At 42.7% G+C, this 72,089-nt stretch overlaps 2 protein-coding genes and 1 pseudogene across 3 annotated transcripts; 2 read left to right on the forward strand and 1 right to left on the reverse strand.

Moving 5' to 3' along the window:
• The first annotated feature begins 5,546 nt into the window (after positions 1-5,546).
• LOC148000246 (isopentenyl-diphosphate delta-isomerase 2-like) lies at positions 5,547-13,161 on the forward strand. The gene is made up of 5 exons (XM_087591739.1): positions 5,547-6,689; positions 7,353-7,496; positions 8,254-8,346; positions 8,766-8,896; positions 9,840-13,161. Exons 2-5 carry the CDS (start codon positions 7,355-7,357, stop codon positions 10,155-10,157), a joined length of 684 nt encoding a protein of 227 aa, XP_087447865.1. The 5' UTR covers positions 5,547-6,689; positions 7,353-7,354; the 3' UTR covers positions 10,158-13,161.
• Positions 12,941-44,236, reverse strand: LOC148000247 (GTP-binding protein 4-like; annotated as a pseudogene). Its single transcript, XR_015641988.1, has 12 exons — positions 44,153-44,236; positions 25,905-26,083; positions 25,287-25,351; positions 22,650-22,739; positions 22,207-22,317; positions 20,920-20,997; positions 20,472-20,532; positions 19,787-19,887; positions 18,516-18,709; positions 16,145-16,210; positions 15,321-15,470; positions 12,941-14,170 (listed from the first exon to the last, which is right to left on the reverse strand). The product of XR_015641988.1 is annotated as a GTP-binding protein 4-like (transcript).
• A 16,625-nt stretch (positions 44,237-60,861) lies between these two features.
• LOC148000248 (isopentenyl-diphosphate delta-isomerase 2-like) lies at positions 60,862-67,509 on the forward strand. The gene is made up of 4 exons (XM_087591932.1): positions 60,862-61,003; positions 61,935-62,081; positions 62,518-62,648; positions 65,936-67,509. The coding sequence occupies exons 1-4, from the start codon at positions 60,862-60,864 to the stop codon at positions 66,251-66,253; spliced, it is 738 nt and encodes a 245-aa protein (XP_087448058.1). The 3' UTR covers positions 66,254-67,509.
• Positions 67,510-72,089: the final 4,580 nt, after the last annotated feature.

A 72,089-nucleotide genomic window follows, 5' to 3' on the forward strand; every position in this document is an offset into this window, starting at 1 on the left:
TCTCATTGAGTCCTGGATTTCCTGTATGTTTTGGACCAGTAGCTTTTTCTGCTTTACATTATCTTTGACAGGTGAGTCGATGAATTCTATGGAATCTTCTGCTCCTGAGATTCTCTCTTCTATCTCTTTTGTTCTGTTGGTGATGCTTGTATCTACGGCTCCTTGTCTCTTCCTTTGGTTTTCTATATCCAGGGTTGTTTCCATGTGTTCTTTTTTGATTGCTTCTATTTTCATTTTTAATTCCTTCAACTGTTTGATTGTGTTTTCCTGGAATTCTTTCAGGGATTTTTGTGATTCCTCTCTGTAGGCTTCTACTTGTTTATTTATGTTTTCCTGTGTTTCTGTAAGGGAGTTCTTCATGTCTTTCTTGAAGTCCTCCAGCATCATGATGAAGTGTGATTTTGAATCTAGATCTTGCTTTTCTGGTGTGTTTGCTTTGGTGGGAGAATTGGGCTCCAATGATGCCATGTAGTCTTGGTTTCTGTTGCTTGGATTTCTGTGCTTGACTCTCGCCATCAGATTATCTCTAGTGTTACTGTGTTCTGCTATTTCTGACAGTGGCTAGACTGTCCTATAAGCCTGTGTGTCAGGAGTGCTGTAGACCTGTTTTCCTGTTTTCTTTCAGCCAGTTCTGAGAACAAAGTGTTCTGCTTTTGGGCATGTAGTTTTTCCTATCTACAGGTCTTCAGCTATTCCTGTGGGCCTGTGCCCTGAGTTCACCAGGCAGGTCTTTGGAGCAGAAAAGTTGGTCTTACCTGTGGTCCCGAGGCTCAAGTTTGCGCGTGGGGTGTTGCTTATGAGCTCTTCGTGGGGGTAGCAACCAGGAGAACCTGTGCCGCCCTTTCTGGGAGCCCCCATGCACCAGAGTCCCAGATGGCGTTTGGTGTTTTCCTCTGGATTCAGAGATGTGGGCAGAGTGTAGTCTCTTCTGGTTTCCCAGGCGTGTCTGCCTCTCTGAAGGTTTAGCTCTCCCTCCCATGGGATTTGGGTGCAGAAAACTGTTTATCCAGTCAGTCCATTCAGGTTCCGGCGGTGTCTCATTCGCAGGAGACCTGCTGCTCCTGTGCCCTTATCTATGGGAACCCAGAGGCCGTATACAGTTTCCTCTTGGGCCAGGGATGTGGGCAGGGGTGGGCAGTGTTGGTGGTCTCTTCCGCTCTGCAGTCTCAGGAGTGCCCACCCTGAGAGTTTTAACTAGTTGTTCCCTTGATTCTTCGAGCTCTTAAAAAGTTTTCCACTGCAGTCTACAGAAATATCACTTTCCTCCCTAAAACTTCTGTGTGGTGCATCTGATATGCTGTAGTCTCTGTAGAGCAGAGGCTCAGACAAGGACCACTGCGATCCCGGTCATCTCTCTGCCTTTTATAGTCATCACTTGCAACTGCAGAATTCCCTCCGGTGGGATGTGTGCTGCATGATTATAACAACATACAGGAGGAATTTGTGGCTGGACAGGGGTTGGGCACCTTTGGTCATAGCACTCCAGAGGCAGAGGCAGATGGATCTCTGAGTTTGAGTCTAGCCTGATCTACTTAGTGAGTTCCAGAACAGCCTGGACTACACAGAAAAACCCTGTCTCCAAAAACTAAAATAAATAGAAAGATAAAAAGGTAAGTAGATGATTGAAAGATAGGTAGGTAGGTAGGTAGGTAGGTAGATAGATAGATAGATAGATAGATAGATAGATAGATAGATAGATAGATAGATAGAATAAAGTTAAAAGAGGCAGAAATTTGCATTTCTAATCAGGTTCATTAACTTCACAGAAGCTCGCCCTCATTTGGTGAGCTAAACCCCAGAATTCCAGTTGCTTTCAGGTCTAACTCTATGCTATCTAGTAATGATTTACAAGAGAAAATACAGGACTGTTTTGGACAAATGTAAAAAGAAGTCAAAACATTCATTTTCTTCAAAGTGAGGAAGGGGTGAATATTTTTGGCAAAATGCTATACCTATATTATAAAAAATGTTGAATGTCTATTCCAAACTACCTTTAATCTATAAAATTCATGGAAATGCTCAATGCAGACTCTGGAGCCATTGGCTTGTTAGTCGGCGTTCTGGAACTGTGATAAAATAGCTGGGAAACAAACTTAGTACACAGGGACGAATGCTTTGGGTTTACTGTATCAAAGTCTCAATGTGTGTTTATGGCTCAATTGCTTTCGACCTAAGGTAAGACAGAAAGCAGTAAGGCAAAAGCTAGAGCTATGAGGTAGGTAGAAGAGGGCAAAGTTCATGTTGGCAGGGAAGCACAAAGAGAGAGAGAGACGCACAGAGAAGAGTAAATCCTTCACAGGCATAACCCACCTAGATCCCACCTCCTTAGAGCCCATTATCTATGAGTTCAATAGATTTGCCCGCTGTTGCAATAAGAAAGCCCCAATGTTCTAGTCACCTAAACCATCTATCATCAATCCTGCATCAGGGTAAACACTTAAATGCATGGGCTTTGGGAGAAACATTTCTGAACTAACTAATAACAAGCAGATGAAAAAAAAAAACTAGCTGGGTTTGGGGATTTAGCTCAGTGGTAGAGCGCTTGCCTAGCAAGCGGAAGGCCCTGGGTTCGGTCCCCAGCTCCGAAAAAAAAAAAGAAAAAAGAAAGAAAAAACTAGCTATTTTGATTTTTCTAAGTTTTTTGGGTTGTTTTTTTTTGTTTTTGTTTTTTTTTGTTTTTTGACTAATGAGAAAAGTAATTTCTTGTTACTACAAAAACAAAAAGGTTTTTTTGTTAACTGCTTTGCCATTTGCTGTCTTATTGCATTCGGTCGTTTTTCTTGTCAATAAATAAAAACTGAGAACAAATTACCTGTTCCTTCACTGAGTATTGTATGGCCTATAGTCCTGGGGTGATTGTTGGAATAAGGAATTCATAGGATTTCAAGGTAGAACTGGTCACTTGGAGAGGAGGGCTTCTGTCATTAGGATCTCTTCTCTGTCATTCCCAGTCTTGTCCCTTGCCACATTTAGACTCAGTGCTTTTGTCCTGATGACATCCCCAGCAGAGTCGAGGAGTCATCTGCACTCGTCATCACCGACCCTTCTTGGTTGATTTCACACTGTGATGTTTCTCCCAACAACTTCCCAGCGCACTGTTGGGGAGCACTGATTCCAACGATAATTCAAAGATGAGTGTAGAACCCATGACATCTATAGGTTTGCCACATTAAAGACCGTGGTTAGTGTATTCAATTTCCCATCTGAGCAGAGCCATTTCACACTTTGACAGTAATAGATCCTACTGTGAGGAGGGAATGTGATGCAGTCCTCAAAATGTTTCCCTTGCAAGTCTAAAGACCTGGGTTTGATCCTCAGAACTCAGGTAGAGATGTAAGGTGCAGGACCAGGTGAGAGGCCCTTACTGCTAAAAGCACGTATGAGTCAAGACTGGAGAGCCCAGTTCAATCCCTGGACACACGTAAAGGTGAAGGGAGAGAACCAACTGTGCAATTGTCCTCTGACCTCCCCAACAGTGCTGTGGAACATTCCACTCCCCATATTAATGATCGGTGTAATCATTTCATTGTAATAAATCACAGTACTAAGGCAAAGACAGGAAAATCCCTAGGGCTTACTGCTTCCTCAATCTAGCCTAGTGAGAGATCCTGCTCCCAGGAGTTGGCTGGTGCTTGTGAGGCCGACACCCACCTTCCTGTGGTGTCTCTTGTACACATACAATCCCCATATGCAGCTGAACATGTGAACCTGTACATAATGTACACATGCATACAGCACACACATATAACACACACACACACACACACACACTCACCTGATGAACCACTAAACTCCACAATGAGACCCAAGCAGGGCCATGTGTGACAGCAGACAGACAGATTCTTTCAGCTCAGCCACACCTGCCCATTCAGTCTACACTGACAAAACCCTGCCCCAAATCCTTCTAAGGGTTCTGTTGTTGTTGTTTTCACCAAAAATGGTCAGTCTTTCTTCTCCTTCCAACTAAGACTCTGCATTGCAAACAAGCTTCCAAATACTCCTGCTGGTTCCGGGCTGAGCTTAGAATAGGAAAGATGACTGAAGTATCCGCACCACACAGGACACGTCATTTAAACCCAAGCTCAAGCTCTGCTTGAAGTGGAACAATACACAGATCCTACTTGGGGTTTTTATTGCTGCAGTGAAACACCATAACCAAAGCAACTCAGGGAGGAAAGGGTTTATTTTTCTTATGCTTTTGACTACTGTTCACTACTGAAGGAAGTCAGGACAGGAACTCGGAGGCAGAAGCTGATGCACAAACCATGGATGGGTGCTGTTACTGGCTTCTCCTCATGGCCTGCTCAGCCTGCTTTCTTATACAACCTAGGATGACCAGCCCAGCAGTGGACCAATGAACAATGGACTGGGCACTTTCCCTGTCAATCACCAATTTAAACAATGCCCTACAGGTCCTATGGTGGCGTTTGGCAACTGAAGTTTCTTCTTCTCTAATGATTGTAGCTTTGTCAAGTTGACATCATGCTAGACAGCACAACATACAAAATATTTTGACTTTTTCTACAAATAATATGTTCCAGCTTCAGGAAATAGTGATGGTTTGGGTGTGTGTGTGTGTGTGTGTGTGTGTGTGTGTGTGTGTGTGTGTATTGTGTGTGTGTATAAAATAAAAGCAAGGATGTGAAGAACCAACAAAATGATTGTCAGGCAATCTGGAGTCCCTAGATAAATTTAAGGTCTACAACCCCTCACACTTTTTACATGCATACATACATACATACACTCAATATGTATTTCTTGTTACTAGACTCAAACAGAGCTAGGAGCCACTGTCAACTTTAATATTTACATGTGATCATTTTAGGGGCAGGGGGAGATGGTTCGACACTTAAGAGTGCTCACTGCTCTTCCAGAGGATCTCAGTTCAGTTCCCAACATGCACCTACATGATAGGTCAAAACCATTTGCAACACCAGCTCCACGGGATCTGATGAATCTTCTGATATCTACCTGTTCCTGCACGCACATGGTGTGTGTGGGCGTGTGTGCCAATACACACACACACACACACACACACACACACACACACAAACACACACACTTTCACAAAATAAGATAAACACATAGAAAACGTGATCAGTCTTGGTATGACCTTCAGGGTAAGTAGCTTTACTCCTTTGGGCCAGTGCAGAGGCTCCATGTAAGTGACCACAGCCTAAGTATTTTATTTAATCAATAATTTGGCTAAGTAGCAATCTAATCGGAACGTCTAGACTAACTTTACATGAGTTCATTGAGATGCATGGTGTTGGGAATGGAAAAATGTTGGTTTTTATTTGTGTGTTCATTACAATAATGTGACTTTTAAAATTAATATATGTATGTATACATATATGTAACTTATATATAAAAGTAAAGATTTGATTTATTCAACATATTGTGTATATGTTTGAATTTTTGCATTTCAGCTGAGATTACAAAGACATTATATGAATAAAACTTAGAAGGGACTGAATATTTTTTCTGCAATGCAAAAAGAAGTCAAGCCTTGAAGAATCTTTAACACAGTGTGGCTCTTTCTGTAGACAGGCCCGTCCCAGTGTTAACTGCAATTTTCCTTCTTTCACTCTGAAACAGTAGAGAGCCATGTGTTTTCCAGAGAAAGAAGACAGACCACTTACAGCATGGAATGACATTCAAACACCTACTTGGTGAAACTTAAGTCAGCTGCTACATCCCAGTTGTTGGCATAAAAACTGAATCCAGCGGGTGGAGGAGAGAGAGGAGATGGGCTGGGGCAGGAGATCAGCCTAGTTCAGACCTACAGGGAGGGATGTTAAGACTTTCCTTAAGACTCCACTGCATCTTCTCAAGTTTGAGTCGGAGAAGGTTACACGGACAGAAGTAGATGCCTGAGTGAGTGTGCATGGCCTGCCAGGGAGAGGGACGTTAGCATGCATGTACCTTGGGAGAGTGTGACGGGATGCGGCTGGGTAGGTGGCCTCCACACATAGTCTCTACTCCAGGCACTGATGCTTCAGATTTGGGGCCTTCATTTATTTAATTTTGTGTGCATTGGTGTGAAGTTGTCAGATCCCCTGGAACTGGAGTTATGGACAGTTGTGAGCTGCCTTGTGGGTGCTGGGAATAGAACCTGGGTCCTTCAGAAGAGCAGACTGTGCTCTTAACCACTGAGCCGTCTCTCCAGCCCCGCTCCTGCTTTTTCATTTTAAATTTAGTTTATTTTGCTCTGCTCTGACCTGACTACTGTATTGGAGATGAAAAGCATTCTGACATCGCTATGGACTTCCGTGTTCTAGACATGTACAACTACCTAATTCAAACTGCCGCCTCGGCCTTTTTATTTTACTTTATGTGCTTTTGGGGTTAAGTGCAATCAAGACTCTTGAATAATGTTACAGTGACTTGAGCCTCTAAGATCTCAGATAAACTACAGTGGAATACTTAATGCATGGATTCCAGGAAAAAAGTTGCAACACCTGTCATTCTTATTCATCTATGCTAATACACTGAGGTAGGCACACCGTCTGTCAGTCTCCAGTGGGAAGGGATAAGGACAGAGACCGTTTTGTCACAGAGCCAAATCTGAAAAGGTCTTCCAACAGGATACTACTGTGTTACCACGTATAAAGGAAGCTGCAGCTGAGGTCTCCTGTGTCCATTCACTCCCGGGTTTCAGAGGCGGCACAAACAAAACTTCAGAGAAGGTGAGAGCCTAAGTCTGTCTGTGCCTAACGGTTGGTATCTCAGAGCTGTGCTGTCAGTGCGGTGTGTATCTCTCTGACCCAGGCACTCGTCTCCTGGCTTCCTTAGCATGATCACCCTGTATTGGGAGTGGGCTGCATGGGCTTGTGGGAACATTTATTTATCTATTCTGTAGTACTGCGCATTGGGTCTCAGGTCCTCGCTCAGATAAAACAAGTTCCCTATCACTGAACTCTATTCCCAACCCTGGTGCTTTTGATTTCTCCAGTTCTACATTCTCCTGGACTTCTTTTGTGAACAGGCAAGTATCAAATACAAAAAAAAATAATAATCGCAAATTAAAGGAAGACACAGAGAGCGACAATGATGGCTAACAGTAGAGACGTTATTTGGTGGCATTCGTGCAGGAGTGTCCCTTGCCCACAGTTAGCTTCATTTGAGGACACTGCTCTCTCTACACAGCGATTTAATCATCATGGAGAAATAAAATTCAGACCATGAGCACTCTCAGTTGCCCGTGTAGCTCACTGTCTGATCACTAAAGCCTCATCCTTCTCGTTACACTTCCATATCTGCGCATGCTTCCGGCGCTGACGTTGGAGGGGCTCACACACCTCTCTCCCCTTATGCTTTCTGTTTACACAAGAGGCCGTTGGTGTTCACAGGTATGTTCCAGGCAAGCAAAACCCACCTGAATGAACTCCAGATAAAACGCCTGGAGGAGATCCTCATTGTCATTGACAAGCAGGACCAGATCATTGGGGCCGACACCAAGAGGAACTGCCACCTGATGGAAAACATCAACAAGGGTGAGTGGAAAGGAGGGTGCCATGTGCAGGCCTGGTGCCATGGACCACTCTGAGCCATGCAGGGTCAGGAGGCAGCTGTCCAGCGGGTGCTGCTGCGGCTGCTGCTAACTTGATAAGGCTAACACTTCCATCAGTGCACTGGGTGATGCAGACTGTGACTGCTGCCTCGAAGGGATTGGGAAAGTCAGAAATTGTAGACAAGCTGGGGGTGGCGCTGTACATCTTTAGTCCCAGTAGAGAAGCAGAGACAAGTTATCTCTCTGAGTTCAAGGCCAGCCTCTTCTCCATAGGCAGGCCTGTGAGGTCTATATGTGTCTCAGGAAAAGGGGGTGGTGGGAGACACCCCACTGTGAGCCCTCTCGGTGCGTCATGTGTCCCAACTTCCAGGCATAAGCAGTGAGTCTGTGTGCCACTCGGTCATCCATATGCCTGCACAGTGTGACCAAAGCAGCTAGGACATACTTTCAAGTTATAGCTTTAGATTCACACAGTGGGGCTCAGCCTGCCTTGCAAGGCTTACTTTACTTCTTGGCTCTCTAGGTTTTGTTTACAAGTGGAGGAAAACTGCAGTACTCACTTGCAGACTTACTGTGTGAGTCACCAAATGCAGTCGACTGGCATAGGTTCTATCCCAGCAAGAATCACCAGCCACTCCTGGTGCCATCATCCTGAGTTGCATGAGACTGAGAAAGAGATGGATATGCAGACTCCATGCTGACTCCAGCATGACCCTAACTCGCACATGGTCACTTTGCAGGTCTGCTACACCGAGGCTTCAGTGTGGTCCTCTTCAACACACAAAACCAGCTCTTGGTTCAGCAGAGAGCAGATGCCAAGTACACTTTTCCTGGTGAGCCACCCAGCTCAACCCCAGGGAGCACTGGAGTCTAACTTAGGGTTTGGGAACCTCACAGGAATGACTAGTGAGAGAACACATCTGAGCACTCTTCCCTCACAACCCCGTGTGTGTGTGTGTGTGTGTGTGTGTGTGAGAGAGAGAGAGAGAGAGAGAGAGAGAGAAAGAGAGACAGAGAGACAGAGAGACAGAAAGACAGTCCCACTCGCACTCGATACAAGGACATTAAATTATAAGCATTTTGCAACTCGAATCAAGTTTTGAGATTTTATAATCTACTATTTGCATATAGAAGAGCTGATACTGATAAAAGTCCAAGGTGAACCCACTCTCTACACTATGACCAGGAAGGAAATTGCTCCTATTCAATAAAGAGTGTTCTCTCTAAAGCTGCATGCTGTATGTTGCCCCAGGACATTTTACAGATTCCTGTTCTAGTCACCCTTTATATGTGCCTGAGGAGCTGGAAGAGGAGGATGCCGTGGGAGTGAGGAGGGCGGCCCTGAGACGTCTGCAGGCTGAACTGGGCATCCCCCAGGACCAGGTACCCACTCACTCAGCATGGGGCTCAATGAACTTTTTCATGTGCTCAGGGATCTGTTTAATACACAGAATGTCACATGCCAGTGTTGTCAAGTTTCATCCATCAAATGATCACTGAGGGAGTGGCTGCTGGCTAACATGGCTTCTGTCTCCCATAGGAAACAGCATTCCTATGAAGTGCCCAACTTTTTTTAGAGGGTGCATGTGTGTGTGTTTCTGTGTGTGTGTGTGTGTGTGTGTGTGTGTGTGTGTGTGTGTGTGTGTGTGTGTAGGTGAGCCTGGCTGTCCTGGTTTGTGTGTGTGTGCATGTGCGTGTGCGTGTGTGTGTGTGTGTGTGTGTGTGTGTGTGTGTGTGTGTGTGTAGGTGAGCCTGGCTGTCCTGGTTTGTGTGTGTGTGCATGTGCGTGTGTGTGTGTGTGTGTGTGTGTGTGTGTGTGTGTGTAGGTGAGCCTGGCTGTCCTGGTTTGTGTGTATGTGCGTGTGTGTGTGTGTGTGTGTGTGTGTGTGTGTGTGTGTGTGTGTGTGTAGGTAAGCCTGGCTGTCCTGGTTCTTGCTTTGTAGACTAGGCTAACCTGGATCTCACAATGATCTGCTTGCCTTGCCTTAGTACTGGGATTAAAGGCGTGTACTACCATCACCAGCCCTCCAGTGCTTTTATTTGCATTTTCTAAAAGAAATCTTTCCCGTAACTGTATGTCCTACACTACATAACTGTGTTTAGCCTTATGTCCTGTATACATGGTCTTCACTGTAAGTGAACAAGGAAGCCATAGTGACCAGGAAATGAAACCCAAGTTCGGTGCTCTCTTCATTGTGATTTGCCTACCATCTGCTTGAAGCTTAAGTGCTTGTATGGCATTCTGGAAAGGAATGAGGAAAGAAATGAGCTGTTTTCTATCTAATGCCCATTTTCTCTATTATTAATACTGTAACAACTTTAACAGATTTCCATAAAGGACATAACCTTCATGACCCGAAAATACCAAAAGTGTCAGTCAGATGCCGTCTGGGGAGACCATGAGATTGGCTATCTTCTGTTGGTGAGGAAGGACCTTACGCTGAACCCAGATCCCAGGGAAGTGAGAAGCTACAGCTATATGAGCCAGGAGGATGTTCAGGAGCTACTGGACAGGGAGGCCCGTGGGGCAGAGAAGATCACCCCATGGTTCAGAAGCATGGTAGAAGACTTCCTGTTGCCTTGGTGGCCTTATTTAGAGGATGTGTCCCCATTTGTGGAGCCTGACAAGATATATGGACTTTGAGGGGTGTAGAAAAGTAATGGTTGAAGCAGGGATTGGGTGTGGGAAATGACAGCAGCTAAGAGTACTTGCTCCTGTTCACTCTTATGACCTCTGTGGGTACCTGGAATGAACTATGTGGTATACATACAGATCAAGGCAAATAACTCGTGTGCATAAAATTATAAAATGTCTCAAAAACAAAGTTCTTTAATAACCCATGGGTAAAACTGGCATGTATGACAGAACCTTGAGTTCTAATTTCCTTTTTGCTTGCACTTTCCTAATTGCTTGCACTAAATAAAATTCAAGCTCTTCATTTCATTTAAGTGCTTCCTCTTTCTCTCCAGCTCAGAATATTTCTGTATCATCTATGGAAAAATATCTCTTTTCTCCTAAAACCTCCCTGTGGTGTCACCACCATCCCTTGTGTTACATAGGCTCACCTGATCAGGGTTCTCTCTGTAGGCAGCATGTGGTGCGTGAGGATTACATAAGAGCTTTGTTGGTTTTCACCGGGTTCACAGATTTCACAAGGACTCTTTGTGGAGCTGATGAGCTTAATCAAGTACTTCCTGTTGAATTTTTACCTAGGCCACTGCTGACCCCCAGTACAAAACATTAAGCCTGTCTTCTACATGTTAAATAACGGCCAAAAAGCAAGCAGCTTAATGTTCGTCAGTATAAATCAACGAATAAATTTGCCTGGTCAAATGTTATTGTGAATATACTTACCAATAATGATGGAAACACATAATCTTTACTATGAGAATTGTGCTAGAAGATTCAGTCATCAAAAAACTCCCTGTTCCCCATAGTACTGGGTATGTTTCTTTTCTTTTTTCAAAGACAGGGTCTCACTATAAGCTCTGGCTATCTTAGAACTCACTGTAGACCAGGCTAGCATTCCACTCAGAGATCCCTCTACTTCTGCCTCCCAGGTGCTGGATCAAAGGCATTTTCCACTACACCAAGCTTGGGCAACTGTCTTGAAAATTAAAAACATCCAGTGGATGTTGCCTAATTCTTCCTTGAGTAGGAGTCATTATTCCTATAATGAATTCAGAGTTCAACAGGCTGACTTGGAGGGAACAAATTCTAACACCGAAACCCCAGGATGTCTTTTCTCCCATCTCTCCTGTCGTGCTGCAACATTTAGACTCAGTAGATTTTCCCTGCTGGAATGCCCAGGAAGAATCTAAGCTTCAAATTAAGCAAAAATCCCTCACAGTTGTGCTCGCCATTTTGGGGTTTTAGTTAATCCCCATAGTCAGGTTGACAACCAAGAATAGGCATCACGCCCTCCCCACTGTGAACAGTAACTTTTACCTTGTTGGAAATAGACCCTAACTTCAGATCACTGTATTATTGATATTATCACAGACAGATCTAGGGAAAACTTTGATCCAGTGAACATTTTCTGGTTATAAACATTTTTCGTTTTATGTATTGAACCCCAGGAACAGAATAAACATGAAATTAAACTATCATTGTTACAAACAAGATGACTGATATCTTTAGAAAAAAATTAAAAATGAGTGAGATAGCTTTTGAAAATACAGTCAGTTATTTTTCTCAAACAAGGAGGGATCACCTTAGCAGCAAGCAGGATAAGGAGCAAGGCATGGTAAGGTTTCCACCTGTGTGTTGACTGTCTATCCAGGAATGTTTCATGTTAGCAAAGCACTCTACCAAGCACCTGAGGGACGTACTACAAGGGAAGAACTACCTGGGTTTCCCATGCTTACCCCCTTCTTGGCTGTTGTTTGACCTGGTCAGCTTGGTGGGTGTGCAGCAGTGGTTTCGCGCTCATTCGTATTTCCCCAGTGTTTAGGTGAAAGCATCCCTGAAGATGTCTGCCTGTGGCTATCTGGACACCTGACTATCTCGGTTGGAGAAATACATATTCAAGACCCTTGCAATATTGAGTTGGTCTCTGTTGAGCTTTACAAACCATGGATTACTCATACTCCTGCCACTTGCAGATCTCCTCTCCCATCCCGCAGGCTGTCTCCTCCGATACCAAGAATCCCGAGGGCGTCCTGCTTATGTACTTTCACCTTTCCTTTACTCTGGTGCCATAGCCAAGAAATTGTCAATTGTTCTGATGGTTTTACCCTTTTCTTTAAAGCTTTGGAGTTCTGCAGGTCCTTCTCCTCCTTAGGCTTTTAAACATGTATGTTCTAATGTGGTGTAAGGTAGAGCCTGACTTTAACCATACATTTCCCACAGTGGCTGCTGGAGAAACAGTCCTTTGCCCACTGTTTGTTCTGGTCCATTGTTTAGGATAATGATTTCTGCTATTACTCTACTCTGTTCCAACCATCTGCATGGCTGTCTTTATGACAGTACTGCAGTGCTGTCTTTAGTCTTTGTAGTCTTTGTAGTATATGCTTACAATCAGAATGAGTCCTCTAACATTTAAAGACTATTTAGTGTCTCTCTCAGAGGAGGAGCGGCTGAATCCCCACCACATTCCAGCTTCTTCTATTAGTAACCAGCACTGCTAAAGGGCATGGTAGGCAGAGAGGTAGCCCAGTGCCTACCTACCAAACACCAGCATTCACAGCCAGTTCTTTCTAACAGCAATGAGGACAGATTCCTAACACAGTGAAGCTCAAGACCTCGAACATTCTGCTCCTGTATTTGCTTAATTGTTTTGTTTTGAACAGCACTCTCTACCCTTTCTCACTAACGCCTCTGAAATTTAAGTAAATACAAGTTCTATTAAGGAAAAAAAAAGCTTTGTCTAGATCTTCTACTGTTAGATGAATAATTCTATGATTTAATCAAGGTATTAGTCATACTAATGATTATAGACTTTAATCATCTACACATAAAAAAATAGATCAAGACATCAAATGTCATCAGACAACTAAAGCCAATATAAGAAGTCTCGGGTGTTGAGGTTGGAGTGGGTGGGTGGGAGTGGGAGCACCCTCATAGAAGCTGGGGAGGGGGATGGAAGAGGGGAGAAAGGGGATAACATTTGAAATGCAAATACATGACATATCCAAGACAAATAAAACTATTTTTTAAAAAAGTCTCAAAGAGTCCATATGATTTAGGATAGAGAATATAATACATGTATACATCACTGGTTTCCGATACAGGTCAGAAGCGGTCACACTGACAGGAAGCGCTGACAGTGGGAAGGCTGTCTTCTGATCTGTGGTGTAGTTCCAGCCACACTGGGATCCCTCTCATCAATGTTTCTTTACTTTCTAGGACACCAATCTTAATCCAGCAGTTGTTAGTGAAAGAAGACATATCCAGGCACTTATTCCCTTTAAAAACCTATTTTTGCTCTAAGCAAAGTCCTATTCCCTGCCCCTTCCTTTTGGCTATCAAGAGACTTGCAATTAAAGCAAACTAAATGTAAATAATCAAAACTATGTTTTTGCTGGATGTTTACTTTGGATAAAATGTTTGAAGTTACAATGATGCATTGTACTACAGATGCAGAAAATAATTTAAGACTGTAGTTTAAGTTCTGATACACGCTAAATGTAAGACCTCCCAGCAGGAATACTTTCTTAACAAAAATAGGTATTTTGGGTGTCAAAAGATCTACTACAAAAGTTTTCCCCCACCAAAGCAGCCTCCTTACACCAATACATCTTTTCTGCAAAATGAGTCCCTTGGCTGTGAAAGAAGCGCGTCATCCAGTACAGAGCGCTCTGCAGGTAACATCTGACTGCACAGGGCCACGGCACCACACGCTTACTCGGCTTTACCAGTTTTCAGCACAGCAACAAGCATTTAAAAGTCATTTCCATCGTTTCTTTGGTTAACAGATGTTGATCCCAAATTCTATAAAACACACCATCACACACTCAGAAATAATCACGGGTCTAGTTAAACTACTCCGACTGAAGAGGACATTATCTCCTGTCCTTTTTACCAGCTTTCCTCTTCCCAGAGAGTAGGTGCTTGGGCTTCATATCAAACACATGCCTATCTGCTTCCCCCTTCTTCCCCAAGCGATTCATCTTCTTCTGGGCTTTCTTCATCATGGTCTTGGCTTTCTTCACCATCTACACAGGAGAACACACAACAATGAAAACCACATTTCTGTCCTGCATTGTAATTACCTGGGAACCATTTTACCAAAGTCAGAAGGAACCATCAAGACCCAGTTGTCTCAGTCACCGGGTTCTCAGACCACCACACTATCTGCAGGAGCTCAATGACTACGTGAGGAAGCCTTGAACCTTTCTACAGTTATACACTATAAGAGCATCTGAGCTCAGTGACTACATGAGGAAGCCTTGAGCCTTTCTACAGTCATACACTACAAGAGCATCTGAGCTCAGTGACTACGTGAGGAAGCCTTGGACCTTTCTACAGTTATAGACTATAAGAGTATCTGAGCTCAGTGACTACGCGAGGAAGCCTTGGACCTTTCTTCCGTTAGTAGACTACAAGAGCATCTGTTCAGACTTCCATGGTCTGAACCTTCTGACTCATGTCAATGCCAGTATTGAAACCCATAGACCAATAGTGTAATCTTACTCCCGGGTGAACATGGAGCAGTCTGGACTCTCAGGCCGCTTAGGAGTCATAGTAAAACACTACCTCAACTCAACACTCACTTCCTAGACTTCCAGATAGAAATGACATCTGAAATGAAAACTTCAGCCTTCTATTAGAGAACCTGCTAGTTTACATAAGTTTTCTCTTATATTTGAATTTTCAAAATAGTAAAAAAAAAGTTTTTTCTCAAAAAGAAATTTCAGTGAGATTTTAAGCAACTATTGCACCTTTGAAAAAGACATTACAAATTATACCATAGTGACAAGCTACCACCTTGAAGAGATAACAATTCCCCTAATGAGGAAAATGAACCAAGTTTTCCCAGCCTACTTCCTCACTGGAAATGGGGCCTCTTCCTAGTATTTTGCAAACAGTTGGGACCTAAGCCTAGACTATCCATACTTTATGAGGCCATGTCTGTCTATCTGCCATGTCAAGGGGTTCAGAATGGTTTGCCAGAACACCTATCCAGGGGATCCAACTGCTTCTGGTCCAAGTTCCTCTCCAAAGGATGCTACAAAGTAGAAGATAGGATGAACAGCTAATCTCTTAATCACAACCCTCCTCAAGTAATGGCTGGTGCTTGCTGGAGGTTCTATAAACACCCCTGAAGGTTCTTATTTTCTTTTGTCCCAGATCAACGAAACAAACCTTGACATCCCGAAGACCAGAAACATCACGTGGCGTTTTAGAGCAACTCCGACTGCGACTGCGGGCTATGGAAGAGGGAGGAACAGACTCTTCTCGTTTTCTTTTCCTGGTGACACTCCGAGATCTTCTGGCCTGGACTGCATAGTGGGCCTGGAAAACAAACAGTGCTCTTGGTAACAATCGAAATTAGTCCAACAAGAAGAGAAAACAGACGAGCTCTTAAAGACAATATCACTCGCAAGTGAAAGACTCTGGAAGGCCTACTGCAGCTTACTCGCGGGCTCTGGTCTGAAGCCAGGGGTTAAGGGTCAGACGCAGTGCTATGCTCTCCTGTGTCTCCTGACAAGGCTTCAGGAATGTCCAGCTCAGCACCCATGCTGGTGGTGAGTAAGATGGTGCTCTTAGGCCGCAGCTCTTGCACATCCTGTGCACTAATGTTCTTTACTGGATAACATCAATCACAAGCAGTGATGGCAATGGCTTTGGTCCACAGTTCACATGATGTATGCTGAGGTTTTAACCTCCCACTCCAAACAGCTGAGGCAGTAGGCATATGCACCAGCTACATTATGTATATCATGTGCATGCCATGACATTTACATTAGCAGATCACCTAGTGACAGATTTCTCAGAAGGTACCCGCATCGTTAAGCAAACTGACTGTGGGAAGGGTTTGGCAGCACATGCCTGCCACCAGCACTGGAGAACTAGAGGCAGGGAAAGACTGAGTTTGAAGGCAGGCTGGGCGACACAGCAAGACAATGAACGTCTCAAAACAACAAAAGCACGGATCATCTGAAACCACACTGCCCCTCCAGACTTACATTGTCTTTATCATCCATGTCCACGCCAAGACTACGCATCTCATTCTCTAAATCTGCCCGTTGAACCTGAGAAGGTGGGGAGGGGAGGGAAGATAACTTGTTTTAAGTAAAATGTCTGTTGAAATTTAATTTTAAAAGAAAAGGAGAGAGAGAGAGAGAGAGAGAGAGAGAGAGAGAGAGAGAGAGAGAGAGAGAGAGAGAGAGAAAAACACAGGTGAAGCTGTGCTGGACAGAGAAGTGGTAGACACGTGCTCTGCTCTCGGTTACTGGATGCCAGCCCGCAGCCCTCATCCTTTCCTCAGGACTGGAACAGAAAAGACTAGAGCATCTGGCCTTTAGTCCCTGGTTCCAGAGGCTACCTGGGGTAAAGTTGAGTCTTTTTAACTATGGACTTCAGGCCATACACAAGAGTCAGTCAGTCAGTCCGTCTCTCGGTTTCTCTCATCTTCTGCCCCCTTTACACATGCTCCATTTTCTTCCTAAGAAATAGAAAGCTGCACCAACTATGTCTCTATGGAAGGACATGCTACAGTCTTGCACCATTACATGTAATATTATATATAATGTCCTCTCCAAGGCAGACGACAGAACTTAAAAATGTCCGTTCCCCTTCCCCCGCCTTTCTGTACGGGAGCAGGCCAGGTCTGATTACCCTGTGGCAGCAAACTCAAGACCCTGTTTCAGAGGCGCACAGGTATGTAGCACAGAAAGGCCTAAAGAGGCTGGGCGGACAGACGTAGTCTGTTAGCATTAGTTTAGAAGCTTGCCCATCACACATTTACAGTCCAGGATCCAAGTATGTTTATACAAAAAGCTTTAATAAAAACCTAAAAGAACAGAGTTTGAAGTGACTCTAGATGCCTAGCATACAGGAAAATGAGAAACACCCAGCCATGTGCTAAGAGGGGTCACATGGCCCAGGACTGAAGGTCCCTTCAGATTGCCCTCATTCAGCACTTCACTGCCTTCATCTCTTAAATTTTAAAATACACTTTACGATGAACTGGCAAATGTAATCAACAAAAGGGAATGTTTTCCCAATTGTGAGGTACTCTAGTAAATTATGCAAACTCAAAGACAGGATCAGGGGAACCACACTCTGTAATTAGAGAGTTGAGCTCTAGAGGCCCTGCCCCATAACCTGCAAGTGGGGCTAGCCTGGTGCAAGGAAACTCTCAGCCTTACGGTCTTGATGCCCCCTTCAGGCAGGGAGACAGTGTGAGATGTGAATTAACTGAGGGATACCCAACAGAGTCAGTGCAGGGCTGATTGATGGCTTGATGGGGGAGATTTCTCTCACCCAGCCGGAGTCAAATAAAGGATCCACGTGTCAGCATACAGCAGGAGAGACTGAGTTTGTTCCTGCTCCGGGTCTTCAGAGTATAGCTGTACAGTGACTATTACCTACTGTAAATGCTTGTTGCCAGTTGGGATAACTTCAGTTTCTGGACAGTTCAATTACACCCCACAAAAACAAACAGTGCACTTGCTACACAGAAGCCATGGCAAGACTGCTATGTTCTCGGGGTGAGAGAATTGCTGCATGGACTAGAGAAGGCACTACAGCTGAGGGAAGACAGACTCGTGAACCAGAGTGTCTTCTCACAGACAACTAAGCACCAGGAGAAACAACACGTCTGTGAATATTAGTGGCCGCCCAAGCACATGAAAACAGTATTTTCAAACCAGGAGCGTCCATTGTGGAATCTACAACGCCAACCCCCCACCTCCAACCCCCACCTCCATTATACTTTAACTGCCCAGTATCTGTCCCTTTTGGGAACCTGCCACTCACTCCCTGACCTCAGCTTTCAGGAAGGCTATGGACACAGAGGTAGTTCCAACAAGAACAAAAGTAAAGACAATGACATCCCGACACAAAGCCAAGTGGTGCTCAGGGTCCATTCACACCTGGAGAGCGATGCTCCTATGCTCAGCAGCATCAGGGGCTGGCGAGCTGCCTTGTGGATTTAGGAGTCTCAATCAATAGAAAACTTAGGTAACAAAAATGCACACTGGCACACGGCTGTACTCCTGGCACCTATGGAGCAGGAGTCGGGAAGGAACTCCTTGGCTACAGGCTCAAGGCTAGCCCGGACTACCTGAGACCCTCTTTAACAACTACCTAACATCCTTGGCCATCATCAGGTTTCGGTTTAACTCACATCACGGCAGCAATGACTCAGTCTGCAGCAGGGATGCACCTGGAGCTGCAATGCATGGAGAGAAGTTGCAGCCCAGAGCAAAGACCCTGCGAACGCCCGGGTGTGCCGCACCTGACATCCCAGGCAGTGAAGTCTGGCTCTCATGGCAGATTACACAGGATCCAGCATGCAAGCCTGGACTTGGCTCTGCGGTGCTCCAGACTAACCTTCTTAGCAGTCCGGGGCATCCGGGGTCCCTGTGTGTTCTTTTCTTTGGACTGTAGAATTTTCAACTTCTTCTCTCTAATTTGTTTTGCCAGCTGTGGATTTCCACCATTTCCTCGTCTTCACTCTCAGACTCACTGTCATACTCCCCAGCAGCTGTTCTGAGCTCTTCTTCCTTTTCCAACTCTTCTAATTTCTTTAAAAAGAATCATGAAGTTAAGAAGGAAACCCTGCAGGGAAGTAAGTGCAGCGACATATTTACAGGAATCATGTTTCCTCAAATTCCTGAAGGTATGAGAATGCTGTGTGGTCTCGTCACAACCGGGGCCCACGTGTACAGTTAATCTCATGGGAAAGAGGATTTATGAAGGCCAAAGAGACAGCATGACCAACGTATGCACTGTTTTCTGCCAATTGCATTTCATCTTTAAAGATAATGAGGGACCCCTTCCCTCATTCCCTAGTGTCCCCAGCAGATACACAAAATAATCTGTACAAACCCCCATTCATCTTCTCAAATACCATACTAAGCACAACTGCACTGGTGACAAAGTGAAACTTTAAATGCACAGAGGTTGGGGATGCAGCGAGGTGACAAAGCTCACAAGCACAAGATCCTGGGTTCACTCCCCAGCAACGCACACAAACACGCACACGCACACACACAGAAACATAGATAAATGGGAAGATAATCGTGTAAACATTGACGCGCTATGAAAAAGCATGCAAAGGATAGGTGCCCCAGCAGGAGAGAGGTCGGCGGTGGGCCAGCTCTCTGTGGGAATGTGTCTAAGAAAGGCACTGAGGTCAATCCCCCCTTCCAGATTAGAAGGAACCAAACATAAAAAGGTCAGTGAGACAGAGAAATCTGTAAATCAGAGCTCATACCCCATGGACTGAATTTTCTTGTTAATTCGCTGTCACTTGCTAAACTAGCAAAAGACTACAGGAGGTTGTCTGAGAAGACTCAGAAGATGTTCCAGAGAGAGGATGGAACCAGGGACAGGATGGATCTCCACACTGGACATCAACACAAGCAAAATGATGGGGCCACTGCAGCTCGGTGGGGAAGGCTGGGCGCCACCAGGACCACACAGAAAAAGAATAATTAATGTCCTTTGATTTGAGAAGTGATGTCTCCAAGAGAGCAAAAACAGGGTGAAAAAGATGTCTGAGGGCATAGAACAAAAGGAGAACAAGGAAGGAGTAAAAGTTGGTGAAATTCTTCTAGTCTCATCAAAGTGGGGCAAGTAATTTAAAAAGCATTGCAGACCTTCATGATAGCAGGATCGATATAATCAGCAACATTGTGGCCTTCCCAAATCTCTGGTATCTTATCATACTTCTCAGATGAATTCATTAAGTCCCAGTATTCTAATATTGAAAGGAAAAAGGAGTTATGTTTATGGTAGTTTCTCAAATCTTCAAGTACTGTGTCATCAAGATGACTACTCTGGATAATCCCTTTATAAGTAAAACCACTTTACAGCCTAACAAAACAGCTGTGTTCAACACCCTTAACTTACTCTTAACAAGAACAATACTGACCCGTGTGTCCAACTTCCAAATACTACAGAAAAAGAATCCTTTCATCTGAAACAACAGGACATTATTTATACACAGCTCTGTAAGTCTGCAACTTCTAATCTTCAAAAAAGTAAAATCTTGGGGGCTGGAGGGATGGCTCAGTGGTTAAGAGAACTGACTACTCTTACAGAAGTCCTGAGTTCAATTCCCAGCAACCACATGGTAGCTCACAGCCATCTGTAATGGGATCTGATGCCCTCTTCTGTGTGTGTGTGAGGACATCTTGAGTGGACTCATATATAATAAATAAATATTAAAAAAAAAAGAAAAAAGTAAAAGTTTATAAACCAATAAACTCACTGGAAGACTTTCACTCACTGAGTTCCTTTCTTTTCTGAAACACTTTTCATACAACTGACACTCCAGAACACCTTACTTATTCTGAAGATCCAAAATATAATCATCTCCCATTTCCAACTCAAGATCTCATTCCTGAAAAGAAAGCCCCAAAAGTTTGACTTAGCTTTATGTCCCCAGATGCTTTGCAGCCTCCTTCCCGATGAAGCAGCCTCTGACCTTTTGCACATCTATGTTTATCAGGAGGGCTGTTTTGCCCACCTGGGGACTACGTGTCTCATGGACTTTGTTCACTGAACTACGACATCAACTGAAAAGCTCCAGTCAATCATATGCTAAGGATTCACCACTGTGTCCCTGAATCTTACAGGGCCAAACCCTGGGCACACTCAATTTGCATCTCCTGTACCAAGGAGGCTTCACATGGCTAAGACCACCACCCAGCATCACTTTTTCTGGTGCATAGGCAGGCCTTCTGTCCCTGTTCATAAGAAACTCGGACAAAGAGGTCCAGTAACCTACCCTCTTCTTCTTGGGCTCTGCGATCTCCATTCTCTTCCGACAAGCTACCACTCCTTCTGGGATTAAAGGGGGTCTCTCCTAAGAAGACATTGTTTAAAGTATGTGAAATGCCTTCCCGAGTATGAAAGAAACTTAAAGGAACCAAACACACACACACACACAAAGGCAGTCTGCAAGGGAAACACAAAACAACCCACACCAATTAAAATAAAGTGCATTCTGGGGAGTGAGGTAGGTAAAAGAGACCAGGCAACCACCAAAATTGATTCTATAGTTCATTTGGAAAAAAAAAACAAAAATTATCATAAAACTTATAAGAAAAACACACAGGAAAACAGTAGAATGAGAAACAGACATAAACCTAAGTATGTTTAGAATTCAACAGCATTAAATTCATTAATTAGTTGAGAACAATGACCACTCCATGAAACAAGTAGTAAACCACACCTCCCTCAGGAAAAACTAAATTGAGCACACACAAAACTCTATTCAGAAGAAAAAAGAAAGCAAACAGAAACAAAAATATGAAAATACAGAGAAAAATGACACTAAAGTATTTTAGAAATAATGTCGCCAGTTCTCTAGAACCCACAATCTAATAACTACGAAAGAGCACTAATGCTAATGTAATGAAAATGTGCAGGGTTTTTGAGATGTTTAAAAACAACAATAAAATAAAGAGGGGCTGGAGAGATAGTTCAGTGGTTAAGAAAATCTGCAGGTTGTTCCTGCGGAGGACCTAGTTCAGTTCACAGGACTCAGGAGTCAAGCGGCTCACCGCTAACTATGACTTCAGGGGATCTGATGCTGTCTCTGGACCTCCACAGACACCAGGAATGCACACTGTGTACATATTTACAAAGCAGGCAAGGAAAAAAGTGATAAAGAAAACAACTTTTAGGAACTTATATCCTAAAATACAGATTTATTTGTAGGAACACATCTATAAAGATGTAGACTGCTTATAATGGCAGAAAAACATAAAAATATGCTTCCACTGGCTCAATTTAAAAAACAGGGGGGATGGGGACGTGTGACAATTGCACCCAAGCTACTTCTAAGGGACAAACAACAAGTTACAACGCAGACTGTGACAGGGAGAAGTAGGTGCACAGAACTCTTCTTTACTTCATCCCTCCCACAGGCACGTGTGACTTCACCAGGAATGAAAAAGTGAAACCCGAGTGTGACTCTGGGCAACACCAGGAAGAGGCACGTGCCAAGCGGCCACCGGCCCAGCACAGCAACACAAACTGAAGCCTGCGAAGAAGGGCGGCCTTGCCTTACCTTGTCATCTCTCTTGTTGGGCACAGCTAAGTGCAATCTGTTCAGAACCTCATTCACTTTATTTCCTTTCATTTTCGTTTCTACTCGGTGAGCCAAAAGCCTATCACAAGCCTAAGAAAGTAGAAAAATAAGAGTCACAAAGCCATTGAGGCCAGTCCCCAGCCTCACACTGCAAGGAAGAATCAAGTCCTCCACTCATCCACAGGTTCACAACCCAGTATGGAACTTCCTACATATTTTCTTTCAGCAGGTAACTAGGTTCCCCAAAGGTTCACCTAACAATTTAAACAACTAATCGTATTCAAGGAAAACAAAAACAAACACAAAAACAAAAACCCAACCTAAATTATTTCCAGTGTTAGTAATTCCCAAAATGCAAACAGTTTCCCATAACTGACCGTTCTCAGACAAAAACACTAGCCCTGAGTTAAGAAAGCACCAACCTCCGTTTTAACTTGAATGACACCTTCCTCAGTCAGGGTGCTGGTCTCGATGACAGGAAATCCTTCAGCCTGCAAGTCTAGAAATATTTTCTGGAATACAAAGAAAAGAAGGGCAACATGCATTAATGTTTTGTGAATGGAGGTTGCAAACACTATTTGCTCAACAACTATGATTTGTTTTTAACTCTAAGAACAGTTTTAAGTTAATTTCTACAACAATCTTATATAATTAAAAATAAATAAATAAATACATAAGTGGAACAGCAGAGCCAGATGGATCTCTGAGTTCAAGGCCAGCCTGGTTTAAAGTGAGGCTCTACGACAGTCAAAGCTACAGAGAAAAATGTTGCCTCAAAAATTAAACAAACAAACAAACCCCCACAGAATCAAACCGAATCAAAGTCAGAAGCTCTGTGGAATACTCTGTAAGATTTCCCCTACTCCCCAACTCCCAGCACTAGGGGTTAAACTCAGCTACAAGCAAGCTCCCACTGACCTATATCCACAAACTCAAGATGCAATTTCTCAGGAGGAAAAATGCAAAAGAAGAGGATGACCAACTTTTATTGTTTTGTTTTAAGAAGGCAGACCCTGGATTCGTAGTTCAGGCTGGCCTAGAACACATACACCATGTAATACAAGCTAGCTTCTGCCTCAGTCTCCCTGCTGGGATTTCTGAAGCACAGTTCCTCATGAAGACAGGACCAACTTTTCAAAAGACGTTTTCAATGCTATTCCTTATTTTAAAGTTTCTGCTATAATAGCCCAAGAGAATTCTTCAGAAAATACAAAAATATTTGCTGTTTCATTTTGTGAATCACTAAGACTCTAAAGAAGGGACGCAATATGCTCTTCTCAAATGTTTACAACTACAAACCTCTCTCTAGCTTAGAGACGGGGGACCAACTTCTAATAGACACTAAAAGTTCCCATGAACAAGGTCAACTTCTATTATCAAGGGTGTAGAGCATGATTTCAGCGAAAGCTAGGGTCTCTGAGCACAAATCCTGTCACTTAACAACGAATGACCCGGGGTGTAAAACAGTCACTGTGACCCAGGGTGTAAGGCAGTCACTGTGACCCAGGGTGTAAGGCAGTCACTGAGCCCCCAGTCATGTGATAACTGTTGACTGTTACTACGATGTGACAACACACCAATGTTGAAGGACAGGCTCTACAGTGCAAGCCCTAAGCAAGCTGTACATTTCTACAGCATCCACTTCCCAATTCCTGTAACACCAACGACTGCTGGGTAGGCACTGTTTTCACTAGAGAGAATCAGAGACCAGAAAGATAACCTACAGTGATGTCAGCTCTCTACTAACAGCTGGTCAGTGACCAATTATCCAGGCAGTACCTTCACTAGCCAGACATGTGGGGCTCCGCAGGGTGACTCCCTTTCCTACCACATTGCTGAGTAGTAAAGCTGGACCTGAGCTGACCCCAAAGCCTGAGCACCTGACCAGTTTGTTTCACTTGTAAGCCTTCCTGGCTCTACCCACTCCCTTCCCGCCTCCTCCTCTCTTCAATGCCATATGGACTGACAAATTAAGATTATTTATAAGATATAAAGAGTTTTTGTTTCTCTGCTTTTTAAAATAAACTGATTCTCTGACATCAGTTAGATAATTAGTAATTTAAAGAATATACGATCCTGCCAGCTGGAATGAGCAGACGGGAGGATAAAGAGTTCAAGGCCATCCTAACCTACATTAGTCCTGTCTTTAAATAAGTAAGTAGTTGAAAAAAAAAAACCCCAAACTTGCTGTGTTCTGCCCTAAGAAGACAACTTAGGACAAACTAATGCTTCCCATGGACAGAAGTCCCTTCCACTCAGGAACCATCCACCTTGGTTTAAACATGACAAAAGATATAAAGATATATCCAGACAGCTCTTTCAGTGTGCACTTGTCACCTGTGCAAACTCATACTGCTCCATACCCCAGGGGGTTGGATGAGGAGTCTATGAGCCCTAGGGTATTAATTTCTGACAAGCTACAGGTAAACATGAAGGGAACTTCTACTCAGGGATGGCAGTGAGAGCACTGTTCAAGTACCTGTCTCTCAAAGCATTTATCCTGAAAACTGTCTACTAAAAGGGTTAAACTGTTTGAAAATTTTTGACTACCAATGCAGCCTACCTCATGGATAATGCTGGCAGACACTGAACTTAGAAGGTGTTCTCCCTTACTCACTTGCAAACTTACTTAGCTACAGATTCCACTATGTAATAAAGTAAGCCATATTTACACTCGTTCTAAAGAGAAACTTGTGGGAAATACTTCCCTAGAACATTTCATAGCCTAAGGCCTGGAAAAGATAAAAGTACACATGACTTGAGGTACCTGGCTTCCCCTTGGGTACCAATTTAAAAGCAGTCCTTTTCTAGGGAAGCACATTTCCCAGTGGTTTAGTGTAGCAACCCCAGAACACAGGCGTTCCTACAGACTGGACACAGAGCAGGAGTCAGGAACCTACACTCCAGCTTTAATGTCCTACCACTAAACCACTGAGGATCATCTTAGTTCTCGAATAGAAACCTGATCTGGGAGCACTAAAAATCTTTCTAAAGGACGGTCTAAGGACTCACAGCTACTTTAAAAGAAAGTATACATAATTAATGTATCAGTGACTTACCTGATCTCCTTCAGAAAGTCAGCTATTCTCTTCACATCACATTTGTTTGGTACAACAATAAGAGGCTAGCAAGGAAGAAAAGAAGTTACTACTTTTACACTATAGAATCATGTATAGAATCATGTATAGAATCATGTATAGAATCATGTATAGAATCACGTGTAGAATCATGTATAGAATCATGTATAGAATAATGTATAGAATCATGTATAGAATCATGTATAGGATAATGTATAGAATAATGTATAGAATCATGTAGTCCCTCTCCTTGTCCATGCCTTTGCTTCCTGCCATTTCTCTGACCCAAGCTGAAATCAATTACTGGTATAAAACACCAAGTGGAAAGTTCTATAAATAAACAACTTGTAAATAAAATGTGCTCCATCCTAAGCAGTGCAATGAAGTCTTGTCTTAGTGCTGCATTCCCACCAGGACACAGATCATCCCTTTGTCTGGCTTACTACTGTCTGTGCTACCAGGCAACCAGGTTTATGTAAGTTGTCACATCACTAACATCTGTGGTGAATGAACATAGAATGGCTTCAGTGGTCTTGGAACCCATTACCTATGAGTGAGAAGGTGCTACTACGTAAATTAAGCATTAGTTAGCACACTTACCTTGTTGATAAACAGGGGTCTGATATTCTGGAAGAGTTCTAATTGCTCCTTCAACCCATGTCCACACTGCTCAGACAAATCCAACACATACAGAACTGGGCCAGGGCTGTGATGGCCTGCATCTCAATGGTGTTCCGATCCTCCAAAGGATGATCCGAAATCCCTGGAGTATCTACAACCTAACAACCAGGCTTCATTAACCGAAGTACACTCACTCCAAAGTGTCTCGGCTGTCCCAGAGTCACTCTCCTACATCCAAAACAGTTCTAACAAAACTAGTGTGTAAAATGCAACATTGAAAACTGCCCACAATAACCAAAGGAACAAGGAGAAAAAGTACTTATTTTTTAATAAGACAAAAACCCAATACAGGAGCTGGTATGGTGGCTCTCATCTGTAACTGCCATGAGTGTAAAACTAGAGTGACTACAGTGAGTGAGCTAAGGTCACCCTGACTAGAGAGACCCTGCCTGTCTCAAAAGAACAGATGCAGGCATCTAAGGAAACCCTGCAGAGTCCACTGAAGAGACATTGGCCCTGGGAGAAATGAGCCTTTTTTTCACATGGCTATCAAAACTGACAAACTCTCCCACCTCCTAAAGACTTGGCTTCTTCATCTTTTTTTTTTTTTTTACTTTTTTTTTGGCTTTATTAAATTGAGTATTTCTTATTTACATTTCGAGTGTTATTTCCTTTCCCGGTTTCCAGGCCACCATCCCCCTAACCTCTCCCCCTCCCCTTCTGTATGGGTGTTCCCCTCCCCATCCTCTCCAAATTGCCACCCTCCCCCTCAACAATCACATTCACTGGGGGTTCAGTCTTAGTAGAACCCAGGGCTTCCCCTTCCACTGGTGATCTTACTAGTATATTCACTGCTACCTATGAGGTCAGAGTCCAGGGTCAGTCCATGTATAGTGTTTAGGTAGTGGCTTAGTCCCTGGAAGCTCTGGTTGCTTGGCATTGTTGTTCATATGGGGTCTCAAGCCCCTTTAAGCTCTTCCAGTTCTTTCTCTGATTCCTTCAATGGGGGTCCTGTTCTCAGTTCAGTGGTTTGCTGCTGGCATTCGCCTCTGTATTTGCTGTATTCTGGCTGTGTCTCTCAGGAGCGATCTACATCCGGCTCCTGTCAGCCTGCACTTCTTTGCTTCATCAATATTGTCTAATTGGGTGGCTGTATATGTATAGGCCACATGTGGGGCCGGCTCTGAATGGGTGTTCCTTCTGTGTCTGTTTTAATCTTTGCCTCTCTATTCCCTGCCAAGGGTATTCTTGTTCCCCTTTTAAAGAAGGAGTGAAGCATTCACATTTTGATCATCCGTCTTGAGTTCATGTGTTCTATGAATCTAGGGTAATTCAAGCATTTGGGCTAATAGCCACTTATCAATAAGTATATACCATGTGTGTTTTTCTGTGATTGGGTTACCTCACTCAGGATGATATTTTCCAGTTCCATCCATTAGCCTATGAATTTCATAAAGTCATTGTTTTTCATAGCTGAGTAATATTCCATTGTGTAGATGTACCACATTTTCTGTATCCATTCCTCTGTTGAAGGCATCTGGGGTTTTCCAAGCTTCTGGCTATTATAAATAAGGCTGCCGGTTGGGGATTTAGCTCAGTGGTAGAGCGCTTGCCTAGGAAGCGCAAGGCCCTGGGTTTGGTCCCCAGCTCCGAAAAAAAAAAAAAAGAATAAATAAGGCTGCTATGAACATAGTGGAGCACGTGTCTTTTTTTGAATATTTATTATTCATTCATTTATTCATTCATTCATTCTACAACCCAATTGCTTCCTCCCAGCTCCACCCCCATGGAGTCTCTCCCCTCCCTCTCCCCTTTCCCTGAGAGGGTAGGGCCCCCTGTAGGTATCCCCCAACCCTGGCACATCAGGTCTCTGCAGAGCTAGATGCATTCTCTCCCACTAAGGTCAAACAAGGCAGACCAGTTGGGGAACGAATTCCATAGACAGGCAACAGATTTAGGGAGAGCCTCTGCTCCAGGTTTTGGTGGACTCCCATGAAGACTGAACTACCCAACTACACATCTGCTACATATGTGCAGGAAGGCCTAGGTCCAGCCCGTGTATGTGCTCTTTGGTTGGTGGTTCAGTCTGTGAGAGCCCCAAAGGTCCAGGTTAGTTAACTCTGTTGGTCTTCCTGTGTATCCCTCAGTCCTTCCCTCAACTCTTCCATAAGAAACTCCCAGCTCTAATGTTTGACTGTGGGTCTCTGCATCTGTCTGAGTCAGCTGCTGGGTGGAGTCTCTCAGAGGACAGTGATGCTAGGCTCCTATCTGCAAGCAGAACAGAGTATTTATTAATCATGTCAGGATTGATGCTTGCCCACGGGATGGGTCTCAATTTGGGCCAGTTATTGGTCAGTTATTCCTTCAGTCTCTGTTCTATCTTTGTCCCTGCATTTCTTTTATTTTTTTTATTAACTTGAGTATTTCTTATATACATTTCAAGTGTTATTCCCTTTCCCGGTTTCCGGGCAAACATCCCCCTCCCCCCTCCCCTTCCTTATGGGTGTTCCCCTCCTCCCCTCCCCCCATTGCCGCCCTCCCCCAAAAGTCTAGTTCACTGGGGGTTCAGTCTTAGCAGGACCCAGGGCTTCCCCTTCCACTGGTGCTCTTACTAGGATATTCATTGCTACCTATGAGGTCAGAGTCCAGGGTCAGTCCATGTATACTCTTTAGGTAGTGGCTTAGTCCCTGGAAGCTCTGGTTGCTTGGCATTGTTGTACATATGGGGTCTTGAGCCCCTTCAAGCTCTTCCAGTTCTTTCTCTGATTCCTTCAACGGGGGTCCTATTCTCAGTTCAGTGGTTTGCTTCTGGCATTCGCCTCTGTATTTGCTGTATTCTGGCTGTGTCTCTCAGGAGCGATCTACATCTGGCTCCTGTCGGTCTGCACTTCTTTGCTTCATCCATCTTGTCTAATTGGGTGGCTGTATATGTATGGGCCACATGTGGGGCAGGCTCTGAATGGGTGTTCCTTCAGTCTCTGTTTTAATCTTTGCCTCTCTATTCTCTGCCAAGGGTATTCTTGTTCCCCTTTTAAAGAAGGAGTGAAGCATTCACATTTTAATCATCCGTCTTGAGTTTCATTTATTCTAGGCATCTAGGGTAATTCAAGCATTTGGGCTAATAGCCACTTATCAATGAGTGCATACCATGTATGTCTTTCTGTGATTGGGTTAACTCACTCAGGATGATATTTTCCAGTTCCAACCATTTGCCTACGAATTTCATAGACTCGTTGTTTTTGATAGCTGAGTAATATTCCATTGTGTAGATGTACCACATTTTCTGTATCCATTCCTCTGTTGAAGGGCATCTGGGTTCTTTCCAGCTTCTGGCTATTATAAATAAGGCTGCGATGAACATAGTGGAGCACGTGTCTTTTTTATATGTTGGGGCATCTTTTGGGTATATGCCCAAGAGAGGTATAGCTGGATCCTCAGGCAGTTCAATGTCCAATTTTCTGAGGAACCTCCAGACTGATTTCCAGAATAGTTGTACCAGTCTGCAATCCCACCAACAATGGAGGAGTGTTCCTCTTTCTCTGCATCCTCGCCAGCATTTGCTGTCACCTGAGGTTTTGATCTTAGCCATTCTCACTGGCGTGAGGTGAAATCTCAGGGTTGTTTTGATTTGCATTTCGCTTATGACTAAAGATGTTGAACATTTAGGTGTTTCTCAGCCATTCGGCATTCCTCAGCTGTGAATTCTTTGTTTAGCTCTGAACCCCATTTTTTAATAGGCTTATTTGTCTCCCTGCGGTCTAACTTCTTGAGTTCTTTGTATATTTTGGATATAAGGCCTCTATCTGTTGTAGGATTGTTAAAGATCTTTTCCCAATCTGTTGGTTGCCATTTTGTCCTAACCACAGTGTCCTTTGCCTTACAGAAGCTTTGCAGTTTTATGAGATCCCATTTGTCGATTCTTGATCTTAGAGCATAAGCCATTGGTGTTTTGTTCAGGAAATTTTTTCCAGTGCCCATGTGTTCCAGATGCTTCCCTAGTTTTTCTTCTATTAGTTTGAGTGTGTCTGGTTTGATGTGGAGGTCCTTGATCCACTTGGACTTAAGCTTTGTACAGGGTGATAAGCATGGATCGCTCTGCATTCTTCTACATGTTGCCCTCCAGTTGAACCAGCACCATTTGCTGAAAATGCTATCTTTTTTCCATTGGATGGTTTTGGCTCCTTTGTCAAAAATCAAGTGACCATATGTGTGTGGGTTCATTTCTGGGTCTTCAATTCTATTCCATTGGTCTATCTGTCTGTCTCTGTACCAATACCATGCAGTTTTTATCACTATTGCTCTGTAATACTGCTTGAGTTCAGGGATAGTGATTCCCCCTGAAGTCCTTTTATTGTTGAGGATAGCTTTAGCTATCCTGGGTTTTTTGTTATTCCAGATGAATTTGCAAATTGTTCTGTCTAACTCTTTGAAGAATTGGATTGGTATTTTGATGGGGATTGCATTGAATCTGTAGATTGCTTTTGGTAAAATGGCCATTTTTACTATATTAATCCTGCCAATCCATGAGCATGGGAGATCTTTCCATCTTCTGAGGTCTTCTTCAATTTCTTTCCTCAGTGTCTTGAAGTTCTTATTGTACAGATCTTTTACTTGCTTGGTTAAAGTCACACCGAGGTACTTTATATTATTTGGGTCTATTATGAAGGGTGTCGCTTCCGTAATTTCTTTCTCGGCTTGTTTCTCTTTTGTGTAGAGGAAGGCTACTGATTTATTTGAGTTAATTTTATACCCAGCCACTTTGCTGAAGTTGTTTATCAGCTTTAGTAGTTCTCTGGTGGAACTTTTGGGATCAGTTAAATATACTATCATATCATCTGCAAATAGTGATATTTTGACTTCTTCTTTTCCGATCTGTATCCCCTTGACTTCCTTTTGTTGTCTGATTGCTCTGGCTAGAACTTCAAGAACTATATTGAATAAGGGAGAGAGTGGGCAGCCTTGTCTAGTCCCTGATTTTAGTGGGATTGCTTCAAGTTTCTCTCCATTTAGTTTAATGTTAGCAACTGGTTTGCTGTATATGGCTTTTACTATGTTTAGGTATGGGCCTTGAATTCCTATTCTTTCCATGACTTTTATCATGAAGGGGTGTTGAATTTTGTCAAATGCTTTCTCAGCATCTAATGAAATGATCATGTGGTTCTGTTCTTTCAGTTTGTTTATATAATGGATCACGTTGATGGTTTTCCGTATATTAAACCATCCCTGCATGCCTGGGATGAAGCCTACTTGATCATGGTGGATGATTGTTTTGATGGGCTCTTGGATTCGGTTTGCCAGAATTTTATTGAGTATTTTTGCGTTGATATTCATAAGGGAAATTGGTCTGAAGTTCTCTTTCTTTGTTGGGTCTTTGCGTGGTTTAGGTATAAGAGTAATTGTGGCTTCATAGAAGGAATTCGGTAGTGATCCATGTGTTTCAATTTTGTGGAATAGTTTGGATAATATTGGTATGAGGTCTTCTATGAAGGTCTTATAGAATTCTGCACTAAACCCGTCTGGACCTGGGCTCTTTTTGGTTGGGAGACCTTTAATGACTGCTTCTATTTCCTTAGGAGTTATGGGGTTGTTTACCTGGTTTATCTGTTCCTGATTTAACTTCGGTACCTGGTATCTGTCTAGGAAATTGTCCATTTCCTGAAGATTTTCAAGTTTTGTTGAATATAGGTTTTTATAGTAAGATCTGATGATTTTTTGAATTTCCTCTGAATCTGTAGTTATGTCTCCCTTTTCATTTCTGATTTTGTTAATTTGTACACACTCTATGTGTTCTCTCGTTAGTCTGGCTAAGGGTTTATCTATCTTGTTGATTTTCTCAAAGAACCAACTTTTGGTTCTGTTGATTCTTTCTATGGTCCTTTTTGTTTCTACTTGGTTGATTTCAGCTCTGAGTTTGATTATTTCCTGTCTTCTACTCCTCCTGGGTGTGTTTGCTTCTTTTTGTTCTAGAGCTTTTAGGTTTGCTGTCAAGCTGCTGACATATGCTCTTTCCTGTTTCTTTCTGCAGGCACTCAGCGCTATGAGTTTTCCTCTTAGCACAGCTTTCATTGTGTCCCATAAGTTTGGGTATGTTGTACCTTCATTTTCATTAAATTCTAAGAAGTTTTTAATTTCTTTCTTTATTTCTTCCTTGACTAGGTTATCATTGAGTAGAGCATTGTTTAATTTCCACGTATATGTGGGCATTCTTCCCTTATTGTTATTGAAGACCAGTTTTAGGCCGTGGTGGTCCGATAGCATGCATGGGATTATTTCTAACTTTCTGTACCTGTTGAGGCCCGTTTTTTGACCAATTATATGGTCAATTTTGGAGAAAGTACCATGAGGAGCTGAGAAGAAGGTATATCCTTTTGCTTTAGGGTAGAATGTTTTATAAATATCTGTTAAGTCCATTTGGCTCATGACTTCTCTTAGTCTGTCTAATTCTCTGTTTAATTTCTGTTTCAATGATCTGTCCATTGATGAGAGTGGGGTGTTGAAATCTCCTACTATTATTGTGTGAGGTGCAATGTGTGTTTTGAGCTTTAGTAAGATTTCTTTTACGTATGTAGTTGCCCTTGTATTTGGGGCATAGATATTTAGGATTGAGAGTTCATCTTGGTGGATTTTTCCTTTGATGAATATGAAGTGTCCTTCCTTATCTTTTTTGATGACTTTTAGTTGAAAATGGATTTTATTTGATATTAGAATGGCTACTCCAGCTTGCTTCTTCTGACCATTTGCTTGGAAAGTTGTTTTCCAGCCTTTCACTCTGAGGTAGTGTCTGTCTTTGTCTCTGAGGTGTGTTTCCTGTAGGCAGCAGAATGCAGGGTCCTCATTGCATATCCAGTTTGTTAATCTATGTCTTTTTATTGGGGAATTGAGACCATTGATGTTGAGAGATATTAAGGAATAGTGATTATTGCTTCCTGGTATATTCATATTTGGATGTGAGGTTATGTTTCTGTGCTTTTCTTCTCTTTGTTTTGTTGCCAAGACGATTAGTTTCTTGCTTTTTCTAGGGTGTAGCTTGCCTCCTTATGTTGTGCTTTACCATTTATTATCCTTTGTAGTGCTGGATTTGTAGAAAGATATTGTGTAAATTTGGTTTTGTCATGGAATATCTTGGTTTATCCATGTATGTTAATTGAAAGTTTTGCAAGGGTTGGGGATTTAGCTCAGTGGTAGAGCGCTTACCTAGGAAGCGCAAGGCCCTGGGTTCGGTTCCCAGCTCCGAAAAAAAGAACAAAAAAAAAAAAGAGAGTTTTGCAGGATACAGTAACCTGGGATGGCATTTGTGTTCTCTTAGGGTCTGTATGACATCTGTACAGGATCTTCTGGCTTTCATAGTCTCTGGCGAGAAGTCTGGTGTGATTCTGATAGGTCTGCCTTTATATGTTACTTGACCTTTTTCCCTTACTGCTTTTAGTATTCTTTCTTTATTTTGTGCATTTGGTGTTTTGACTATTATGTGTCGGGAGGTGTTTCTTTTCTGGTCCAATCTATTTGGAGTTCTGTAGGCTTCTTGTATGCCTACGGGTATCTCTTTTTTTAGGTTAGGGACGTTTTCTTCTATGATTTTGTTGAATATATTTACTGGTCCTTTGAGCCGGGAGTCTTCACTCTCTTCTATACCTATTATCCTTAGGTTTGATCTTCTCATTGAGTCCTGGATTTCCTGTATGTTTTGGACCAGTAGCTTTTTCCGTTTTACATTATCTTTGACTGTTGAGTCGATGATTTCTATGGAATCTTCTGCTCCTGAGATTCTCTTCTATATCTTGTATTCTGTTTGTGATGCTTGTATCTACGGCTCCTTGTCTCTTCCTTTGGTTTTCTATATCCAGGGTTGTTTCCATGTGTTCTTTCTTGATTGCTTCTATTTCCATTTTTAATTCCTTCAATTGTTTGATTGTGTTTTCCTGGAATTCTTTCAGGGATTTTTGTGATTCCTCTCTATAGGCTTCTATTTGTTTGTTTATATTTTCCTGGAATTCTTTCAGGGATTTTTGTGATTCCTCTCTGTAGACTTCTACTATTTATTTATGTTTTCCTGTGTTTCTGTAAGGGAGTTCTTCATGTCTTTCTTGAAGTCCTCCAGCATCATGATCAAATATGATTTTGAAACTAGATCTTGCTTTTCTCGTGTGTTTCAATATTCTGTGATTGCTTTGGTGGGAGAATTGGGCTCCAATGATGCCATGTAGTCTTGGTTTCTGTTGTTTGGGTACCTGCGCTTACCTCTCGCCATCAGATTATCTCTAGTGTTACTTTGTTCTGCTATTTCTGACACTGGCTAGACTGTCCTATAAGCCTGTGTGTCAGGAGTGCTGTAGACCTGTTTTCCTGTTTTCTTTCAGCCAGTTATGGGGACAGAGTGTTCTGCTCTCGGGCGTGTAGTTTTTCCTATCTACAGGTCTTCAGCTGTTCCTGTGGGCCTGTGTCTTGAGTTCACCAGGCAGGTCAGTTGGAGCTGGAAGGTTTGTCTTACCTGTGGTCCCGAGGCTCAAGTTTGCTCGTGGGGTGTTGCTTATGAGCTCTCCAAGGCGGAGGCATTCAGGAAGATCCTGCCCTTTCCGGGAGCTTCCGAGTACCAGGGTTCCAGATAGCGTTTGGTGTTTTCCTATGGAGTCAGAGATGTGGGCCGAGTGTAGACTCTTCTGGTTTCCCAGGCGTATCTGCCTCTCTGAAGGTTTAGCTTTCCCTCCCACGGGATTCGGGTGCAGAGAACTGTTTATCCGGTCATTCCCTCAGGCCAAAACCTTGTTTCTTATTTGCCTTTTGCCACTCTATTGAAGCCCTTCAACCTTTACAACAGTTTGATATTTACAAAGTTCACAGTGGAGAAATGATGGTTAAATTACATAAAAGAAAAAAAAACCTCAAAGTTTTAATGAAGTTTATGATTTATTTGCATTGGTGTTTTTCCAGCATGTATGTCTGTGCGAGCATGTTAAATTCCCTGGAACTGGAGTTACAGACAGTTGCGAGTTGTCATGTAGTTGCTGGGAATTGAACCCAGGTCCCCTAGAAGAGCAGCCAGTGCTCTTAACTGCTGACCCATCTCTCCAACCACAAGAAGCATCTATTTTCTGTAAATATGAATGCTAAATACTTCCCTTCTGGGAATATTTCAACCATTCTGCTTCATGTTCAAATGGTGTCTGCTGAACCACACTGCCATTGGATCTTTCTGATCCAGCCACCAAAAAAGCCAATGGTGGTTTTGCCTTGGAAAGCATTCAAGGCCGGGCAGGGGAATGAATGCAAAGGTGAGCCAACCAGTGCAAACTACTCGTTCACTTTTAAAGACGATGACGCCTAGGGACTGGGAGTCGGTTCTGCAGGCAAAAGCCATACAAGTCTGATGAGCTGACTTCAGCCCTTGGATGTAGTGATGCACAGCTGTAATCTCAGCTTTCCCAGGGTGACACGGGAGCACAGGCAGGAGACTTGGCAGGAAACTAGTGTGTAAGGAGAGAGACCCTGCCTCAAAACAAGAAGTACTTAGCTCTTCACTTTTTCTTCCTTTGTTTTGCAAAGGAAGGACAAGTTAGTACTTCAGGTCACCTTATAAATAGGAAACTATGTTCTATAGATAAGGTGACCTGACAAAGAAAATTTAGACTTTAAAATTTTTTCCTATTTTATTTTATGTGTATGAGTGCTTTGCCTGCATGTTGTTTGTTTGTATGCATGCATGTAAGCTTGGATTTTGTCTAAAGTTCTTCAAGACCTCACCAGTTCATCTGAGTCCATGGAAGCAGCAAGCAGCAAGCAGCCCCCAGAATATCATGAAAAGTTCTTTGGTGAGTTTCTGTCTACAAAGTCATGACAAGCAAAGATCAGCAACAAGATGTAAGGTGAACCAATGCCAGAGACTCCTCCCACTGGCTGTGGGGTCATATTTCTATTCTTTCTAAACATCGTATGTCCTCTCATGTGCTTGCTTCAGCAAAACATCCTTTCACCTATCTTCCCCAACAAAACATCATATGACATAACTGAGTTTCCAAAGAAACCATAAAATACCACTTCGTGTGTGTGTGTGTATGTGTGTGTGTGTGTGTGTGTGTGTGTGTGTGTGTGTACATATATACCTGCAGAGATAAGAAGAGAACATTAGACCTCCTGGAGTTGGGTTGCAGGTGGTTAAGAACCACCACATATGAGTACTAAGAACCGAACTAGGGTCTTCTGCAAGACCAGCAAGTGCTCTTAATCTGCTGAGAATCTCTCCAGATCTAAAATTTAGACTTCTGGTTGTTGTGTTTTTGCCAAATAGCTTTTAGAGTACAGTATTTGCCTAGTGTGTCCAAGGTCCTGAGTTTGGCATCTGCATAAAAAAGAAAGACAGGGAAAGATGGGGTCAGAGGTGGAAAGGAAGTGAGGGGAGGTGGGGGAGAGAAAGAGGTATTATTCTTAGTACAGTGTCACTCAACTGGCATCACACTAATGGGAACTATACCACAATTGGGTATGACTGAAACCCTCTGAGTACTTCTTTATCCAATAATCTATGTAACAAACACAACGTAATAGACATGTGTCGTAGGGTGATGAGACTCTCACTGTGATAAAACTCCAAAGAAACTTGGGGAGGAAAGGGTTTATTTAGCTTATGGTTCCAAGGAAATCAGGACAAGAACTGAAGCAGGACAAGGGCCTGCAGGCAGGAGCTGATGCAGAGACCATGGGGGGTGCTGCTTACTGGCTTGTTTTTGATGACTCTCTCAACCTGCTTTCTTACAGAACCCCGGACCACCAGCCCAGGGATGGCACCACCCATAAGTTCTCAGTTCTCCACCATTAATCATTAATTTAAAAATGCCCTACAGCTTACCTACAGCCTGATTTTTTGGAGGCATTTCTCAGGTGAGGCTCCCCTCTCTCTGATGACTCTAGCTTGTATGGAGATGGCATAAAACTAGCCAGAACAACCCAATTTCGTTAAGGGATACCAGTTGAAAATAGATTCTTCAATAGATTTTTTTCAGTGGACCTAAGAGAACTAGACAACCCTGTGCAGCCACCATTCTGTCATTCACCAAGTACACAATGAACCATTTAACAAAGCCTTTGTTCCCGGCCCGCAGCAGCTCTCTGCTCCCAGACCCGGTGAGAGAGAGACCCAACCGCCTGGTCAGGTGGGCACTCCTGAGGCTGCAGAGCGGAAGAGACCACCAACACTGCTCACCCCTGCCCACATCCCTGGCCCAAGAGGAAACTGTATAAGGCCTCTGGGCTCCCGTGGGGGAGGGCCCAGGAGCGGCAGGACCCCTGCCACAGACACCGCCGGACCCTGAAGGAAACAGACTGGATAAACAGTTCTCTGCACCCAAATCCCGTGGGAGGGAGAGCTAAACCTTCAGAGAGGCAGACAGGCCTGGGAAACCAGAAGAGACTGCTCCCTGCACACACATCTCGGACGCCAGAGGAAAAAGCCAAAGACCATCTGGAACCCTGGTGCACTGAAGCTCCCGGAAGGGGCGGCACAGGTCTTCCTGGTTGCTGCCGCTGCAGAGAGCCCCTGGACAGCACCCCACGAGCAAACCTGAGCCTCGGGACCACAGGTAAGACCAAATTTTCTGCTGCAAGAAAGCTGCCTGGTGAGCTTGGGACACACGGAAGCAGAATTTCTCTAGAACCGGGCACGTTCTGTGTTTACCGGAAGTCCCACACCCGCGGATCCCGGCCCGCAGCAGCTCTCTGCTCCCAGACCCGGTGAGAGAGAGACCCAACCGCCTGGTCAGGTGGGCACTCCTGAGGCTGCAGAGCGGAAGAGACCACCAACACTGCTCACCCCTGCCCACATCCCTGGCCCAAGAGGAAACTGTATAAGGCCTCTGGGCTCCCGTGGGGGAGGGCCCAGGAGCGGCAGGACCCCTGCCGGAGACACCGCCGGACCCTGAAGGAAACAGACCGGATAAACAGTTCTCTGCACCCAAATCCCGTGGGAGGGAGAGCTAAACCTTCAGAGAGGCAGACAGGCCTGGGAAACCAGAAGAGACTGCTCCCTGCACACACATCTCGGACGCCAGAGGAAAAAGCCAAAGACCATCTGGAACCCTGGTGCACTGAAGCTCCCGGAAGGGGCGGCACAGGTCTTCCTGGTTGCTGCCGCTGCAGAGAGCCCCTGGACAGCACCCCACGAGCAAACCTGAGCCTCGGGACCACAGGTAAGACCAAATTTTCTGCTGCAAGAAAGCTGCCTGGTGAACTCAAGACACAGGCCCACAGGAACAGCTGAAGACCTGTAGAGAGGAAAAACTACACGCCCGAAAGCAGAACACTCTGTCCCCATAACTGACTGAAAGAGAGGAAAACAGGTCTACAGCACTCCTGACACACAGGCTTATAGGACAGTCTAGCCACTGTCAGAAATAGCAGAACAAAGTAACACTAGAGATAATCTGATGGCGAGAGGCAAGCGCAGGAACCCAAGCAACAGAAACCAAGACTACATGCCATCATCGGAGCCCAATTCTCCCACCAAAACAAACATGGAATATCCAAACACACCAGAAAAGCAAGATCTAGTTTCAAAATCATTTTTGATCATGATGCTGGAGGACTTCAGGAAAGACCTGAACACACTTAGGGAAGCACAGGAAAACATTAATAAACAAGTAGAAGCCTACAGAGAGGAATCGCAAAAATCCCTGAAAGAATTCCAGGAAAACACAATCAAACAGTTGAAGGAATTAAAAATGGAAATAGAAGCAATCAAGAAAGAACACATGGAAACAACCCTGGATATAGAAAACCAAAAGAAGAGACAAGGAGCTGTAGATACAAGCTTCACCAACAGAATACAAGAGATGGAAGAGAGAATCTCAGGAGCAGAAGATTCCATAGAAATCATTGACTCAACTGTCAAAGATAATGTAAAGCGGAAAAAGCTACTGGTCCAAAACATACAGGAAATCCAGGACTCAATGAGAAGATCAAACCTAAGGATAATAGGTATAGAAGAGAGTGAAGACTCCCAGCTCAAAGGACCAGTAAATATCTTCAACAAAATCATAGAAGAAAACTTCCCTAACCTAAAAAAAGAGATACCCATAGACATACAGGAAGCCTACAGAACTCCAAATAGATTGGACCAGAAAAGAAACACCTCCCGTCACATAATTGTCAAAACACCAAACGCACAAAATAAAGAAAGAATATTAAAAGCAGTAAGGGAAAAAGGTCAAGTAACATATAAAGGGAGACCTATCAGAATCACACCAGACTTCTCGCCAGAAACTATGAAGGCCAGAAGATCCTGGACTGATGTTATACAGACCCTAAGAGAACACAAATGCCAGCCCAGATTACTGTATCCAGCAAAACTCTCAATTAACATTGATGGAGAAACCAAGATATTCCATGACAAAACCAAATTTACACAATATCTTTCTACAAATCCAGCACTACAAAGGATAATAAATGGTAAAGCCCAACATAAGGAGGCAAGCTATACCCTAGAAGAAGCAAGAAACTAATCGTCTTGGCAACAAAACAAAGAGAATGAAAGCACACAAACATAACCTTACATCAAATATGAATATAACGGGAAACAATAATCACTATTCCTTAATATCTCTCAATATCAATGGCCTCAACTCCCCAATAAAAAGACATAGATTAACAAACTGGATACACAACGAGGACCCTGCATTCTGCTGCCTACAGGAAACACACCTCAGAGACAAAGACAGACACTACCTCAGAGTGAAAGGCTGGAAAACAACTTTCCAAGCAAATGGTCAGAAGAAGCAAGCTGGAGTAGCCATTCTAATATCAAATAAAATCAATTTCCAACTAAAAGTCATCAAAAAAGATAAGGAAGGACACTTCATATTCATCAAAGGAAAAATCAACCAAGATGAACTCTCAATCCTAAATATCTATGCCCCAAATACAAGGGCACCTACATATGTAAAAGAAACCTTACTAAAGCTCAAAACACACATTGCACCTCACACAATAATAGTGGGAGATTTCAACACCCCACTCTCATCAATGGACAGATCATGGAAACAGAAATTAAACAGTGATGTAGACAGACTAAGAGAAGTCATGAGCCAAATGGACTTAACGGATATTTATAGAACATTCTATCCTAAAGCAAAAGGATATACCTTCTTCTCAGCTCCTCATGGTACTTTCTCCAAAATTGACCATATAATTGGTCAAAAAACGGGCCTCAACAGGTACAGAAAGATAGAAATAATCCCATGCGTGCTATCGGACCACCACGGCCTAAAACTGGTCTTCAATAACAATAAGGGAAGAATGCCCACATATACGTGGAAATTGAACAATGCTCTACTCAATGATAACCTGGTCAAGGAAGAAATAAAGAAAGAAATTAAAAACTTTTTAGAATTTAATGAAAATGAAGATACAACATACTCAAACTTATGGGACACAATGAAAGCTGTGCTAAGAGGAAAACTCATAGCGCTGAGTGCCTGCAGAAAGAAACAGGAAAGAGCATATGTCAGCAGCTTGACAGCACACCTAAAAGCTCTAGAACAAAAAGAAGCAAATACACCCAGGAGGAGTAGAAGGCAGGAAATAATCAAACTCAGAGCTGAAATCAACCAAGTAGAAACAAAAAGGACCATAGAAAGAATCAACAGAACCAAAAGTTGGTTCTTTGAGAAAATCAACAAGATAGATAAACCCTTAGCCAGACTAACGAGAGGACACAGAGAGTGTGTCCAAATTAACAAAATCAGAAATGAAAAGGGAGACATAACTACAGATTCGGAGGAAATTCAAAAAATCATCAGATCTTACTATAAAAACCTATATTCAACAAAATTTGAAAATCTTCAGGAAATGGACAATTTCCTAGACAGATACCAGGTATCGAAGTTAAATCAGGAACAGATAAACCAGTTAAACAACCCCATAACTCCTAAGGAAATAGAAGCAGTCATTAAAGGTCTCCCAACCAAAAAGAGCCCAGGTCCAGACGGGTTTAGTGCAGAATTCTATCAAACCTTCATAGAAGACCTCATACCAATATTATCCAAACTATTCCACAAAATTGAAACAGATGGAGCCCTACCGAATTCCTTCTACGAAGCCACAATTACTCTTATACCTAAACCACACAAAGACACAACAAAGAAAGAGAACTTCAGACCAATTTCCCTTATGAATATCGACGCAAAAATACTCAATAAAATTCTGGCAAACCGAATTCAAGAGCACATCAAAACAATCATCCACCATGATCAAGTAGGCTTCATCCCAGGCATGCAGGGATGGTTTAATATACGGAAAACCATCAACGTGATCCATTATATAAACAAACTGAAAGAACAGAACCACATGATCATTTCATTAGATGCTGAGAAAGCATTTGACAAAATTCAACACCCCTTCATGATAAAAGTCCTGGAAAGAATAGGAATTCAAGGCCCATACCTAAACATAGTAAAAGCCATATACAGCAAACCAGTTGCTAACATTAAACTAAATGGAGAGAAACTTGAAGCAATCCCACTAAAATCAGGGACTAGACAAGGCTGCCCACTCTCTCCCTACTTATTCAATATAGTTCTTGAAGTTCTAGCCAGAGCAATCAGACAACAAAAGGAGATCAAAGGGATACAGATCGGAAAAGAAGAGGTCAAAATATCACTATTTGCAGATGACATGATAGTATATTTAAGTGATCCCAAAAGTTCCACCAGAGAACTACTAAAGCTGATAAACAACTTCAGCAAAGTGGCTGGGTATAAAATTAACTCAAATAAATCAGTTGCCTTCCTCTATACAAAAGAGAAACAAGCCGAGAAAGAAATTAGGGAAACGACACCCTTCATAATAGACCCAAATAATATAAAGTACCTCGGTGTGACTTTAACCAAGCAAGTAAAAGATCTGTACAATAAGAACTTCAAGACACTGAGGAAAGAAATTGAAGAAGACCTCAGAAGATGGAAAGATCTCCCATGCTCATGGATTGGCAGGATTAATATGGTAAAAATGGCCATTTTACCAAAAGCAATCTACAGATTCAATGCAATCCCCATCAAAATACCAATCCAATTCTTCAAAGAGTTAGACAGAACAATTTGCAAATTCATCTGGAATAACAAAAAACCCAGGATAGCTAAAGCTATCCTCAACAATAAAAGGACTTCAGGGGGAATCACTATCCCTGAACTCAAGCAGTATTACAGAGCAATAGTGATAAAAACTGCATGGTATTGGTACAGAGACAGACAGATAGACCAATGGAATAGAATTGAAGACCCAGAAATGAACCCACACACCTATGGTCACTTGATTTTTGACAAAGGAGCCAAAACCATCCAATGGAAAAAAGATAGTATTTTCAGCAAATGGTGCTGGTTCAACTGGAGGGCAACATGTAGAAGAATGCAGATCGATCCATGCTTATCACCCTGTACAAAGCTTAAGTCCAAGTGGATCAAGGACCTCCACATCAAACCAGACACACTCAAACTAATAGAAGAAAAACTAGGGAAGCATCTGGAACACATGGGCACTGGAAAAAATTTCCTGAACAAAACACCAATGGCTTATGCTCTAAGATCAAGAATCGACAAATGGGATCTCATAAAACTGCAAAGCTTCTGTAAGGCAAAGGACACTGTGGTTAGGACAAAACGGCAACCAACAGATTGGGAAAAGATCTTTACCAATCCTACAACAGATAGAGGCCTTATTTCCAAAATATACAAAGAACTCAAGAAGTTAGACCGCAGGGAAACAAATAACCCTATTAAAAAATGGGGTTCAGAGCTAAACAAAGAATTCACAGCTGAGGAATGCCGAATGGCTGAAAAACACCTAAAGAAATGTTCAACATCTTTAGTCATAAGGGAAATGCAAATCAAAACAACCCTGAGATTTCACCTCACACCAGTGCGATTGGCTAAGATCAAAAACTCAGGTGACAGCAGATGCTGGCGAGGATGTGGAGAAAGAGGAACACTCCTCCATTGTTGGTGGGATTGCAGACTGGTAAAACCATTCTGGAAATCAGTCTGGAGGTTCCTCAGAAAATTGGACATTGAACTGCCTGATGATCCAGCTATACCTCTCTTGGGCATATACCCAACAGATGCCTCAACATATAAAAGAGACACGTGCTCCACTATGTTCATCGCAGCCTTATTTATAATAGCCAGAAGCTGGAAAGAACCCAGATGCCCTTCAACAGAGGAATGGATACAGAAAATGTGGTACATCTACACAATGGAATATTACTCAGCTATCAAAAACAACGACTTTATGAAATTCGTAGGCAAATGGTTGGAACTGGAAAATATCATCCTGAGTGAGCTAACCCAATCACAGAAAGACATACATGGTATGCACTCATTGATAAGTGGCTATTAGCCCAAATGCTTGAATTACCCTAGATCCCTAGAACAAACGAAACTCAAGATGGATGATCAAAATGTGAATGCTTCACTCCTTCTTTAAATGAGGAAAAAGAATACCCTTGGCAGGGAAGGGAGAGGCAAAGATTAAAACAGAGACTGAAGGAACACCCATTCAGAGCCTGCCCCACATGTGGCCCATACATATACAGCCACCCAATTAGACAAGATGGATGAAGCAAAGAAGTGCAGACCGACAGGAGCCGGATGTAGATCGCTCCTGAGAGACACAGCCAGAATACAGCAAATATAGAGGCGAATGCCAGCAGCAAACCACTGAACTGAGAATAGGTCCCCTATTGAAGGAATCAGAGAAAGAACTGGAAGAGCTTGAAGGGGCTCGAGACCCCAAAAGTACAACAATGTCAAGCAACCAGAGCTTCCAGGGACTAAGCCACTACCTAAAGACTATACATGGACTGACCCTGGACTCTGACCCCATAGGTAGCAATGAATATCCTAGTAAGAGCACCAGTGGAAGGGGAAGCCCTGGGTCCTGCTAAGACTGAACCCACAGTGAACTAGTCTATGGGGGGAGGGCGGCAATGGGGGGAGGGTTGGGAGGGGAACACCCATAAGGAAGGGGAGGGGGGAGGGGGATGTTTGCCCGGAAACCGGGAAAGGGAATAACACTCGAAATGTATATAAGAAATACTCAAGTTAATAAAAAAAAAAAAAAAAAAAAAATAACAAAGCCTTTGTTAACCTGTCATCTTCCGTAACTCATCATCTGAAAGTCGATGAGTCCTTGCTCCAGGTCCTATGCCTACATTGTTTTTTCCCTTTTGTTTAATTCACTGAAATACTAACTCTGCTGCCAAGTAAAGCTTGCTTTAGTGCGCATTGTTGCGTGTGATTTACATCAATGCTAGGCTCTTTAGTTCCTCCTCCCATGTTTGCGCAACTTTTTTCATACTCAATAATTATCTTTATTTCTATGGGGATAAAGTGTTCTAATCATAGCTACACAGTAGAAAGTCACCTAGACTAAAATCACCTGGAAAGAAACATTAGAGCACGCTGTACTTCAGGGTATTAAACACACACATGCACGCACGCACGCACACATGCACACACACGTGCACGCATGAATGCACACAAATCTTAAAAAATATTTTCAAGGAAAACTTGACCTAGAATTTTTATAGCAAGTCGTAGGAACAGGGAAGACCTATCTTGAATCCACGAGAATATTCTCAACAAGTCATCCTAAACTGACTTATTCCTGAGGTGGAGAGCTGGGAATGTAGATTTTAAAAAGTGACAGTTTAGGAGCTAAAGAAAGGGTTCAGTCAGTAAAGTGTCCTGCAAGAACATGAATCCCCTGCACCCAGGTAGCAAGCCAAGTGCAGCAGTGAGCACCTGTAAACCTGGTGACAATGCTGGGAGGAGGGGAGCGAAGGGGAGGGTATCAGGCACACATTGGCTGGCCTGCCTAACAGAGTCACTGAGCTTCAGGCCCAGCAACAGATCTTGTCTCAATAAATAAGGCAGAGAGGAGAACAGTTGAAGGCAACAATGTCAGCATCTGGCCTCCAAACACATGCACACATCCACATGAATATGTACACACACACACACACACACACACACACACACACACACACAGAAAGAGAGAGAGAGAGAGAGAGAGAGAGAGAGAGAGAGAGAGAGACAGACAGACAGACAGACAGACAGACAGACAGACAGAGACAAACAGACAGAATAAGATGGGAGACCAGACTGGACTCTCTACTCTGGATAGCTGACTATCTGGGTCCTGGGACAAGAAAGTGCGCCCAGACCCCGTGAGAGAGAGACCCAACCGCCTGGTCAGGTGGGCACTCCTGAGGCTGCAGAGTGGAAGAGACCACCAACACTGCTCACCCCTACCCACATCCCTGGCCCAAGAGGAAACTTGACAAGGCCTCTGGGCTCCCGTAGGGGAGGGCCCAGGAGCGGCAGGACCCCTGCCTGAGACACCGCTGGAACCTGAAGGAAACAGGCCAGATAAACAGTTCTCTGCACCCAAATCCCGTGGGAGGGAGAGCTAAACCTTCAGAGATGCAGACAAGCCTGGGAAACCAGAAGAGACTGCTCTCTGCACACACATCTCGGACGCCAGAGGAAAAAGCCAAAGACCATCTGGAACCCTGGTGCACTGAAGCTCCCGGAAGGGGCGGCACAGGTCTTCCTGGTTGCTGCCGCTGCAGAGAGCCCATGGGCAGCACCCCACGAGCGAACTTGAGCCTCGGGACCACAGGTAAGACCAAATTTTCTGCTGCAAGAAAGCTGCCTGGTGAACTCAAGACACAGGCCCACAGGAACAGCTGAAGACCTGTAGAGAGGAAAAACTACACGCCCGAAAGCAGAGCACTCTGTCCCCATAACTGACTGAAAGAGAGGAAAACAGGTCTACAGCACTCCTGACACACAGGCTTATAGGACAGTCTAGCCAGTGTCAGAAATAGCAGAACAAAGTAACACTAGAGATAATCTGATGGCGAGAGGCAAGTGCAGGAACCCAAGCAACAGAAACCAAGACTACATGGCACCATCGGAGCCCAATTCTCCCATCAAAACAAACATGGAATATCCAAACACACCAGAAAAGCAAGATCTAGTTTCAAAATCATTTTTGATCATGATGCTGGAGGACTTCAAGAAAGACGTGAAGAACTCCCTTAGAGAACAAGTAGAAGCCTACAGAGAGGAATCGCAAAAATGCCTGAAAGAATTCCAGGAAAACATAAATAAACAAGTAGAAGCCCATAGAGAGGAGACACAAAAATCCCTGAAAGAATTCCAGGAAAACATAAATAAACAAGTAGAAGCCCATAGAGAGGAGACTCAAAAATCCCTGAAAGAATTCCAGGAAAACACAATCAAACAGTTGAAGGAATTAAAAATGGAAATAGAAGCAATCAAGAAAGAACACATGGAAACAACCCTGGATATAGAAAACCAAAAGAAGAGACAAGGAGCTGTAGATACAAGCTTCACCAACAGAATACAAGAGATGGAAGAGAGAATCTCAGGAGCAGAAGATTCCATAGAAATCATTGACTCAACTGTCAAAGATAATGTAAAACGGAAAAAGCTACTGGTCCAAAACATACAGGAAATCCAGGACTCAATGAGAAGATCAAACCTAAGGATAATAGGTATAGAAGAGAGTGAAGACTCCCAGCTCAAAGGACCAGTAAATATCTTCAACAAAATCATAGAAGAAAACGTCCGTAACCTAAAAAAAGAGATACCCGTAGGCATACAAGAAGCCTACAGAACTCCAAATAGATTGGACCAGAAAAGAAACACCTCCCGACACATAATAGTCAAAACACCAAATTCACAAAATAAAGAAAGAATTCTAAAAGCAGTAAGGGAAAAAGGTCAAGTAACATATAAAGGCAGACCTATCAGAATCACACCAGACTTCTCGCCAGAGACTATGAAAGCCAGAAGATCCTGGACAGATGTCGTACAGACCCTAAGAGAACACAAATGCCATCCCAGGTTACTGTATCCTGCAAAACTCTCAATTAACATACATGGATAAACCAAGATATTCCATGACAAAACCAAATTTACACAATATCTTTCTACAAATCCAGCACTACAAAGGATAATAAATGGTAAAGCACAACATAAGGAGGCAAGCTACACCCTAGAAAAAGCAAGAAACTAATCGTCTTGGCAACAAAACAAAGAGAAGAAAAGCACAGAAACATAACCTCACATCCAAATATGAATATACCAGGAAGCAATAATCACTATTCCTTAATATCTCTCAACATCAATGGTCTCAATTCCCCAATAAAAAGACATAGATTAACAAACTGGATATGCAATGAGGACCCTGCATTCTGCTGCCTACAGGAAACACACCTCAGAGACAAAGACAGACACTACCTCAGAGTGAAAGGCTGGAAAACAACTTTCCAAGCAAATGGTCAGAAGAAGCAAGCTGGAGTAGCCATTCTAATATCAAATAAAATCAATTTCCAACTAAAAGTCATCAAAAAAGATAAGGAAGGACACTTCATATTCATCAAAGGAAAAATCCACCAAGATGAACTCTCAATCCTAAATATCTATGCCCCAAATACAAGGGCGCCTACATACGTAAAAGAAACCTTACTAAAGCTCAAAACACACATTGCACCTCACACAATAATAGTGGGAGATTTCAACACCCCACTCTCATCAATGGACAGATCATGGAAACAGAAATTAAACAGTGATGTCGACAGACTAAGAGAAGTCATGAGCCAAATGGACTTAACGGATATTTATAGAACATTCTATCCTAAAGCAAAAGGATATACCTTCTTCTCAGCTCCTCATGGTACTTTCTCCAAAATTGACCATATAATTGGTCAAAAAACGGGCCTCAACAGGTACAGAAAGATAGAAATAATCCCATGCGTGCTATCGGAGCACCACGGCCTAAAACTGGTCTTCAATAACAATAAGGGAAGAATGCCCACATATACGTGGAAATTGAAGAATGCTTTACTCAATGATAACCTGGTCAAGGAAGAAATGAAGAAAGAAATTAAAAACTTCTTAGAATTTAATGAAAATGAAGGTACAACATACCCAAACGTATGGGACACATTGAAAGCTGTGCTAAGAGGAAAACTCATAGCGCTGAGTGCCTGCAGAAAGAAACAGGAAAGAGCATATGTCAGCAGCTTGACAGCACACCTAAAAGCTCTAGAACAAAAAGAAGCAAATACACGCAGGAGGAGTAGAAGGCAGGAAATAATCAAACTCAGAGCTGAAATCAACCAAGTAGAAACAAAAAGGACCATAGAAAGAATCAACAGAACCAAAAGTTGGTTCTTTGAGAAAATCAACAAGATAGATAAACCCTTAGCCAGTCTAACGAGAGGACACAGAGAGTGCGTACAAATTAACAAAATCAGAAATTAAAAGGGAGACATAACTACAGATTCAGAGGAAATTCAAAAACTCATCAGATCTTACTATAAAAACCTATATTCAACAAAACTTGAAAATCTTCAGGAAATGGACAATTTCCTAGACAGATACCAGGTATCAAAGTTAAATCAGGAACAGATAAACCAGTTAAACAACCCCATAACTCCTAAGGGGATAGAAGCAGTCATTAAAGGTCTCCCAACCAAAAAGAGCCCAGGTCCAGACGGGTTTAGTGCAGAATTCTATCAAACCTTCATAGAAGACCTCATACCAATATTATCCAAACTATTCCACAAAATTGAAACAGATGGAGCCCTACCGAATACCTTCTACGAAGCCACAATTACTCTTATACCTAAACCACACAAAGACACAACAAAGAAAGAGAACTTCAGACCAATTTCCCTTATGAATATCGACGCAAAAATACTCAATAAAATTCTGGCAAACCGAATTCAAGAGCACATCAAAACAATCATCCACCATGATCAAGTAGGCTTCATCCCAGGCATGCAGGGATGGTTTAATATACGGAAAACCATCAACGTGATCCATTATATAAACAAACTGAAAGAACAGAACCACATGATCATTTCATTAGATGCTGAGAAAGCATTTGACAACATTCAACACCCCTTCATGATAAAAATCCTGGAAAGAATAGGAATTCAAGGCCCATACCTAAACATAGTAAAAGCCATATACAGCAAACCAGTTGCTAACATTAAACTAAATGGAGAGAAACTTGAAGCAATCCCACTAAAATCAGGGACTAGACAAGGCTGCCCACTCTCTCCCTACTTATTCAATATAGTTCTTGAAGTTCTAGCCAGAGCAATCAGACAACAAAAGGAGATCAAGGGGATACAGATCGGAAAAGAAGAAGTCAAAATATCACTATTTGCAGATGACATGATAGTATATTTAAGTGATCCCAAAAGTTCCACCAGAGAACTATTAAAGCTGATAAACAACTTCAGCAAAGTGGCTGGGTATAAAATTAACTCAAATAAATCAGTTGCCTTCCTCTACACAAAAGAGAAACAAGCCGAGAAAGAAATTACGGAAGCGACACCCTTCATAATAGACCCAAATAATATAAAGTACCTCGGTGTGACTTTAACCAAGCAAGTAAAAGATCTGTACAATAAGAACTACAAGACACTGAAGAAGGAAATTGAAGAAGACCTCAGAAGATGGAAAGATCTCCCATGCTCATGGATTGGCAGGATTAATATAGTAAAAATGGCCATTTTACCAAAAGCAATCTACAGATTCAATGCAATCCCCATCAAAATACCAATCCAATTCTTCAAAGAGTTAGACAGAACAATTTGCAAATTCATCTGGAATAACAAAAAACCCAGGATAGCTAAAGCTATCCTCAACAATAAAAGGACTTCAGGGGGAATCACTATCCCTGAACTCAAGCAGTATTACAGAGCAATAGTGATAAAAACTGCATGGTATTGGTACAGAGACAGACAGATAGACCAATGGAATAGAATTGAAGACCCAGAAATGAACCCACACACATATGGTCACTTGATTTTTGACAAAGGAGCCAAAACCATCCAATGGAAAAAAAGATAGCATTTTCAGCAAATGGTGCTGGTTCAACTGGAGGGCAACATGTAGAAGAATGCAGAGCGATCCATGCTTATCACCCTGTACAAAGCTTAAGTCCAAGTGGATCAAGGACCTCCACATCAAACCAGACACACTCAAACTAATAGAAGAAAAACTAGGGAAGCATCTGGAACACATGGGCACTGGAAAAAATTTCCTGAACAAAACACCAATGGCTTATGCTCTAAGATCAAGAATCGACAAATGGGATCTCATAAAACTGCAAAGCTTCTGTAAGGCAAAGGACACTGTGGTTAGGACAAAATGGCAACCAACAGATTGGGAAAAGATCTTTAACAATCCTACAACAGATAGAGGCCTTATATCCAAAATATACAAAGAACTCAAGAAGTTAGACCGCAGGGAAACAAATAACCCTATTAAAAATGGGGTTCAGAGCTAAACAAAGAATTCACAGCTGTGGAATGCCGAATGGCTGAGAAACACCTAAAGAAATGTTCAACATCTTTAGTCATAAGGGAAATGCAAATCAAAACAACCCTGAGATTTCACCTCACACCAGTGAGAATGGCTAAGATCAAAAACTCAGGTGACAGCAGATGCTGGCGAGGACGTGGAGAAAGAGGAACACTCCTCCATTGTTGGTGGGATTGCAGACTGGTAAAACCATTCTGGAAATCAGTCTGGAGGTTCCTCAGAAAATTGGACATTGAACTGCCTGAGGATCCAGCTATACCTCTCTTGGGCATATACCCAAAAGATGCCTCAACATATAAAAGAGACACGTGCTCCACTATGTTCATCGCAGCCTTATTTATAATAGCCAGAAACTGGAAAGAACCCAGATGCCCTTCAACAGAGGAATGGATACAGAAAATGTGGTACATCTACACAATGGAATATTACTCAGCTATCAAAAACAACGATTTTATGAAATTCGTAGGCAAATGGTTGGAACTGGAAAATATCATCCTGAGTGAGCTAACCCAATCACAGAAAGACATACATGGTATGCACTCATTGATAAGTGGCTATTAGCCCAAATGCTTGAATTACCCTAGATCCCTAGAACAAACGAAACTCAAGACGGATGATGAAAATGTGAATGCTTCACTCCTTCTTCAAATGAGGAAAAAGAATACCCTTGGCAGGGAATAGAGAGGCAAAGATTAAAACAGAGACTGAAGGAACACCCATTCAGAGCCTGCCCCACATGTGGCCCATACATATACAGCCACCCAATTAGACAAGATGGATGAAGCAAAGAAGTGCAGGCTGACAGGAGCCGGATGTAGATCTCTCCTGAGAGACACAGCCAGAATACAGCAAATACAGAGGCGAATGCCAGCAGCAAACCACTGAACTGAGAATAGGACCCTCGTTGAAGAAATCAGAGAAAGAACTGGAAGAGCTTGAAGGGGCTTGAGACCCCATATGTACAACAATGCCAGGCAACCAGAGCTTCCAGGGTCTAAGCCACTACCTAAAGAGTATACATGGACTGACCCTGGACTCTGACCTCATAGGTAGCAATGAGTGTCCTAGTAAGAGCACCAGTGGAAGGGGAAGCCCTGGGTCCTGCTAAGACTGAACCCCCGGTGAACGTGATTGTTGGGGGGAGGGCAGCAATGGGGGGAGGATGGGGAGGGGAACACCCATAAAGAAGGGGAGGGGGAGGGGTTATTGGGATGTTTGCCCGGAAACCGGGAAAGGGAATAACACTTGAAATGTATATAAGAAATACTCAAGTTAATAAAAAAAAAAAGAAAGTGCATGTTCAGGGGCCAACAAATTAATTATTAATGTGTTCTATGTACACAGGGTGGTTTTTTTCCTCATTTTTCCATCTGAATATACTGTGAGACATAATGATTACAATAACAGGCAAGATGAAAACAAATGCCTGTTCACTCAGATAGGACACCAATGACATACCAAAGTGTGAGTCCACCAGAATCCAGGTTGGTGACTCGGTGTGTTCATTTCCTTATGGAGCATGGGGCAAGGGTACATTACAAGAATTTGGGTGACTTCAAAATGGCTGAGTCAATTCACAGTCCTTGCAATATAGAAGCTGCATCATGGAGTCCTCCTTCAATCAGCCGTCTACTTCTTGAATGCTCTAGCATTTTCCAAGATCATTTGAAGATGGTGGAGTGGGAAAGACAGAAAGGATGAATGGCTTAAATCCCAAGTGAAGATCCTTTGAGTTTACCCCCACCCATCTACTAGTATCATTAGCCCCATGACTGCCACCATAGATCTGACTGCTATCATTCTATCACTCTACTCCACTAATCATTACTTTCCATGTCTAGATCGAGGCTACCTCCCCTTTTCTTCAACTCTTACATTCTCTCTATCCTCTTGTCTACAGTGTTCCTTGAACCCTGGAAGGGGTGATATACTCATAATCCCTCTTTTAATGTTGGACGGCAATGACACCCTAAACTTCATCTCTACCTGAGATTTTAGCCAGTGGTAAATCTATCAGCAACCACTACCCATTTGTTGTTTTCTTCCAAAACAAATGTGGAACAGCAGCTGTAGTCTATAGGCATCAACACAAATGTTTAGAGAGAGGACAATTTGACAGGTACCCTACTCAACCAGACAGTCGCTGTTGCTTCCATAATGGGGCCTAGGACTTCACAAATCACAAGTTTGTCCTTGACTACAGTGCCAGACATGACTTTCCTTTATGGAGCAGTTCTTAAACCCAACCAGGAATCTGTTGCTCTGTTCATAACCATTGTACCTATGCCACTACTGTACTAGATGGCAAATCTTATTGTTCATGTTGATAAGGTCCACCCCTGCACAGAACAGTTGTCGAAAATGCTCCCTTGACATCTTGGATAATAATAACTTCCAGTGACCATAAAAGTCACCCTTCAGAAGGCAGCTTTCAGCTCAGTCTGAGGTTGTCTTCTTCACATACTACATGATCTTAAGCCTATAGTTGTACCATCTAGCTCGGGCATGCAACCAATAGCATTAGTGATACTCTGTCATTTTAGGGGCCTTTGGGTCTTCTTGATCAACACTTCACAGGGAATGATGCCATCCCTTGCACTGGAATTTTCATTTGATACCCTTTTGGATTGGGAGGTTAAGCCCCTTTTCATGCAGGCAGGATACCACTTAAAAATTCTGATTTTTTCCAACTGTTTCTCCAATTCTATAAACACTCAGAGGCTAGCAGTATGTCACCCATGTGATACAATCTTTGTATTTATTCACCGAGGAATGGAAGGATCTCCGAGGGCCCACAGATGTCCAGCCAAAACTGAACCAGAAATCAGCAATGAAAGCGATACTAAAGCAAAATGTTTGCAAGTAACAAGACAGGATGAAAAGATTCCATTACTTGCTTCGTCAAAAGACCAATGTTGAGTTCAATGCAATGGTGGGAAGGCACTGCTTTACTTAGATTGCTAACATCCACAGATGTTCTCCATAAACAGGTTTGCCTCTTTTTCCCAAGGTGTTGCCATGGGTCTTCTAATCATCCTCCCATCCCCGTGGAGCTAGGAGAGGCTGGCTCAACTAAATACTGACACATTCGCCTTTACATGACCTGAATGAATCTCTTTGCCTTTTGAACTCTATCTGACAAACACATACTGAGGAGCCCCATATGTTAAGGATTCTACAAGGTCAAATGATGGAACCTATGATTATAGAGTTAAAATATAACAGGTTAGAGCCAATTACTTTGGGCTAATTTCAGTTCCTTTGGAAGCCATTCTTCTATGTCATTCTTTTATATCTGTTACTATCCAATTCTCTTAGAAAAACACTAGCCTTCAGCAGTTTGAAAGCCAAAGAATATCACTGGAAAATATTTGGGTCATTAACAGAGATTTCCTTAGTTCATATCTACCTATTGTCCTCCACCAATGTGTTTGGTAAAGGTCCCTATTTTTTTTCTCACTTTGTTCTATAACTAATAAAATCCCATGTGACTACACTTTCACAGTGGAACATGAGGTTTGAGATAACCGGAATCTGTGTTCCCACCTGGTGATCACTCATATTTGATAATAATATCTTATTCCCCTGGAGTTGAGAGTTTCGTTTTTGTGTTGACAGTTTTGTGTGGATAAATCTGGGCACGCCAAACAATCTGTGATCACCAAACGAGTCACCCAGGTAGACACCGGATACCAGCACGGGACCTCGTGACCATCTGATATTGCCACCCCAAGTGGATTGTTAGGGAGTTCTTTCTGGGCTGGGACCTTCATGTTTTTGCTGATGGTCCACTCTTTTGCTGATGGTTTACTCTGAGCTCGATTTTCAGATGTATTTGGGTGCCATTTTGCTGCTTTCAATAAGCGATTTAAGGTATCCTTTTGTTTGTGTGCTCACTTGAACCTTTCATCTGTCATCACTCTGATATTTAATTTGACAAAAAGAGGAAATGGTTGCAGGGGAAACTGTAATTTGGTACTTTAGCTGCTCCTGTGTTTTATGATTATGTTAATTCAACTCATGAGGATTTGGGGAAAATGGGAAGGCTATCTACAAAGAACTTGGCTTTCTTCCTGCCTTATGGGGGAAACCCTTGACCCTGTATGGTTGGGATTTCTTTTCCTCACTCTACTGAAAGTTTTAACTGAAGGTCACACATGAACAGGCTGCTGTGATTAAAATTTAAAAATAAGGAAAATCATTCAAGGAGACGTTAAAAATAAATAGAAAACTAAGAAAAACTTAGAGGTCATGTCAGAACTAATGATAAACTCTGAGGGGAAAAAAATCACACTTTTCTCAACCATCTGCTTTCATGTTGCTCCAACCTTGCCTAGTCATTCTTTCTCTCTAATCATGGCAGAATTCTAGATCAAAGAAAAAGATGGTTATGACATATTTCAGAATCAAAGCTAGAGGGGAGGAGAGATCCCGTAAATACTAAAAATTCTCACTTTTAGCTGGACAATGGTGGAAGATACCTTTAATCTCAGAACTCAGGAGGCAGAGGCAGGCAGATCTTTGTGAGTTTAGGGCCAGCCTGGTCTACAGAGTGAGTTCCAGGACAGATGGGGCTGCACAGAAAAACCCTATTTTGAACCCCCCACCTCCCAAAAAAATCTCAGTTTTGAAGACTACTCTGCTGATTAATTTTGTTCATTTAGATTTTTTTAATTTTATGTGTATGAATACATTTCAGGATAGGCTGAGACGTGGAATAGAATTTAATAACTGTAAAGGGAAACAAAATCATATGAGATCAATAAGATTAAACCACAAATCAATAACAGGAGGAAATTTATAAAATCCAAACATTTGGAAGCTAAATCACACACTTCTTCTAGGTAACTTACAATTCAAAGATATCACAAAGGAAATTAGCGAAATATATTTAATCAAGTGAGGGACACCCACAACATATTGATAAATAATGCTGGGGGAGCAGTTATAACTATGAGTGCCCATATCAGAAAAAAAGGTCGAATGGGTTGGTGAGATGGCACCGTTGTAGACTATTTACCTCCATAGAGTGAGGAGTGGAGTTCTGATCTCTAGATTCCACATTGAAAAGCTGGGTGTGGTGGCAGCCTTGTACCTCTGGTGATGGTGAGACAGGAGAAAGCAACAGACAAAACCTTCTGAAGCTTGCTAGTAGGGACAGATGCAGGATAATAAGAGACCCCATATCAAATAGCAGATAAAGGTCACCTGAAGACAGACACCCAGGGTTGTCCTCTGACCTCCACATTCATGCCATGGGTGCATGCACCTGTACCCACAAGAGCACGCTCACACATGTGTACACAAAACTCTAAAAGCCATAAGAAACCTCAGACAGATAACAATTTACACCTCAAGAAATCAGAAATTGAAGAGGGAACTAACCTCAAGAAAAAAAGAAAGAAAGTGAAGGTTGGAGAGGAAATCAATCGGTTGAGAAGAGAATAGAATCGGGAAAATCAATGGCTTTGGAAGCAAACCACTAAATAAAGATGGTAAGAAAACACTGTAACAGAAACTGACATCATGGCATCAGACCCAAAGGCTTGAGGACAACAGAGACAGCTGTACCACGAGTTAGGATGGCCACGTTCTGATAGAGGATGTGGACACAGGGACATGCGTGCATCTATTCTAATCTTCTTTCATTTCTCATGTGTGTGTGTGTGTGTGTGTGTGTGTGAGAGAGAGAGAGAGAGAGAGAGAGAGAGAGACAGAGAGACAGAGAGACAGAGAGAGACAGAGAGAGACAGAGACAGAGAGAGACAGAGAGAGACAAAGAGATGGAGAGAAAGAAACTTCTGCATGCATGTGTTCACGGGTGTGTTCTCATGTCTGTATGGGTTCAAGTGCACATGTGCGGCAGTGTGAGGTTGATATGCAGAATCTCCCTTGATTGTCCTTCCGAATTACTTTACCTTTTTGTGTTTTAAAGAGTCAGCCACTTAAAGAATAAAGACAACCTTCTCAATTCAGAAGGAAACATAGCATATTGTCCCAAACACATGACATTCTGGAAAAGAAAAGGCGGTGTCACCCAAGACATTACAAAACCAAACAAGGAAAGACGTGAGGTTGGAGGGGAATGTGAAGAGAGAATCCAGGAGGAGTTGGTGGGAATACGAGGCAAACAAGATAGAAATACATTATATGCACATATGAAAATCTCAGAGAATGAATTTAACATATTAAAATAGAGAAAGTTAGGGACCTAGAGAGAAGGCTCTGTGGTTAAGAGCACTGACTGCTCTTAGAGAAGATCTAAACCTGTTCCCAGCACTCACATGGCAGTTCAAAGCTATCTGTTACTCCAGTTCCAGGGGATCTGACACCTCTCCTAGCCTTTGGGAAACCATGAATTTATATGCTGTGCATAAAAATTGAACGGAAGGGCTGGAGAGATGGCTCAGTGGTTAAGAGCACCAACTGCTCTTCCAGAGGTACTGAGTTCAATTCCCAGCAACCACATGGTGGCTCACAACTATCTGTAATGGTATCCGAACCCCTCTCCTGGTGTGTCTGAAGACAGTGACAGTGTACTCACATAATTGAAATAAATAAATAAATCTTTTTTTAAAAATGAAGGAAAAACACCCATACACATAGAATAAAATAAAACTATTCTTTTAAATGGAGGCAGTTAAAAGCTCAATGGTGATGGGCTGGAAATTAGGGAGGATGTCGGAGTAGGGAGGATACCTTTGGGATTGTAATCCTGGTTGTTCAGAGAAACTCTGACTCATTAATCAGGTTCATCCCTGATTAACCGTGAAACTTCTGTGTGCAACTACAATGACAAGTATGTGTCATTATACATCTGTCTAAAGAAAGTACACCAAGAATTAGCCTTCTTGTAAACTGTTGACCTTATATGACACTGAGGTGTCATTGTAGGTTCATTGGTAATAATAAATGTATCGTACTAAAGCAAAGTAGCAATAACAGGGACAGGAGTGGCTTGCATATGAGGAGACTACATGAAAATGTGCTTTCTCCTCATTTTTCTGCAAATAAAAACTTCTCTAAAGTGATCTACTAGCTTTTTAAAAAAATACCAAAAGTCAATAAGAAAAACATCTGTACTGCCTTCACATTGATAGGATCATTTTTTTTAGGATATGCCCAACTCTCATGAGGAGAGAGAGGAAAGGGACGTGACTTAAGAGAGATCAGAACAACTGGAAAATATCATCCTGAGTGAGGTAACCCAACCACAGAAAAACACACATGGTATGCACTCATTGATAAGTGGATATTAGCCCAAATGCTTGGATTACCCTAGATGCATAGAACACATGAAACTCAAGACGGATGATCAAAATGTGAATGCTTCACACCTTCTTTAAAAGGGGAACAAGAATACCCATGGCAGGGAATAGAGAGGCAAAGATTAAAACAGAGACTGAAGGAACACCCATTCAGAGCCTGCCCCACATATGGCCCATACATATACAGCCACCCAATTAGACAAGATGGATGAAGCAAAGAAGTGCAGGCTGACAGGAGCCGGATGTAGATCTCTCCTGAGAGACACAGCCAGAATACAGCAAATACAGAGGCGAATGCCAGCAGCAAATCACTGAACTGAGAATAGGACCCCCATTGAAGGAATCAGAGAAAGAACTGGAAGAGCTTGAAGGGGCTCGAGACCCCTTATGAACAACAATGCCAACCAACCAGAGCTTCCAGGGACTAAACCACTACCTAAAGACTATACATGGACTGACCCTGGACTCTGACCTCATAGGTAGCAATGAATATCCTAGTAAGATCACCAGTGGAAGGGGAAGCCCTGGGTCCTGCTAAGACTGAACCCCCAGTGAACTAGATTGTTGGGGGGAGGGCGGCAATAGGGGGAGGATGGGGAGGGGAACACCCATAAAGAAGGGGAGCGGGAAGGGGTTAGGGGGATGTTCGCCCAGAAACTGGGAAAGGGAATAACATTCGAAATGTAAATAAGAAATGCTCAAGTTAATAAAAGGGAGAGAGAGAGAGAGAGAGAGAGAGAGAGAGAGAGAGATCAGAACAGAGAAAGAGAGAGGGCAGTTTTTTTTTTTAAGATATATTTATTTTACTTATATGAGTACACTGTAGAGTCTTCAGACACACCAGAAGAGGGCATTGGATCCCATTACAGATGGTTGTGAGCCACCATGTGGTTGCTGGGGATTGAACTCAGGACCTCTGGAAGAGCAGTCAGTGCTCTTAACCGCTGAGCCATCTCTCCAGCCCCATATTTTTAAAATTAGTGATGGAATTGATAAATAATTGCTTGATACAGGGATGTGAATCCAGTCCTGTATACATCTTTAAGAGATGAGCAATTAAAATCTTACCGCAGAGAAAGGATACGCAGGGTGGCCTCACTGGAGAGCTCGACCAAACATTTGAAAAGAAAATAGGACGGAGATGCCGTTCACTTTCTTAGCACATGTGAAGCTTTGGGTTTCATTGCCAGAATTCCACCATGGCCTCACAAATAAATCATGGAAAAGGATATCAATTCTTCACAGGGTCTCCCCTAGAAGAAAGCGCTTCACTTACTGAACCTCTCCCAGCCCTATCCGTCTGAATTCAATAATACTAATTCCGTTTTTTCTTTTGAGACAATGTCTCTCTATGTAGCCCTGACAGTCCTGAAACTCACTCTGTAGACCAGGATGGCCTCAATCTCACAAAGATCCACCTGCCTCTGCCTCCTGAGTGCTAGGATTAGAAGTGTAAGCCACCACACCCAGCAAGCATAAGCTGGGCTACTGTTTTTCAAAGTACACATGTTTGTTTTGTTTTTTATTGTTTTGTTTTTGTGTGCATGTGTCCCCCTCATATATGCACTGCTCTGTCTAATCCTTTTAACCCAGTCTTTTTGCAGTTCTTAATCTTTGTTTCAAACATTTTATTATCATGTTATATGTGAGGGTGTTTTGCCTACATGGCTGTCTATGTACTACATGCACCCAAGTGCCTGTGACGGTCAGAAAAGAGCATCAGATTCCCTGGAACTGAGTTACAGATTCTTGTGAGACAAAATGTGGGAGCTGAGTATCGAACCCATGTCTTCGGGAAGAGCAACCCCGAGTTTTATCCACTGAAATTTCACTCTCCCACCAATTGCTTGCTTTTCTTCTAGCCCTGTCTTTCTCTATCTCCCCTTGATAGCTCATACTCTTTCTGCTGCTTCTAGTTTGTCTCCATATAACATAACAAGCTTTCCTAGTAATCGTCTGATTTTATAAATCCTCTTCTAAGGCTTTCATGTGTACCATCTTGGTTATGAACTGCAACTCTGAAAACCATAACAGTGGAAATCTTGCACAGTGATAGAGCCTTAGTGAGGCCCAGGGTTCCCTTCAGCAATGAAAAAAAAAGTTGTGAAAACTGTTTTAGGAAAATTCTTTGTATTCTTCAACCACGATCTCCACCCCTATCTCTTTCTTTCTTCTTCCTTCTGTATCTGTCTCTTCTCCCTTCTCTCCTCTCATTCTTTCTCTTCATGACTTGTATTTTTGTGCTCTACAGATCCAGATTCCTCCACTAACCCAGTGACAACATTCCCTCTCTTATGCTCTGGAGCACGTTGAAAAGGGATAGAGAATACTGAGTGAATTTGCCTGTAGTACATTCTGTGCTTAATTTGGTTCTACAGGTTATGAGCCACCATAGGGTGATGGGAACTGAACCTGGGTCCTTTCCCAGAGAAATAATCTCTCATAACTGCTGAATCATCTCTCCAACCCCATTTCAAAATGTTCTTTTATCTTTTCATCTGGACATTGTTAAGGTTTGTATATGCTCGGGCAAGGGAGCGGCACTATTAGGAGGTGAGGTCCTGTTACAGGTGTGTCACTGTGGGTGTGAGCTTTAAGACCCTCATCCTAGCTGCCTGGAATCTAGTATCCTGCTAGCAGCCTTCAGATGAAGATGTAGAACTCTCAGCTCCTGCACCATGCCTGCCTGGATGCTGCCATGTTCCCGCCTTGATGATAATGGACTGAACCTCTGAACCTGTAAGGCAGCCCCAATTAAATGTTGTCCTTACAAGACTTGTCTTGCTCATGGTGTCTGTTCACAGCAGTAAAACCCTAACTAAGACAGACAGTAAGAGGGAGACACTAGCCTTTCTATGGGTGAACATGTCTTTCTGAAAAGACTATATAGAATGTCTCCAGGTCTGTTCCAACCGCCAGGCCTTCATTTTGAAATATGTCACAAACAGCATTACATGTACTTTTCCTCGGCATTCATTCATTTTGTGGAGATTTACCTTTGGGTCATCTTTGAAAAGACTCAAGGGACCTTGAGGGCTATGTTCTCACTCAGAAAGTCATCAAGATCTTCTCTACAGAAATATACAATTGGAAACATACATGCCCCGTTGGTACCTAACAACGATATTGCGTCCATAGATAGTGTTTTCTGTCATTGAGGGATGAAGGTGTGTGATGACCTTGGAGGTGTCTGATAACGAATAGCAAAACAGTAGATGGTGCTACTCTTTTACACAGGTCGGATCACAGCTAGCAGACATGTCTGATGTCACTGTTGACTGGATCGATAAACACCAGCTGCAGCGTTTAGACGAGATGCTGATTATTGTTGATGAAAACGATAAGGTCATTGGTGCAGACACTAAGAGGAACTGCCATCAGAATAAAAACATTGAGAAAGGTAGTTTTGTTTTGTCTACTGTGCAATAGTTTCTCCCTCTCCCTCTCCCTCTCCTTCTCCCTCTTCTTCCTCTCCCTCTCCCTCTCCCTCTCCCTCCCTCTCCCTCTCCCTCTTCTTCCTCTCCCTCTCCCTCTCCCTCTTCCTCTCCCTATCCTTCTGTCTCCTTTTCTCTTCTCACTCCCTCTCCATTCATTCCCTCTTCCCTCCCTTTCTCCTCCTCTCCCTTTTTATTTGATAAAGAGGCAAAGACGAAAATGAGGAGGCGACTTGGACAGAAGATTGTCTGTTTAAACCATCCAGCATCAGAATTCTGAACCTTATAGGCAGCTGCGCACTTCCCTCTAAAATCCTATGGGATAAGAATCCTGTGAGGATCAAAAAGAATTCCCCCTCCTGAAACTCAATCGTGTTTTCAAGCCCTATCACAGGGGGTATTGGATTATCTAGGTGTTATTTGTTTGTTCTGAGACAGAGTCTCATGGTGCAGTCCTGGCTGGTCTGAAACTTGCTAGGAATTACAGGCAGACCTGAAACTCACAGAGACCTGCCTACCTCTGCCTCAAAACTTCATGGATCTCCAAGGCCAGCTGAACGTACCAATTTCTCCCAACTCTCCTTTTTCCTTGTCTTTCTTCCCATTTAGACATTTCCCCTCACCTCCACTCTGTCACTTGACTTTAAGTGTCCATTTGATGCTCAGAGTTGGTCCCAAATCTATACCGAGGTCTCTTTTGTCCCAGTTACAATAATCCTGAATAAAATCTTTGTGTGCGGATTTTGCTTCGCTAGCATCTAGATCTGGTTTTCCCTCACAAGTTTGTCAAATAAATTTTAATAGCTAGATGGTATGAAACCTTGGTCCTATGAAGCATGCAACTGCTAGAAGCATCTAGGTCTCTTTGGAAACATGGAGATTGAAGACAGGATGTAGGCAACCGTCACAAGTCTGTCACGCATGCGCACACGAGGACCTTTGCCTTTTCAGGGCTGCTGCACCGAGCCTTCAGTGTTGCTTTGTTCAACTCAGAGAAGAAAGTTCTGATTCAGCGCCGAGCAGACACGAAGCTTACCTTCCCTGGTAGGTTCACAGTGGCTTAACAAGAACAGGCCTACACGATTTGATTCAGTGGAATCTCCAACACAACTCTCTCTTCTCTCTTTCTCTTCCTCGCTTCTTCCCCTCCCAAAGGGAGAACTGAGCTGGCTTGGTGTGATCTGTCCAGGAATTTCAACTAACACTTAGTTTTTCAACTAACAACATCACAGCCCTGGAAGCAAGGACCCTGACTCCCTTCCCTTCTCTCCTCTCTCATGCCTTGATGATCCTGTGAGGGCTGCAGTTCTGTTGCAACTATTGTATCTCCAGGGACAAATAAGAATATTGTTTCTCGGGGCTGGGGATTTAGCTCAGTGGTAGAGCGCTTACCTAGGCAGCGCAAGGCCCTGGGTTCGGTCCCCAGCTCCGAAAAAAAGAACCAAAAAAAAAAATTGTTTCTCATGTGTCTTTTCTCCAGGGTACTTTAGTGATTCCTGTTCTAGTCATCCACTGAGTAATCCTGAAGAAATGGAGGAGAAGGACGCCTTGGGAGTGAAGAGGGCAGCCCTGAGACGGCTGCAGGCTGAGCTGGGCATCGCCCAGGACCAGGTAGTCATGTCTGTGCCACTGGCCTCAGCTCCCCCAGAGGCTGTGAGAAAGAGGTGGTAGGGCTTGGCGAATTCGATATCTGGGCAAGGTGAAATCTACTGAGGAATCTGGCTTTTGGGAAAACTCTGAGGTTTCACAAAATATGCAAATATGCACTGAAAAGAATGTCTAGGATTGGCTGTGCACATCCCTTCATTTATCCACTGGAGCAGGGGCTTGAGAGGGGATAGATATTTTCCATAGAAAACTGCTGAGCTTGCATGGTGATCTCTGAAATAGGGGGTGGAATAGTTTCTTCTTTAAAGGATTCAGGCCATTTCAATGGGTCTAACTAAGATTTAGTTGTCTAAATTAAGGTATAGAAAAAAAAGGCCAACAATCTCAACAGCAAATTGACAAATGAGTGAACCCGAGTTCATAACAGAAGTGCAAATAGCCTGTAAGTCTTTAATGTTCTTTGTCCTTGGGGGAAATATAACTGAAGAACTGAAATACACTGAGGTTCTGTCTTATTACTATCAAAAATGGCTTCTTGGGAAGAATGGCAAATGCTGACAGAGATGTGGTTAGAAAGAAAGAAGCCCTCTTATTCTGCTAGTGGGGTGTAAACTAGTGTATCCACCATGGAAATCAGCATGGAAACTCCTCAAAAAAATAGAATGAAGACTTCTATAGGAAATACTTATTATCTCTTGCTATGTGAGAAGGTACTCCCACCTCTGGACCCTCACTTCATCCTTGACTTTGGACCTACAAAAAACTATAAGGTTTCCACACTAGTACAATGTCTTTGGAACCAATAGTAGTAGATTTCAATGAGACATGGAATAAAAGCCCAACTGACCGAAGCCATCGTGTTAGAATATGTCAGGAGAGCAATGTGGAATGACCAACTCTTACCTGGGCTTTATGCGTGGTCTACCCTGAACTTCGTAGAGAAAGAGTTTACAAAGGTACCAGGTGGTTTGTCTGGTTTTGGTTTGGAAAACATGTTGTACATTGGCACAAGAGCATCCTGGAGACTGAGAAATGAGTCCTAGGCAGACAGTAGTAGCCAGGTTGAGATTAAAGGGATTGCTTAAATAGGTGTGTCATTACCCAGTTTAGTAAAAAGGATAAGTTGACAGAAGCTGATCTGGCAGAAAGAGCAGAGCCAAGGTTAGACACGCGGCACCAATCCATGGTTGAACTCCTTCAAACCACCCTTTCCCAGAGCTGCTCCAAGAAATCAAAATGACTGTGGTGGAGAAGACCTAAACCAGACAGAAATCCACAGGGTTGTTAACTCCTTGGCTCACGCTGAAGAGTTTAAGGGACTTTTTTCTCTTAAAGTTTTTTTTTAGGGAATCTTGGAGTCTCCCTTTCCAACTGAAGCAGGGGGTTATTGCAAGCAAGAAACTTCATGTTTATTATAAAAAAAATCAAATTATCACCACATAGGAAAAAGGTTCTAGGTGGACTAAAAGATAAAGAATTTCAGTGTTGAAAATCCATACAAGTTCGTATACTAAAGTGATCATGAGTATCCCCAACGGACAACAGCAGGCCCCTTACAGTTCTTGCATGTGGAATGCCATATTACTTGCCAAGAGAAACATGACATGGCAAACATGTATGACTTACACCACGCCGTGTCTACTGGTTTACCTCATAATGACTCAGGAACAGAGGACTCTCATCCACAGCAAGGGCCTGGGAGTGATTACGGAAAACACGCCAACACTACATGGACAATGACTTTTGGAAGTACGTGGTAAATTTGTCCAACGTATCAACACAGCTTTGAATGTTGATCAGCATTTTACGAGTGCTCTAGATAAGGCCTCTGAGTCCTTTGTAAATTTCTGAGGACTCAAGTCTGTTTGCAAAGTGCATGAAGCACTTGCCACGAGCTGAGACAACTGGCTAAAGAAGTCAGCAAGGATAGAGAAGGCAGAGGAGGACAGATTAAACAGCTCTGTCACCGATTAAATCTATTGATGATAAATATGTCTTCCAAAGTTTTAATGAAATAATTATTGGCAAAATCAAGACACAGTAGTAGGTTGAAGAACTGTCTTTTAAATAGCAGTCCTTCAGGCTGGCTCGGGGCCTCTCGATAAGGCTTCCTCTTCCATATCTGCACCTCAACATGAGCTAGAAGAAAGAGACACAGATGTTTGGGTTATTCTATAACTGTCTATGCCAAGCAGTTGCCAAGCATCATCTTCTCCAGTATCAGTGTGGGGGCCCCTGTGTTCCCATGAGAAATAAAGCAAGCCCGAGCCCTATTTAGCAGCCCCTGTTTCCCTTCTTTTTACACCAGTGTTGTGTTGTGAGTACCAAAGAAAATGCCTAGAGATGATGCAAGCTCATGCCACTCCCTATGGCACATCTGAAAACTTCTAAGAAAAATGGCAAAGAGTGCTGTGGAAGTATATCTCTCCCCTTCATGTCTGGAGTTCATACGGGTCTTATATCTTTAATGTATATTAAAGGGCATGGGGTGAAACTTAAACATCATAACCATTACCCTAATGATTACCCTAACTACATTGAAATGCCAAACAAGATGTTGCTGCTTGTTAAGAAAAAAAAAAAGACTTCCATTTGAGCTGGTTCTATAGCTCTTGTACACAGGCCCATAGGAATCCTTATACACATACAACAAAGATACATGTGTATGTTTCTTGGGACAGTAGTCACAGCACTCAAAGTGTAGAAGTAGACTGGATTGGATGTATGAAAGGTTGATATCATTTAAAACAAATGTGGGGGATATGCGTGTGTAATATATTCTTTTAAAAATATTTTAAAATTTATTTTATCATTAATTTATGTGTGTTATCATCACACCAAACAAAACAAGACTAAGAAAGACAATTATCACATTTTCTTTCATAAACAGAATCTAGATTTGTGTGTTTGTGTGTTTATCTGTGTGTACGTGTGTTTGTCTCTGTGTGTGTCTGTGTGTGTGTCTTTATGGTGAAAACAGAAGATTGGTGGTTAGGAAAGAGGGTAACAACAAGAATTGTAAAAAGAGGCAAGTGGTGTTAAACGGTGTGTGTGTAAATTATATTTTACACGTGTGTGAATATACTGTAAAAAATCCATCATTTATAAAATATATTACAATCACAAAAAAATGAACAGATCAGTCAACCAAATTAAGCTTTAATCAATTACCAACTACTAAACAAAGTTGTTAATGTCTCTTGAGAACACATATATTTGCTTTTATTTCTCCATGTATTCTGCATTTTACACCATTGCATTTGTTCTCGTTGTATCCATTTCTATCACAGGTTTCTCTAGAGGACATCGTGTTTATGACAAGGTATCATTATAAGGCAAAATCTGATGCAGTCTGGGGAGAACACGAAGTTTGTTACCTTCTGCTTATCAAGAAAGACGTCAAGATCTGTGCAGATCCGAGTGAAGTCAGTAGCTTCAGCTACCTGACTCGAGAGGAACTGGAAGAGCTCCTAGAAAGGGGGGCCCGGGGTGAAGTCCAAGTCACCCCCTGGCTGAGATTCGTCGTGGAGCAGTTCCTGTATGCATGGTGGCCTTACTTAGATGAAGCGACCAAGTTCATAGAGCTTGACAAGATATACAGAGTATGAGGAACAGGAAATCAGACACTGGCTGTGAGGATGCCCCAGTCCAGCACTGAGCTCAGGGCAGACCCACAGCTCAGATGTTAGCTATGCACCCGGACCAAAACAGGGAAAGGACTCTTCTTTTCCAGAAAGCCAAAAATCATTATCATTATCTCTGAATCTTCTTTTCTTTTCTTTCTTGACACAGAGCTATGTATCCCAGACCAGCCTCAAACTTCTCGTGTAGCCAAGGATGACTTTGAATTTCTGATCCTCCTGCCTAGACTTCCTCTGGCCCTTGGATTCCAGGCACACACCAGCATGCCTGCTCGGTGCTGGAGGCTGAACCTGCAGCTTCACGTACAGCGCGCAAACATGCTACCAACAACCAATCCCATCCCGTGGTTTCTTGCCTTTTTCCCCCCAGTTGCTTCATTTCTTTATTTTCAACTGCCTCGGTGTGAGAAAGAAATGCATTGTTTTCCCCAAATTAGAAACAGAGGAACTAAAGAAGAAAAGATCCCCTAAAGATAGAGTCGATGTCAACGTTGTAAGAACTGAAGTTACACAACCACCGGAAGCAGCCCTTGAATGGCAGGCATGCCAGTCCTCTCAAAGGCCTGAGGCTTTGTGTGGAGGAAACCGTAAGAACATTAAATCCAGAATAATCTGTTAAGCACCCAAATTTGGCAAGACTAGAGTACCTAGCTAATACTTAACTTGTATCCTGCTCTGACTTGCAGCCACTGGATAGATAACCTGTCCGCTGGGAGCCTCTGTCTTCACTGCTATGCTAACTATTTGTATAGAACACAGTCACGCAGTCAAACTCAAATCAGTTGGGTAAATGAGTGAGCAGTCACTTAAATAAATATACTTTTTAAAGTAGTTGATTTGACAAAGTGTTTTGATGTCCTCAAAAGAACACTTTGAACTCCAGTCTCTAGCCAGCTGTTTTGTTTTTCTTACGGAGGAGAGAACACCATTTATGAAAAAAATAATACGGATTTTACTGTTGGAAGCGATGCCCTTGAAGCCCTCCATTGTTGATGCTATTATTATGGTTAGAATTAAGTATGACTGGGTTCATGGAGAATCCCCAGCGAGCTGCAGAGGACTAATACAAATCTGTGGTCAGGATGAATGATACGATAAAGCTCTCCTGCTGACTAATAATATGACAAACCTGTGACCTTTCTGACATCCTGTCAACATCAGCCGACTCCCTGACCACACGAATACTGTGTCCTTGGCCTACATAAACGTTTCACAGTCCCCCCCCCCCCCGCTCTGTTACTCATGTTATGGTATAAATTCAGCTTTGGGAAAAATATAATTGTCGCCTTGATCAGACTCTTGTCTTGGCGTCTTTCTTCGTGTCTCTTGTCCCCCATTCTCTTCCAGGTACCCCCAACAACCTTTGCTTACATTTTACATCTTGCTAAATTAAACCCTGTGTTTGTAAAGCAATTTCATTTCATTTTGTCTAACCTCTGTTTGTTTGTTTGTTTGTTTGTTTGTGATAGTATCACACTATGTAACCCAGGTTAGCCTAGAACTCAAAATTCTTCCTCCTCAACCTCCCAACTTTTCAACCTACCATGCTTGGTAACTGTGGCTCATATTTTGACGTCTGCCCCTTAACACACACAGGCCATTGTGTGTTCACCCTGTCTATTAATGTATATTAAATTCCCCTTATATGATTGTCATCAAGCACTGAAACTGCTTAACTGGCTTGGCTCATGATCTCAGAGGGTCAGAGTCCAATATGGTGAGGAAGCAAAGCAGTGAAAACGTGAAGCATAAGCTGGTGCATGTGACACAAATGAAACGGAAGAAACTGGTCAGAGCCAGAGGCTAAGGCTCAGACCAATACTGAGGCCACACTTTCGTATGTCAGCATGAGGATGGTCAGGATGGACAGCTGAGAGAGGTTGAACATGTGGTAGTTGGTTATTGTATTCTCGTTCTGCCTTTAAAATATTATGTTTATTTGTGTGTGTGTGTGTGTGTGTGTGTGTGTGTGTGTGAGAGAGAGAGAGAGAGAGAGAGAGAGAGAGAGAGAGAGAGAGAGAGAGAGAGTATGTGTGTGTGTTACCTGTATCACAGTGCAGATCTGGAGATCAGAAGACAGTGGGAAGGAGATGGATCTCTCCTTCTATCCTGAGGGGCATGGGAATTGAACTCAGGTCATCAGCCTTGATGGTATCTTTACCCACTGATTCATCTTGCCCATCCCTAATTTAGTTTTCTGTCAACCTTAATACCCACAGTTGCCATGAAAGTTCAGTTGAATACCCATAGGGCATAAACATCTGTGATTAGAGATTTGTGGGCATAGCAGTCTGGAGGATACCTGAAATAGGGTAGCAAGACAGGGTAGTCCTACCCTGAGAATAATATAGCCTGTGACTGATACCATTGGCTGTCCCAGTGTTATATCAGTCCTCCAGGCATTCCAGACTTTCTCACCAATCTTTACACTCCCGTCATTCTTGATCAGAACAAAAAGAGAAAGGAAACGCATCTAGGTGTAAAGGCTCATAAGAGTAAAAGTTATTTTTCTCCCCTAAGACCTTTAGTATTCCCTTACTATGAATTAACTACAGTCAACCTCTCAGCATGCTTTTAGTCCTCACAGCTAATTGGGGGGATTACATGTGTAATAGTCAGGGTTCTCTGGAGTCACAGAACTTATGGAATGTCTCTCTATACTGAGAGAATATACTGTGATTACAGTCTGTAGTCCAACTACCCAAAAAATGGTCAGATGTAGCTAGGAAGTCCAAGAATCTAGTAGTTACTCAGTCCCACAAGGCTAGTTGTTTCAGCTGGTCTTCTGTAGAAGTTGAGTTCCCAGGGATGTGCTGGCAAGTAAATGCAAGCAGGTGAAGAAGAGCAAATCTTTCGGCCAATGTCCTTATGTAGGTCTCCAGCAGAAGGTGTGGTCCAGACTAAAGGTGTGTACCACCATGCCTGGATCTGTCCCAGCTGACCTTGAACTCAGAGATCTCCTTGCCTTGGTTTCCCAAATTAAGGCTGTGTACTACTTGCCTAGGCCTAAGTTTTTCATGGCCACTGTGTGTCAAGATCTCCATGTGAAGATCCAGGTCAGGAACTTGTGTGTTCCAGACTCAAGATCTGGATTACAGTTGAGCCCTCCAATTCTGGATCATAGTTCATTCCAGATATAGTCAAATTGACAACCTGGAACAGCCATTGCACCCGGATATTTATTCTCAAAGATAATAGCAAAGAAGTGCAGCTATTGAGTTCAAAGAAAGTAAAAGTAACAAGAACCTCGCTGGCCAGGTTCTTCAATGGATACTTCAAAGGATTAAGAATCAAAATCATGCAGTGTCACTGAGTTTCTCTCTGTTGGGAGCAGGCTTTTCTTACTGTCATTCCAAAGAGTGCACAACAATGGGGTTTTGTGAGCAGAGCTTCAGACAGAGACTCTATTTGGGAAGCAGCCTTCCCCTACATTTGGAAGAGGGACTATGACTGCATTTGGGTAAGCATTTGAAGGGCATCTGCTGCTCAACACTGCCCACATGCACAGACATGCAGAGATGACCTATTCCTGGGAATAGAAAGGTACCTAATAAATATATTGGGGTTAATTGGGACCACAGGGGAACATGGCTATATTAAAATAGTATCAGAGAAAACAGATCCAAGAACTCACTGAACACAACAGGCCAAGGAAAGGGTGTAACTCCCATAATAACCTAGTGTAGGTTGATGTCTATATGCAAGTGAGGGCTGGCACAGGTTAGGTCAAGGCCATGATTGTACAGTAAAAAATACAGTAAAAAAATAATAAGGCGGGGAGAAAGCTTTTGTAAGGTGGGAGAGAAGGGGAAGGAGGAGGAGAATCGAGATGGAGAGCAAGAAGGATGACCTAGATCCGGGTGATCTTGAATTGCCAAGGTAGTTATGTATATTCCTTAAGGAATGGATTTGTGTAGGAAAATTTATCTTATCTGAATGGACGGATTACACCCTTATCAATGGGTTATGAGTTTATTGTGTGGATGTATTGTGGATTGGGAATTTAACACATATATCTGATTGTTGGGTTGCAGTTCGTTGAGTCTTGATTTTACCAGGTAGCTGGGACCAGGGAGTTCACGGCTAGCAGAGAACTGCTAGGAGAGATAATAATCAAAGATACTATGACTAGTTCCGTATAGCCCCACGGGTGCCAGAACTGACTCTTGGGATCAGAGTGGCAAGGTGCCATACTGGAACAGCTAGCGGACTGCCTGGGTCTAAGAGGACTTGGGGGCAGCGTGGAGTCGCTGAGATAGATACCCAACAGCGCCATGTGACCCCACGGGTGGGCGAACTAGCACTGGATAATAGGTTTAGCATTTTTTAATATTTACCTCAACAACTTAGCACCACCCTATTGACCTATCATCTGACCACGCAATGTGTACATCAAAGACTGAACTACAATTCCTAACAGCTTTTCCCTACTGTCAACACAGCTCCCTTAAAAGCCCTTTGCCCCTTTTCCTGCCCACGTGGACCTGCCATCTGTCTTCTCACTCATCCCTTCAGACTTAGTCCTGCCTTTTGCCTCTACGGCTGGTCAACTGAGTTCAAGTGAGGCAGGGGTTCCAGGTAAGTCAAGTCGTAACGAAAACGTAATTGCTGGAAGGACCTAGTGACATCCTCATAGTAACACCGTTAAAATTAAGATTAGCATTGTCACTTAGGAGAATATACCAAGTGAAATTCTAAGCATCGAAATAATCGAAATATCAAATTACAAAGGGACTTAAGAAAGGTAAAATGTAAGAGAAAATTTTCAGTTGCTTGAGATAATTGTCATTGCAATAGAAGATGTTATTCTGCATTTCTGAAGTCCGTGTAGATGTGTTCGGTTCTCAAAGCTGGCATGAGTTTGATAGGGGAAATGTGGATCTGAACATACATCCACATAGTCTTTCCCTCCGGTTAGAATTGACTCTTTTAACGATGTATTTATGGTGTGTGTGTGTGTGCGCGCGAGCGCGCGTGTGTGTGTGTGTGTGTGTGTGTGTGTGTGCCTGAGTGTATGTCTGTGTGCCACATGTGTGCATGGGCCTGCAGAGGCCAGAGAAGGAAGTTGATCTGGAGGAACTGGAGTTACCGGGGGTGGTGAGGTGCCTGACACCGGTTCTAGGAACTGAACCTGGGGTTCTCTGCAAGAGTAGCAAATGCTGCTAAATGCTGCGCCATCTCTCCAGCCCTAAGACTAAAATCTTTGGTGTGTGTTGGTTTTTTTTTCTTTTGGTTGATGAAATCGTTTGGTTTTCTCCACATTTTGGGGATGACTCTGTAACCACTTTTGACTTTTTAGTTATCTTACATAGAAGTCTCTTATACAACATATGTCTCTCTTTAATGGAGAACACTTCTGTAGTTTTTTTCCTTAATTAGTTTCTAGGGCACCCAGTACTTATTTTATAAGGAGATAATGGGCGCTTTCTAAAAGGCTTGAATAGACTTGTGAAGAAATACAAAGCTTCAGACTATTTTGACAAATTATTGTTATTTGTTTATATAATCAGCTAAATTTCGTAGCTAGAATTAAACATTTGCCCTTTCAAATGTACTGTAAGATTACTATGTAATTGCCCCAAGTAGGGATAATTCTTGTTTGTTCCTTTATTCGTTTGTTAAGACGACATGATCTTACTATGTAGACCAGGTTGTCCTGGAATGCATAAAAATCTGCCTGCCTCTGCCTCCTAAATTCTAGGGTTAAAGGCGTATATTACCATTCTCAGCTAGGAACAATTCTTTTTTTTTTTTTACTTTAAAATTATATATGTTTTTTTTTTTTTATTAACTTGAGTATTTC

The sequence above is a fragment of the Rattus norvegicus genome, chromosome 17 (assembly GCF_021556685.1).
Source record: "Rattus norvegicus strain SHRSP/BbbUtx chromosome 17, alternate assembly SHRSP_T2T, whole genome shotgun sequence".
NCBI lineage: Eukaryota > Metazoa > Chordata > Mammalia > Rodentia > Muridae > Rattus > Rattus norvegicus.

Excerpts from the sequence above, each read along its gene's own strand:
- LOC148000246 (XM_087591739.1), top strand. The coding sequence starts at position 7,355 with ATGTTCCAGGCAAGCAAAACCCACCTGAATGAACTCCAGATAAAACGC. Across the intron at positions 7,497-8,253 it reads GATGGAAAACATCAACAAGG|GTCTGCTACACCGAGGCTTC; the intron begins GTGAGTGGAAAG and ends GTCACTTTGCAG. Across the intron at positions 8,347-8,765 it reads TGCCAAGTACACTTTTCCTG|GACATTTTACAGATTCCTGT; the intron begins GTGAGCCACCCA and ends ATGTTGCCCCAG.
- LOC148000248 (XM_087591932.1), top strand. The coding sequence starts at position 60,862 with ATGTCTGATGTCACTGTTGACTGGATCGATAAACACCAGCTGCAGCGT. Across the intron at positions 61,004-61,934 it reads GAATAAAAACATTGAGAAAG|GCAACCGTCACAAGTCTGTC; the intron begins GTAGTTTTGTTT and ends GACAGGATGTAG. Across the intron at positions 62,649-65,935 it reads TGGGCATCGCCCAGGACCAG|GTTTCTCTAGAGGACATCGT; the intron begins GTAGTCATGTCT and ends TTTCTATCACAG.